Raw genomic sequence first — 72,089 nt, forward strand, 5'->3', positions numbered from 1 at the left:
TGATTCTTCACTTATCTCACAATATTTACCCCGGGTATGAAATGAGTACGAGCATGGGAGTATAACATTTTTAGCTCAATATAAGCACATATATATATATATATATATATTAAAACATTAAAATGATATACTTATAAAAAATTGAAAAACCGAACCGATTGAAATTAAGCGTAAATTTTGTCCTGGCTTGATCTAAGTGTTCCTAGCATGCACATTTTTTAAAATTGAAAATTTGGAGATTTGTGACCTTCGCCGTACGTTTTCCGTAGTGGGAAAACTGGGGCAGTAGCCGCTTTCAGCCGACCACACTTGGTTTTAGTCGGTTTTAGGAGGTTAAAGAACGATATACTTTGACACACTTTGCCCATATCCCCCACTATAGTGAGGCGTGCAACTTTTGCTCTAGCTTTAACCGACTGTAGGCCCTCTAAGCCATTTTGTCCTGCGTGATTCTCTTATTTTCACCATCTTTTTTCAGCACCTTGCACACCGGCCTCTGCTAATTGGGTTGGGTGCCACCATTGTGATTCTGCTCGTGTGCTTTTTGGGTTCATTTAAAGTAAAGATACGTGAATTAATTGTCAAATACATTTTGTATGACCTAGACTAAGCTAGAGGAAACATGTGAACTATTCCACCATTTTCCTTTAGCTAACACCGAACAGAACAAAAGGGCCAAAGTTAATTGTCTGCACAGTCATAAGATGGAATGCAAGCACATGTGACTACATTATACATTCTTTGGTTAAGAGTTCACACATATATTGGGGTGGGTCTCGAAACATGAATTGCAATTTTGAAGACTAATTAACCCCGGCAGGAGGCTCAACACAGCTAAGCTCTGCTAATTCAAAGAAGCATAAATCAATGAAAGAAAAGCGATTAGTTAAACAAAAATGAAAGAGCATATATATAATCAGGCATTGATTGAGTCATAGTGACAAAATTGAATACAGCTTTTCTTTTTGAATGAAAAACAGTTAGTTGTTGATCAGGTAAAGGAGAAAATTTTCAAAGTCATTTGACAAAAGCCGAAAGCACTACTTCACAACTTCACGGACTGATCGGCGTAATTGACTCTATAGAGCTAGCTAAGATTAAAACTTTTTCTAAGTTAATGAGTAGTGGGCAGCAAGGGGGGAACATAATCTTGATTTAAAGCTTGTAAAGAATCTAAACAGGTAGGAAACCCTCTAAATCAGAAAAGGATGTAGGAAGCCCGAGGCCATATTTCATGGTGTAATGGCTGAAATTTAGTTTCAAAAGAGAGGACAATTTCATAATCATAGACCCTAAAGCTTCGGTTTGTTTTATGGAATTAGAAAGGATATGCTTTCATGATGTTATTAAAAAAAGCTGTCCCATTGGGCCTCTCTGTAAGAACTGCCTGCCCCACTCTTATCATTGTCTAGAAAAAGAACCAGGCGAATTTGACTCCGTGAATGAGGGGAAAAGCCCCTTGGCCGTTGGGTAACTTTAACATTTTTTGGCTTAATAATACTTGTACAACATTACGAATGATGGAAAGTCCACTCAAACATTAATGAAAGACCGATGCGATTGAAGTTTTGTGATATGTTCACATGGGAGCCTATATCCATAGTCCATTCAAACTATATATATAGGCATGCTAAGAACCACCTTGATTGGCCCAGGTAGTATTTGCTAAGAATATGCAAATTAACTGCCAATAATCATAACATGAATAAATGTTAAGCTTAACTGCCATGTCAACCATGCATTGGTCATCGACAGATTGTCTTCTCGACACATGCAAGAAAGGTAGCTGTAAACCCTACCAATTGAAATTGCATGCATCACCATGTGTGTAAAGGTGCAGTGTGGAAAAACGATACACTGATATAATGGTAATCTGTCGTGGAAAAACGTGTCTAGTGCCACAATTAACTAGAATCATCAGAGATCCTCTATACTATTTTCTTCTTGGTGATCATGAGGAATTTCGACGTCCAACAACAAAAGATGTCATGTTATTGTTTATTTATGATTAATTAACTGAAAGTTTCAAATGTTGATGTAAAATTTAAAAATTAATAAATTTGATTTCAAAATGAATCTTTCAATAGATATTATTTTTAATATTTATTTCACTCTCTCCACTGAATATGTAAAAGAAGAATTATGTGAATAGTTTCAAAAATACAATGAAGCTAATGTTTAACTTTATCTTTACATTTTACGAGAATAGATCGCTAGATGCATTTTAAGGTTTGTAAAGTTATTTGATCTTAAAACTTGCTTTCTGTAACAAGTATATTATAAAGAATTTAGACTCCTTTGATAATTTATGGGAACTTAGGTATTTAAGTTATGTTTCATAACATAACACTTCTCTTATTCTTGATTTCTTTTACTCTTATCTTATTTGTTTTTGATGTGTTAAAATAGTTAGTAGTAAATTCTTTATATGAGCTTGCAAGTGTTTTTTTTCAAGAATATAACCTTTTCATCAAAACACCTTTTTATCTAAAAGATACTTTTACATTTTACAAAATACAATTCTTAGATAAAAGTATTGTTTCAATAATCACTTTATAAAATGATAACCCTTCATTCCATAAGACATAATCTTTGAATTATAATAACTTTTCATTTAAAGAGACAACATGTTATTTTGAAAATATACCAACACTAAATGACCAATAAAGACATCCTGATAGTCCTATAAATGCCATGACAATTGTCACATGTCTATCATCTTCACTTAAATACTTTTCTAACTTTTTGTATGACCAATTTATCCGACACATTCTTATGGATTGCATTTTTTTTCAATCATTTTAAAGTCGATAAATCAAGAAAAAAAATGTCATAATCAAACTAAATCAATTTAATCGACCTCCATAATCGAATTAATCATTTTAACTGAATTAACAAAATATTATTGATTAATTCGATTAAATTGATTTTAATCAATTTTTGCAGAAGGCTAAATACTGTCTTAAAAAAGCCAATGCAAACGTACGACCCAATTGTTGTCATTGGATGTGGTCGGCTTGTAAAAGGCTGAATTCGGTTTTCTCGCTCATCTCACCTAAACCAGTGGCTGGCTGGATATCTAAATTTATTAGCTCAAAGAAACGGTTAGCCCATAAGAAAGATACTTTGATGGGGTTGAGTGAAGGAACATTTGAGCAGAGCAGCTGCATAGATCCAATTCAACTTTTGGGCCTAAGGGAGGGGTCAAGAGATTGAGTGCTCTGTTTGTTCGAACTAGAATTTTCCCGAATGAGGATTGATGATTGATCTATGCTAAGGTTTGGGTAACTGCAGCAAGAAATGGCAGGGGATGACATTGCCATTGTTATGTTGTAATACATACAAGCGGTGGATTTGAATTTATCTCTTCATTTCGGTTTAATAGATCATGTGTTTTTGAGAATATGGAGGTGGACTGGCAGGGTAGCCTTCAGTTTGTACAATGCCCCATTTTTTTTGGGTTCATATATAAATTGTCCAAATGATTAATAATCGTAGCAAATTATTTAATTAATTCAAAGATGAATTCCAATGTTTTACACTTAACAACCTTTCTTAAGTTTTTTTTTATTTTTCTAATGAAATTAATGTACAAATAAAATTATACTAATATAATATAGAGAAAATTGTGAGAAATGACCTTCGTAGTAAGGTAAATTAAAAAATGACCGTCTTTATAATTTTAATTGTTTTTAGCCAATTTTTGGTACTACTTGACAAGAATACCCTTTAATCCAATTAATTCAAATAAAGGCGCGTCTCAGTTTCTTTCTTTCTGCTCTCCCGCCATTCAGTTTAAAATTTTAAAATTAAATCTCGATTTAGATTTAGCTATCCCTCCGTCCAGCTCTCCAACGCCATCGAGGTCTATATCGGCAGCCAACTTTCTGATGATCCCAAAGTGCAGAGATGACATCAAGGTATTTGCTATGGGTTTTTACGTTTATTTAGGGTTATTCATAGAATGAAAAAGTTGATGGGTAAATTATATGAGTTTGGAAACTTAAATCTGGTTGGGGGTAGCGAAATCAATCAATTTATAGGCGATGCGTGAATATTTGTTAGGCATTGAGTCATTGGATATTAGGGTGTGACTGGATATTAGAAATCGTTACCTGTTTATTTGGCATTAGGTGCCTGAATATATGAGTTTGGAAACTTAAATCTGGCTGGGGGTAGTGAAATCAATCAATTTATAAGCGATGCGTGAATATTTGTTAGGCATTGAGTCACTGGATATTAGGGTGTGTGATTGGATATTAGGAATCGTTACTTGTTTATTTGGCATTAGGTGCCTAAATATTACATGACTGAATATTTGTTGAGCATTGCGTGAGTTCTTTATAGGCATTACGTGAATGAATATTTGTTGAGCATTGCGTGACAGGCATTACGTGACTGAATATTACCTAACTGAATATTTGTTGAGCATTGCGTGAGTTCTTTATAGGCATTACGTGACTGAATATTTGTTGAGTGTTGCATGACAGGCATTACTGACTGAATATTTGTTGAGCATTGCGTGACCTGTTTGTAGGCATTGCATGACTTTAGCTACTTAATGCTGAAGGTGATTATCTACTGATTCAGCCCGATTTAATAACAAATTGTGTAAAATTAGAAGAGAAATAGGCAAAAGCTGTTTGGTAAACTGTTTAACAAAATAAATTATATAAGTTGTAATTTCGGTTAAAATTACCATAAAAGGATATTGAGTGTCATCTTCAATAACCTAATCAGCTCTAATGTAATTCTTGAAGTTTATATATAATTTCAGACTTGTATAGTAGCAATAGTATTAGATTTTGGTTGGTCTACCATGATGCTTAAATTAAAAAAAAAAAGAGAAAAGAAGAAACAATAACGAATTTCTTGGAAAAGAGAAAAGAGGTAACATTAAAATCCTTTTTGATTAGTGAAAAAGAGAGGAAACCTTTAAGCTGCTTTTTATTAAGAATTTCTTGAAAAATGATATTTGGCCTGACTTTTTCTCTTAAGAGGTAGATAAGATGAAAGGGTAGGCCGAACAGGTACTTAATAACCAATTCAGCCCCCCTTCATTGCACTGATATGGGTGTAGAAAACGAAGAGTCAACATTTATGCCTATAATAAAGGGAACCATTAATCATTTGAATCAAATTCAATTATCTTAATCAATTTCAGATAATTGAAAAATGATCTCTAGAGATCCAAGAGTCGAGAAGGGGAAAGAGGCAACCTCCAAAGAGGAAGAGGTGCCTTTGAGGGACCAGTTTCATATATTCTAGCAGAAGATGCATGTCTTCATCGACAACCTGATGCAAAGGACTTTTGACCTGGAGGCACTAGACTTTTCACAGTTGGTTGGGAAACAAAAGATGTCATTCCTACGAAAACCTTGGACAATTCATCCAAATCTACTGGCTGGGAACAACAAAAGTCACCAGAATGTTATGAAGGTTAGGCCTTTCTTGATGAGTCAAATCAACCAGCAAGTTCAAATGGTTGGGATACACCAAATGGTTTGAGTAGCACTCAAAGTGAAAAACCTTATACTAGTGATGCACTGCCACGGTCTGGTTGGGGAGCAGAAGATGTCATTCTTACGAAAACCTTGGATGATTCTTCTAAATATACTGACTGGGAACAACAAAAGTCACCAGAATGTTATGAAGGTTGGGACTCTTTTGATGAGTCAAATCAACCAACAAGTTCAATTGGCTGGGATACACCAAATGGTTTAGGTAGCACTTAAAGTGAAAAACAGCATTAGTCATAAGACAATGTAGGGGCTCACGTTGTTGGGCTTCATATGCTGGTAAAAAGAATCGTCCTCTAAAGTCAACTGGACTCATGAATGATGATTCTAGTATGGCTGCAATGTACACTGCTACAACACAAAGATTAGACATGTTTACTTCTGAGCAAGAAGATATTCTCTCACATTATAAGGCGTTTTGAAGTCACCTTACTAAGAATGATGGGAAGAAGAAGAAGAAGCTGCTGGCAGTGAGGAGAAAGTGCTGAAAAAAATTAGATATTTATCTTATAGTTGACTACAGTTTCCCTTATTTACGAAAATGCCATTGCATAGTTGGATCATCAAATTCCAATTACAGTACTTAGCCAATTTGTTGGATCATCAAATTCATTGTACTCCTTAATAATTTGTATTTTTTTGTAAACAATTAAATAAAGCACAAAATATTTAATTTAATAATATTTGCGTGAGTAATTTTGGCATCCTGCTTCATATTTTTGCCTAGAAAATGATGTATAATAATAGTAATAGTTGTTCTTAATGTCGACTGTTGTAATCAAAAAACATAAAGGGCATAAGATAGCGTCCAACCATTTCATTCATATTCCAGTCTTCCTAATATCTATCGATAGCTGCCGTTTCATCTTGTAATCGTTCCAAACTTAATTTAAGGTTGAAGAGAAGTTGAACCATTAAAGCTGAACCATCCTGCACTGTCTTAAGCAATGGCCGCATCTTTGAGCAAACCCAATGTTCGTGACAATGGCGACCAAAGTATGGGTGATGATGAATACTCTAGCCTACGATTAAGGAAGAAATGGAAACTAGATATTCAACTGCCTGCCGCATCAATTGGTTTTTCAATTGAACCAGGTAATGATCTGTGCTCTCCCTTGCAGTTTAGGGACATATCACATGGTGGTAGGTATTGGCTAATAGAGAATTTTTGTATAACTAGATTATGGATACAGTAGTTTGTATTTCTCATAATTGACTTGTGGTATTTTGTTTTCTTTAAATTCTCTCAACATATGCTTTAACTTTCATCTGGTTGAGGGTTTAGGGTGATATTTTGTTATGATGGTGCTTGAGGTTGAGTTATGGTTTGATATTGTCGATGATAATTGGCTTACCCTTATTCGAAGAACAAGACACAGAATAGGTGAGTCACGCGATGCAAGCGCAACTAGTCACGCGATCCCATATCATCTAGTCACGCGATTCAATAAGAATTTGTAACGTCACTCCATATATACTACTCACGTGACTCTATATCAAATAGTAATGCAATTTCGTAATAGCCAGTCATGCGACTCCATTTTTCTATTCACGCGATTTTAGAATAAATACTCACGTCATTCCATAATAACTAGTAACGCCACTCCACATATATTACTCACTCGAGTCAATATAAACTAGTGACATGATTCCATAAAAAAGTCATGTCACGCGCTTCCATATTAACTAATAACGCCACTCTATATTTACTACTAACGGGAGTCAATATCAAATACTCATGCGATTCTAAATCTTAACGGTTCACGCGATCTATATTTACTACTCACACGCTTCCAAGTGGATTAGTGACACGATTCCATAGTAACTACTAACGTGATTCAAAATTTAGTACTTGCGTGACTCCATAACAAATACTCTCGCGAATCAATATCAACTGGTGACGCGATTTCATCCACACCATTCACGCAATTCAATAGCAACTGCTTACAACCCTATGTCACGCAATGCAATTCAATATGTCATATAGGCTATAAAGTAAAGAAGTAAAGGGGGGTGGGCATATGCAAACGAATGAACGCTGTCATGTAAATTGTGTAAAATACTAACAGACTTTACGATATGAATAAGAAAAAAATAATGTTGTTCTTATTGGACCCGTATGCTTATCACATGAATGAATACAAAGAATAATATGTAAATGATACAACAAAGAATAATATGGAAATGATACAGAATAATGTTAATGTTATTTACAGATTGAAAAAGAATAAACAAATTAAAAAAATTTAACAACTTGAGCTATTGGCAAAATCTCAAAGGCAAACTTTGTTCGAATGCCCTCTATGGCGTTTGCCTTCAGCGTCTGACCCTCCGAGCCTATCAACCACTGCACCGAGGCCATAACCCAATCCTCGCAACTATGCGAATCTTGCTGTATCGAGGTCTTCTCATATAACCTATATTTCATCCCCGTCAAACCTCGTTTTTTACGACGCGAGCTAACAAAGTACCCCGCTTGGTGGCATATAATGGGAAACAATGATGTTAGTGGACTCATTTGCTGATCACACAAGCCGAAATTCAATGCTTCTTTTCGACTGTATAATGAGTCCACTAACATCATAGTCCATTTCAGCAAGTTAATGTGCACTACCACCTAGTGGCCATCCAAAAAGTACGGTATGAGAATTGAGTCAACCTCATGCCATGGCAAACCCCACGGAGTTCTCCCACCCCTTGCATACTCAAGCACATCGTTTGGTAGAACTGCTGCACTCGGCTTGAATGTCTTCTCGGTGGGGGAAGGCTGCATTTCTTGGCTCAGTTGGAGCAAAATAAGCTGTCAATTATGTTATGTACAATAGTTAGATTCAATTAAGTAACCCTAAACCCCATACATTGGAATAATTACAACTCAGCAAAATATAATATACTTACATAGAATGTGGTGTCAATGATCAATATTCTCTGCTTATAGTGTTGTGGATGGTGCCCGCGCACCCACTTATTCAACACACTGATGCATGCATCAATCTGATGGTTGTCCATCAACTCTGTCGACATCTCCAATTGTCGAAAAAAATCAGGGCCCTCCTACCCTTCGATGCCCAGAATGTTAGCCCTGCAAATTTAAAATAGAGTTAAATTAAAATTATAGTATTGCTGACTATTTAATAAATATCCTAGAATCATTAACCCTAATATGGTCTACTATTTTCATTTTACCTGGCTTGGTTATTTTTCAGGAAAGAGTCATATATGTCCTTCAAATCGTCCTTCGCTTTGCGCTGGACTAATAGCAGGTTAACGTATGGGTTCCGAAGGTTTTTGCTGGCCAAGATCACATGTGCATCTTCAGGCTCAAGTTGAGGTAGAGCCTCAGCAGAAGGTGTGATCTCACCATGCAGGGGGGCCTCTGCTGGAGTTGGGACAAGAGCAAGATGCTCGGAAGTTGTAGTTCCACTACTCGTAGGATGAGGTACCTCTTTGACTTCAGACGCAAGAGGTGGATCCTCGGGAGAATGTGTGGGCTGAAAATGCTGGGCAGCCTCTATCGTAGATGGGATAGGCGCATGATGATGTTCAATAGGGCTACCGGGAGGTGAGCTTCGACATTAAACGATCAAAAAAATCAAACACATTAGAACAATGTATACATCGTACATGTTATAACTCACGCGATGAATAAAATAAAACCTCATACCTCAAAACGGTCGATCAACCGACCTATAATTCGATCCTTCAACCCTTACAGTAAGTGCTAGATATGCTCATGCAATGACTGCGTCTGCATCTGCATCGCCTGCTAGATCTTCAACTGCATTGACTACTGGATCTCCAACTGCATTGACTGCATCTACATCTGCATCGCCCGCTGGATCTCCAACTGCATTGACTGCTAGATCTCCAACTACATTAACTGCTGGATCTCTAATTGCATTGACTGCATTTGCATCTGCATATTTGTCTGCAATGACTGAAGATCTTTCTTCCATTATATTCGCATTTTTTGAAGCTCTCGCTTAATGCTTGTAGTCATTTACGGACACAACGTCTGATTGCGGGACTCAACATGAGAGGCAACATCTGAAGTAGGAGGAGGGGCAACAGTAGAAACAAGATAAAGAGCAGCAGGAGAAGCAACATGAACAGTTGCAGGAGGAGAATGAAGTGCCTCAACAGCACCGAAATCGAAATGGACCTCCTCGTCCGCAGTGCATCTCCGCTTAACGACTCCTTTTACTGGACTTTTCCCTTTGCGGTCCATTCTTTTCCTCCTTTGCTAGGGACCAAATTCTAGGCGACCCTCAAACTTCCATAATGGAATGTATTGCTGCATTTCGGAGATATTGACCTCAATGTTCGCCCAGTATAAGGTTAACATCTCTTCTGCCGTTGGTTCAAACGTCTTCACTGCCCACAACTACATCAAAACATACATTGCCATTAGGTATAACCCTAGCTACCCTATGACAATAAAAATAAAATTTAATAAAATAAAAAAATATGGTTTCTTTACTCACTTTGCCCTCTCTCTCCAAACTTGCAATATTGACGTGGAAGCTTGTAAGCCTCTCATCACATTGCCATTTAAGCATTCTTGGCCAAACCTGTCTAGACTGTCGCTGCCTTCCGAACAAGCTTCTGATTTCAAGTATTGCTTCCAATGCTCAAAATTGCATATCAATTGTGTAACATTTTTACTCACCTCATAAATTCTTATGCGAAAACAATAATGATAATGATAAACATTAGGCTATGGTAGACTACTTGAAACGCCTATATGAATCCGTAGAGGTGGTAGCGCTTCTTATCTACTTCGCCCGCAACAGGAGCTTCGAAACCCCTCAGCAAGTAATCCATGGTCAGACTCCACACATATGTGCCCCATGGGAATGCATTCCACTCGTCCACGTTCTCAACCAGCAATAACAACCATGGAACCACAGATCGTCTGTAGTCTTGACCGAATAAAACATTGGTTGTGATCAAGATGAGAGCCATCTTGCTCGAGTCTCCCTCTTACTGAAACTGCCCTCCCTTGAACGTATCTAAAACTTATTGGATCTTCACCTCCTTCCCAAGTTCCCAATATCGTAGGTGAATTCCTCCAAGGAGGGCCTTGTAGGGATTGACAATAAAGGTTGGTAAGGGACCAAACTTCAGTCTTGTCACCAAACAGAACTCCCTCTTAGAAAAGCAGGCCTTCGTTTTTCCTATTGCTAACCATAACTCTGCCTCTGTGGCGTCAAGTTCGTTGATTCTGCGCAGCATTAGATTGTGCGGGAGATTGGCGCAGAATAAACTCTTGTCTGCTTTGACATCCATCATGTGCCCGAAGCATGTTCTCTTAAAGTTTTCCAGCTCGTTCACTTGACATAGCATCTTACGTATCACGTGCAGATTCGACCACTTACAGTTGATGTTAATGCTCGTATTGAACCCCCACAGGTGCCTCGGCACATAAAGCAAGCACTCCATATTTTCCTGCTTTGTTCCTGTAATGGCCATCTGCAATATAAAACAAATAACATTCCCATTTTAGTCATGTCAATACCATCATTGTAGATTAACAAAAAAACGATAGGAATTTCTTAGAAATAGCCTTCCTCATAAGCTCACTCAAAAAATAACCCCAACAATATTTTTAACTGTTTTTAGACAACCCTGAAACAGAATAATTAATCCAAGTATGAAGCATGGATTATTAAGTAAATCAACATATACACATTAAAACATTACAGTTGACCCAAAAAAATACAAAATGAACCCATGTAGATAAATTTCATCCAGTTATGACACTCGTGCAATTTCCTACAACAATAGTTACGTAATGCCTAATCAATTAGTCACACAATTACTAACATTAAATCACGCAATGATTTATAAATAAGTCACGTAATTCTAAGAACAACTAATCAAATCACGCACACACTAACTGACGCCATGCCTGAACAATATTCACTCAATTACCTAGAAACCAGTCACGCTAAGTTAAACCCTTTTGCAATCACGCAACCCCAACGTGACCCCATGCCAAAATCCACTCACGCAAAAGGTGCCAACCACCTAAGCACGCCTTCACTCACGTAATATCTAAACCCTTAACCGAATTCTTAACACATACATATCAACCAGTCACGCATGGCCAGTCACCTTTTCACCCCAACAACACCAACAATACCACCTTCATGTTTATATTCAAAAATTTCAAACAACAAAAATATCAATATGAACGTGCAATATGTGTAGGTTTATGCTCAAAAACCTTAACCCTAAACATGAACAATAACCATTCTATCAAAAACCTCCACATGGTTCAAAATAAAATAAAAAGTTCATAAAAAAATATTATACCTTTCTCAGCGTAATGTCAACTTTCTCACACTGCTCAATATGTGAACTACCTTTATGCGAATAATAACCACTCCAAAAGGCTCTTACCATTGCCAAAATGCTCGAAAGTTGAACTGTCGAGGAATGCTTTTGCAGACTTGCTTTTGAAGATATGTACGGTCTCTCGATGAAAACCGAAGAGTTGTGGTCCACATAAAGGACATACTTGACTCGTTAACAGGTTTCGGGTTGAGGTGCGGAGCCTAGCGAATGGGTCGGTTTCATTAAGGACAATTTTGTCTAATTTTTTTTTCTCTTGACTAAAAACAGTTAAAATTATAGAGAGGAGCATTCTAAAAAACGCTTTATGCATGAGGTCCATTCATGAAAAGTACTCTATAATATAACTACGATCACATAATTTTCAATATATATAGCATAACATAATTACATATTCCATAATCAGAATAAACTAAGAATAATTGAATCAAACTCACAAATATTGATACTAAAACTCAAGTATATTAAGGTAGCAACACTTCATTAGATTCCTAAGTTTTCTTTTAAATCACTCTTTGCAACAATCAAATTTTACGGTACTTGAGTCTTGATACATGAATAAGTGTTGTAGTGGAATAACTCACAGTGTTTAAACTTATTTTTATTTTTCCTTTGAAATAATTAAATGAAGGTGTTTGTTAAATAAGGTCCTAGCCTTGGTAAGCTCTTTGTGAATAAATTTGATGAAGAAAAACTACTTCCAAACATGTACTATAGAAAACTAGTTAAAAAATTGATATGAACTTGTTTTATTTTAATTATTTTTTAAGTTGGCCAACTTTATTACACGAATTGAATCTAATGATTGCTTTGAAAAATAGTTTAGAAAAGGCCATCAACATCTAGGCCGTTACAAGTAAACGTAAAGCTGTCCACAGGCGGCCTCGAGCTAGGAGGCTTTTAACCAGGCTTGCTATATTTAAAGCTAAACTCGACCTCTGCCTGGCCCGCCCATAGACGTGGAATTTTATTATTACAACGAGAAAAAGAAATTTAAATTAATATTTTCATATATATATATTATATTCTATGAATTTTAATATATATATATATGTTTATTTATTAAAAAAATAATAACTTTAATTTGGATTAGATTGGGTTGGCATCGGCTCTCACGCCTACCCTTTACACAGCTCAAAGACGTTATGATGATGGGTTCATTTCTACCGTAATTGTAACTTTTCATGTAATATTAGAATCATTTAATCCCAATCATGAATTTCGATATGAGGTACAGGGTTTACTTAAACTTTATATAGACTTCATGTGGGTCGTGCGTCCATAAATGGTAGAGATCGCATAATTGCGTATCCAAATTGATGATAAGTGAATCGAAAGTTATATATTTTAATTATTTTAGTTATTTTTATTTTTTATAATTTAAATGGGTTTTTAATTTTATGAAATAAATTAAGAGTCTGTTTGACTTATCTTTTGATTAACTTAAAAGTTATTAAAATAAATTATATAAATTTTAATTTTGATTAAAATTATCATAAAGGGTATTCATGTCATATTCAATTATCTAATAAACTAAAGTTGAATAAGTCTGTTCCGAGTTTATATATGATTTTAGATGTTAAAATAAAAAAAATTCATAAAGAAAACAAGTTTCTAACTTGTATAGTAGTAATAGTATTAAATTTTTTGTTGAAAAAAGAAAATCTTTAAATAATACATGAATGCAGTTTTGAATTTTATGTTTTTTTTATAATTTTTGTAAGAACAAAATAATCTTAGATTTTGCTATTCTGTTGCTAAGTGTTTTAATTTTTTTTTTTAATAATCTTTGTAGAGAGAGAGAGAGGTAAAGGAGAAAGAGATCGTGATTTTACATTGAAGAAAAGTGATTTGTAAAAAGAGAGAAGAGAGGGAGATTGATTGAGAGAGATGAGTATTTCTTGAAAAGTTAATATATTTTAAAAAAAATAAAAGAAAGCTTCTTTTTGAGTTTTTTAAAAATCTTCTTTGATCAAACTTCTATTTTTAAAATATAAATAAATTAAAAAAAAGCCAGATCAAACAGATACTAAGTTAAAAATTTAGTTCGATTCAACTTATTATTTGCACCGATTATTATATTAAATCATAAATAACGTTAAACAAAACAACTTAGTCATTATTATTATTATTATTATTATTATTTAATGCAAAATTTATCTCAAAGTGTTAAAGCATATGAAAGATATTTTTACCCAAATGATTGGAAAGGTGAAAAGTACAGTGAAAATTAAAGCATATGAGTATTACCTTATTTTTCTTTTAATCCAAGTGTTTATGTTTCAATCATGACAACTCAATCTACTTCAAATCAGGCGTCTATTTTCATTATATATAAATATATATTGCAAAATTTTATTACTTCACTTAATATTTCAACAAAAAATTAGGCTGGCCCAGCTCGCTTGACTACAATCACAAAAAAGCCGCCGATTGAACTCTCAAAGGAGTGCAATCATTTTGTAACTCAGCTGCGATTCTAGCAAAGAGGTTAGCCTTCCTATGTACAAAAAAGCATCACCACTCAGTTGAGAGTGAAGATTGAGGCAAATCTTTGAGCAGAAGTTGCAGGTGAGGAAGAAGTGACTGCTCCTTGGTTTAGAGAACCAAGAGAACTCAGTTGGTTAAGGTAGAAAATAACTCAATTTTAGTTAAATCATCCATCAAATGGTATCTTCCTAATCAAGCTTAGTGTTTGTTTTTGGTAGGTAAGCATCACAACATCTACCCTTTAGTATATGTAGCTACAGTTAATTGACGCATCTGACACGTTTGGGTTTAACCAAAAGCTTTCAAAATAGCCATGTTGAAAAACCAAGACTAGATTTCCACTTCTTCGTTATGGACAAGGCCTCAATCTTTCTCAACGTTTGTCAACTTTCCCGAGTATACAACATGACTCACAGTCACTGGTCTAAGTACTATACCAGCCGAATTTATTGAACACAACGTGTTCCACACGGACTAGAAATGGAGGTTCCCGTGAGGCCCAAGCACTGATTGCCCAGACCAACCCCCATATCTTCCTCCCCTTCTTATCTTCATCAAAGGAAAAGGAAAACTTTGAAGATGGAAAACCTTATCGAGAAAGATAGGTCCCCCACTCCATTTTGGATTGGATAACTTGAACCTGAGTCAATGACATTGCGCTTGTGGAAGTGGAAAGATGGGCACATGGCCTCACTGATTAGCAAACTCTTGCCTTGTTGTTGTTGTCTTTTTTTTTTTTTTTGAGTTTAGGTGCCTTCATTATTGGCTTTTCTAAAGTATTTGCCATTATTGGCTCTTTGACAGCCTTTATCACAGCAATTAGTCAACTTTGATACCCAAAATTAATCTTGCTCAAATTTCACAGTGAAAAGATTTGCTTCTGAATTAGCGCGGGTGAAGTAAAGATTGCAACATGATTTCATCAAAGATTGAAGCTCTTTAATCAGACAAAAGCTTGACGTAATTTCAGCATACGGCCTCCTTGGTTTCCCATTTCCATGGCTTTGGTATTTGACTGAATCAGGGACTTGATCGTAATTATGAAACAAATAGCTTAATCACAGTATGGATATGGCATAGAGTTCTATTCTTTTCTATTTTGTTTTTTAGTTTCCACTTCCTTTTACTTTGCCTGGACTGTAGATGGACATGAACATTTTTCCATCACGGACAATATGTGCTTTTCAGCTTCCTAACTTATCCACAACCATTTGTTTCCGTTTAATGCTTGGCTTATGCACATCACTTATTACATTTACTTTAACAAGGGAGAAAACATTTGTATGTTAAAAAGAAAACCAAAAAAGAAGAAGAAAGAAATCATAAGCATTCAGTAAAATTTTGGTGTTATCCGCAGCACAGGCTTAACGCCTAGGTAATTTCAGGACACCACTTTAGTGTTATAACTGCACAAAATCTTACTGCACCACCTCCACCTCACTTGTTTCTCTCTTTAAAACACAATCCAATCCAACCCCCCTCCAAAAACCAACGACAACATTTATTTGTTTTTTCCCAGCTTTCCCAACTGCCAAGGCAGCAGCCAACAGAAACTCACATGCCCCATTTGTCAACAAAACGTCTCTCCAAATTTGTCAATACATCAGACGCCGCACAATGCCTCTGTCCCTTTTCCTCTTCCATCTTTCCGTTGATAGGCCCCGCATAGCATTCGTTTCTCCACGTGTCAATCATGAAGAGGGCGGTGGCCACATGTGCCCCCATTATTCCTCACTTTTTGACTTCTCCCACTTCGACACCGCTACTCATAAAAACGGATGGGCCAAACTCGGACACAACCCGAACCCAGAATTATCAACAGCCGCTACTATTAACCCGGTCAAGCACGTCCTGCATTGGAACACCAACTTCCCCCAGTCATGTCTCTCCACGTGGCATGTCCCCATTGGTATAATCTCTGGAATCCGATGATGCTTTTAGTATAAAGAACCACGTTGGTCTGTGCTCTTTTCTTGGCAGTATAGTAAGTAGCACCCCAAGCCCAAACCTCCCGAAAAAGGATGGCGCGAAAATCCATCTCATATCCGGGGATTTTCCCGGTACTTGTCGCATTTTCTTTTGCTTTACTCGTCTTTTCTCGTCCAATTCTTGGCGGCCACGACTACCACGACGCTCTCCGCAAGAGCATTCTCTTTTTCGAAGGCCAACGATCAGGCAAACTGCCCCCAGATCAACGCGTAAAATGGCGCTGCGACTCCGCATTGCATGACGGCTCAACTGCTGGAGTACCTACTCCCTCCCAACTCCCTACATTTCCCCTTTACTTCAGTAAAAGGTCAAAAAACAAAAAAAACCTCTTCAGTTATAGTTAAATCATTAACGGCGTCTAATGTTTCGGTTTCAGGTGGATTTAACGGGAGGATACTACGACGCTGGAGACAACGTGAAGTTTGGGTTCCCAATGGCATTTACGACGACGTTATTGGCTTGGAGTATCATAGATTTCGGGAGGAACATGGGGCCGGAGTTAAAGAACGCCGTTAAAGCCGTGAAGTGGTCGACGGATTACCTGTTGAAAGCAACTGCAAAGCCTGGAGTGGTGTACGTACAAGTGGGAGATGCGTACTCTGATCATAGCTGCTGGGAAAGGCCGGAGGATATGGACACGCTTCGTACGGTGTACAAAATCGATAATTCGCATCCTGGCTCTGACGTGGCAGGTGAAACCGCCGCTGCATTGGCCGCTGCTTCCATTGTGTTTAGGTCACGTGACCCCGCTTACTCGAGGTTGCTCCTCAATCGAGCCGTTAGGGTGCGTCACTGTCACCACCTCAATCAGTATTAAACTTAATATTGTTTTTGCTCAGTGATTTTTAACTTACAGAGGATTCAGTAGTTAAAGTAAGTTTTCCTACCTTTTTACCGTCCGAAATGAGATCGACTTTACCTTTGCGTCTGTTAAGTTGGATCTCGAAATATACAGCTGCGTCTTTAGAGTGCTTTTTGTTTTTCAGAAACTATTCTTTGATTAAAGAAAAAGGAGATGTAACCATTTCATGTCACGGGTTAAGAATGTTTTTAACGTTTTTATTTCTTTACATAACGATGCAATTTTACTATTTCGTTTTTTCAGTATCAAACCGTGCCTTAATAATTAGTGAATAGTAAAATGTTCGCTAAATTTGTTACTGTAGTAATATTGTAAGTACGATTTTAGGTGGCCTTTCATTTTGATGACAAATGAAGATCATGTTGGTTTTTCCATTAAATAGTAGTATATAGTATAGGATTTTATCGTGTTTATGGTGAAAATATCGCGAGAAAATGACCGTTGGGGAAAATGGTTTTTGCACTGTAGGTGTTCAACTTTGCTGACAAGCACCGGGGTGCCTACAGTGGCAGCCTGCACGCTGCAGTGTGCCCTTTTTACTGCGACGTGAATGGGTACCAGGTCAGATATGTAGATTTTTTTACCACTGCTGTTTTACAATAAATATGAACCGTTGGATTAAGTCATGAAAGTCTACAACTTTGACTGAAGGATCATATCATTGGGATTGGAATATAAAACATTTGCAGGACGAGTTGCTTTGGGGAGCCGCTTGGCTACACAAGGCCTCAAGGAAGCGCGTATACAGAGAGTATATAGTGAAAAACGAGGTCATCTTGAGAGCTGGAGATACCATCAATGAGTTTGGTTGGGATAACAAGCATGCTGGGATTAATGTCCTCATTTCCAAGGTGAACAAAAAAACAAAGAAAAACCCTCCCTTAATTAATCCCTGGATTATGTTTAATCATTTATAATCATACGAATGTTTTTTAATTGGGCGGGGTTTTTTTTTCTTTGTATATATATGTGTGTGCTTATCAAATTGTTTTTATTTGTTTATTTGTCTAGTGCAGTGTTTTTGTTCTTCTTGTCTTGTGATCTTTGTTGGGGTATGTAATGTAGGGGTTTGTTTTTATTTAGGTTTTTTTTCTCCTCTCTGGTTAGAAATAGAAAGAAAAGGTGTCTGAGTGTCACGTGTCTGTGGAATCAACTTAGATCATGGTTTTGGTGGACCTCACATTCTGTGGGGTCTCACATTTTTGAACCCCATTTCTGATGTCTTTTTAGACTTTTGATCAACTGAAAACAGTTGCAAGGTGTCAAGTGTTGGTCTTATTTTCAAGGCCACGAGGAAAAAGTTAGATTTTTTTCGTCAGATTTTAAACCAAAGCGAAGGTACTTGGTAGATAGATAGCCATACTTTCTATTGTTAACTTTCTCATCTCTTCTTTTATATATCCTTTTTCTTGCTATAGTTTCTAACATGAAAAAAAAAAAAAAACACATCAAAATGAAAATGCACAAAAAAAGATTTCCTTTGGGGTGGGGGAGAGGGTCCCTTACTGTGGGTCTATAATCTTGACCGTACTACTAATTAGATAAGATGTAATTGATCAATTAAAAGTTCTAAATAAAACAATAATGTGACAGGGAAGAGGGTACGTGATTATTGCACGTGATGATGTGTGTAGCATAGAATTTGGGTTTCATGTGAGTATAATTTTTGGTTGACAACCCAATCTGGACATTCTCCTGAAACATTAAAATATATTTGGGGCCAAAGAGGTTAATAAAGAAATGAGAACTAGAGCCCGTGACGGTAACATTGTCTTTTGAGAGAATTAAGTGGACTTAGGGTTGCTTTGGTGGTGTCTTGTCTCCTCAATCATTAACCAAAGTTTTGTGCTGAACTGGAGGTGGCATCAAAGTCTAAGCTTAGTCTGGCTGGGAGATCTGGCTTCTCGTGGGTCCCCAATCAGTGAGTTTCTGCTACATGCATGTGCCTAAAGGCTGGGGCGATGGTTCCTTCCCATGCTCACGCATTATATTTCCACGTTAACTTTTCTTGAAAGATGATAACGACTCGTTGTTAAGGACCTTTTCACTCTTAACATATTCTGATACTATATATATATATATATAGATATACACACACATAGCTTACATGATTTCGTCCTATTCATGCATTTAATATGCTTTTTATTATTCTATATCATCCTCTATGTGCATGAACATTGAATTTATGGGTTTTTGCACTAACTAAAATTTATCAGGCCGTGCAGTATTATGCATTGAAGCTGATATATATGACAAACAAAACAAGTAGTTCAATATTATTATTAATGAAAATAAAATTATGTCACAGGAAGTGCTGATGGGAAAAGCTGACTATTTCGAGTCCTTCAAGCAAAATGCTGACGGCTTTATTTGTTCTTTATTGCCTGGAATTTCTCATCCTCAAGTTCAATACTCTCCTGGTAAATGGTTGTCTTCTTTTTGTCTACTTGAGCACATTGAACATTGATAGTAAAGATGATAGCCTAAAATATATATAACATTAAAATCACAGATCTCTGGTCGGGGGAAAAAAGTACCTTATAAATTATAAATGGAAAAGCATATGATTAAGTTTGTCACATGTGTTATAAGGCTGGACCAGCTGTGTTGCAAATAATCGTTTTGTAATTAAGTGCTGTTTGCGGCTAAGCGATTGCTTGATCCAGGTGCTGTTCTGCTGATTAATTAATTAACTCACTCCTTTTCTCTCTTCTCCCCTGTCCTTTACATGGAAACAAAAAAGGTGGCTTGATCTTCAAGGCTGGAGGGAGTAACATGCAGCATGTAACGTCACTGTCTTTCCTACTTCTAGCTTATTCTAATTATCTAAGCCACGCTAACAAGGTGGTGCCATGTGGTGAAAGATCAGCCTCCGCTGCCCTTCTCAAACAGTTGGCTAAACGCCAGGTAATTAATTTAATTTATTCTTTTTCACATTGTTTTTTCTATAAAAAAATGGAGGAAAAAAAGATAGTACCTTCCACCCTTTTATATTCACATCACAGTTAAATCGGGGGACCATATCCAAAATCAACGGCTAGATTTTGTCTTTATGATGCATAAGTAACTATATATGTTTGATATAAGAATGTTTGTTATGTATGTATGATCATCAAAAGCCCTCACGTGATCATGGGCTTTTCTTCTATCTCTTTGCCCTTGAATATACGTAAATAAGAAAAGGACCACAAATTAAATTAACGTGTGTTGATTTTTGCGGAAATTTTAGGTGGACTACATCTTGGGAGATAACCCACTAGGAATGTCGTACATGGTTGGCTATGGTGCACGCTTTCCTCAGAGGATTCATCACAGGGCCAGCTCACTGCCGTCGGTGGGGGCCCACCCGGCCCGCATCGGGTGCAAAGCGGGGTCTAGCTATTACCTAAGCCCAAACCCCAACCCCAATTTATTGGTGGGAGCAGTGGTCGGTGGGCCCAATGTGTCGGATGCTTTTCCAGATTCGAGGCCTTATTTTCAAGAGTCGGAGCCCACAACTTACATCAACGCTCCTCTTGTGGGCCTTCTTGCATACCTTTCAGCCCACCCTTGATTTCCGTAAAATGTAAAGTGCGAAAGGATGAGATGATAATTTGAGTGGTGTGCGAAATGGTCACCCTGCCTCTATTATTGCCATATGAAAAGATTCCAATTGTTTCCCAATTAACGAAGCAAGTTGCGTTGGTACACTAAAATCAGAGCATCCTTTTTTCCGTTGGGCAAACTTCTAAGATCATTGTCAAGTATGGTTATCATATCCAACCTTGTCTCTATAACGTGATGCCACCTTTAGCATAATACGAAAAAAGTGTAAATATTTAATCAGTAACTAGGCTAACCCCGCATGAAAGGTTATTCGGAGGCTCATTAACTTCTTCCTCTTGTCACCAAGGCGAAGCCTCGGCCCAACGAGCATCCTTGCTCTTACTGAGCCTGCATTTTAGGTGGCTATAGCCCATGAGAGCCACATTCATTACGTTCATCACTGACATAGTTTCTTCACTGCCATCCAAATCAACAAGACAATATTTCCAGCATTCTCCAGCACAACTACTTCGAATAGATTGAAGATATTTAACACAGCCAGCATCTAGATACCACCTACCACGACCCATGATCGATACGTTCACAATGCACAATGTAAATACATCCTGACTCTACAGATTTAAAAACTAAATCTTGACAAAATTTATTGCATTTATCACAATTAAGATAACAATAAATTTTTTTCGTAAAAGTGAGAGAACGTGGATGATATATTTATTTGTAGATGCTCCTAAGTCTGATAATGCTATCAACTTCTAAGTCACTTTGCTTGATTATGTTAGAATATTTTCAAAGCCAACACATAATTAATTTAATATATAAAAACCAAGTCATTGCACTACTAAGATTTAACTTTAAGAACTTCAAATCCTTAGGTCAGAATAAAAATTGGTGAAGCCGGCCGTGTTTTTCTTTGCTAAATCATCTCATTTTATTATTCTCGTACGAAAGATACATTAACAACAAGAAGGCCAAAACTTTTATTTATGAGCCAAGCATCACTCCACAACATATTGCAATATAATATAACCCTTTTTTCACACCCAGTTCAACTCAGTTTTGCACTCTGCGGCATCCCAATTCAGTGACAAAGATCCAGAAGCCATTCCCCATAACGATCAGTATATAATTGTTTTTCCCAATCTGTTTTCCACCACTTTTCACAAGAGACAGTATTGTACACTGCTCAAGCCATTCGCCTCACTTGTTCAAGTAACAATTGGAAAGAAAAAACATCTTGCTATTCAACAGAGAGCCATCGTACGTATAGGCCGCCCATAGAACATAAAACACACCAAAAAAAATCCATATATGAACCACATCCCCAATATTTCCAGTAGAAAAATCATAAAAAACAAGCATACCTGCACGTACGTTAGTTTTTGTTGTTCACTGTCACAACCAGACCACAAACAGCTTTTCCTTGTCAATGCCTGCTTTTGCTAAAAAAAAAAGGCACATCCATTAGCTTCTTGGAAAATAGCCAAAAGAATACACAGTCGACAGTCTCTCGTAGGGAATCAATATGTGGAAACAATTTCCAACTCTTCCATTGTCTTTTACCTGTGTTAAGGACCCAGTGCACCGTTGTGCTCGAATCTGATTCAATGATTAAAAATTTTCTGCAGAACCGTTATGAATTGCTAAAAATTTCCAAGGCCCTTTTGATGGCATACAGTTCTGCGAAGTTCGAATGATTGACACCAATAGGACCCGAGAACAATGGAAGGATGTTATCTTCTGCATTTCTCAATATTCCATCCACCCCTGCGGGTCCCATTTTCCTCTTGTAGACTCATCCGTTTTGAGTTTTAGAAAATTAATTCGGGGTTGTTTCCATTTTGTGCATCTCCTTTTGGCCATATTCATATTTTCTTATGACCTTAAGCATCAACCTTGGATTAGTCCCCGTACCAAGTGGATTCCATCACAATATATTTCCACTCCCTCAATTGACTTCACTCAAAGGATAGACAGAAGTTTCACAAATGACACCACATTCTCCCAATCCCATTTTTTGCCTCTGAAAACTGTTTCGTTCCTAGCCCTCCACAATGTCCATAAACCTGCTCCACATATCAACCACTATCTCCTTGCACCCTCTCCTTTTCCCCCCTAGGTGAGCATTGTTTAAGAAACTGCGAAATAGTTTGGGAGTTCTTCACCTTTTGAATATTGAGAACATCTCTACGCATCTTTGACATCCTCCCAAGATTAATATGAAGAAGGAATCCAATATTCTTGTGTTGACACCCCATATTTATCATCAATAACTTTCCTCCAAAGTGAGTTTCGCTCGCATCCATACTGCCATTACCATATACACAATGAAGCTGGATTTTGTCGAGTAAGTTCATGATTCCTAGATCTCCCTTAACCTTCAGTTTTTACGTAAACAACATCCCACTTCACCTTTGCCATGATGACTTGAGTTTTCGGCTCCTATTCTATAGCCTCCCATTTTGCTAATCAAGATAAAGTTGTATAAGGGTGTGCAAATGATAATGATATTAAGTATACTTGTCCATGGATCGAGTTGCCCACTAGGTTCGTTTCGAGCTAGGCACATGATTTTTAGGCCTTAGGTTCGATCAATTTGAGATATTATTATATTAATAAAAAAATTGTTAATTTAATTTTAATTCAACTATATGTTGAAAATTATTAACATAAAAATATTTTTTAATATTTAAAATAAATTTAATTTAATTAGGTAGGCTTGGGCCAACCAAGCCCAGGCCTGAGTGAGCTTTTTAAAGTGATTAATTAGTCCGGCCCAATTCATATACAGGTTTTGCATCTTGATACGCAGCAAAAACAGAGATGGAAAGACTGAATGCAATCCTAAGAGTAATTAGTCCAACTTTCCTTGGGTCAAGTTTTGAAGTGAATTTATCACTACTAAAGATTTTGTTAATGGTTGAAAATTAAGAAGAGGTAAGTTGCCCTTGAATTATTAACTGAATTCATCTATGGTATGACTTTTGGCATCTTAATGGCCCTCTTTAGTTCAAATCTTAGGAAAAAATTATTTACTATGCTGGGCATCCCTGAATTTGTGAAAGTTATTGTTGTTATCAAATATAGTTCTTGGAATTGGCTTCTCCCTGCCATGTCTGATCAATTAGTGGAAAGATTCAAGCAACTCTTTTTTGTGGCATTTTGGAGCTTAAGTGTACTATTTGTCATTGTAAAAATGGTTCTTGTGATAGGGAAAGGAAGTATTATAAACAAGTAAAAGGCTGCGCCGGAGATAGCAGAGAGGAAGATTGGAGCAATTTTTGAAGTACTAAGTGTTGTGGTAGGTGAAAGACAATAAGAAGAGAATTAGAGAGTAGAAGAGAATTAGAAAGAGAATTTGGAGAGAGAAGCTTTAGAGGATAATGTGTTAGCCCTTGAGGAGGGGGGGGGGGGAGAGCCTCTATAAATGAATTGTGAGGCTTTAATGCGCCTGATGAATGACATTATTATGAAGAGCTTTAATGTGAGTAACCGTTACTATAATTGAGAGTAATAAGACTTGTTCTTGAGTAAAAGGTAATAGAGAAGAGGTATGTGTGAAAAGGTATAAGAGAAAAAGTTGTATGTGAACAGGTATAAGAGAAGAAACTGTGCGTGAATAGGTACAAGAGAAGAAGGTGTATGTGAACAAGTAAATGAAAACAAGGTAAGAAAGTGAAACACTTGTACTTCAAGAAAAGGTTAAGAAGAAGACCTTTTAACTACCTTCATATATGAGCTACCAAGCCAAACTCTCTAGAACATCTTAAGTTGAAAGTAACCCTGGAACCCTGCTACTTATTCCGGGTTGTTTTCACTGTTATCCATGTGAAGTGGTTATTTTATGCGAAGTAGTTGTTCTACTTATATTAGTTGTTTCATATGGAGTAGTGCTCTGTTTATTCTAGTTGTTTTACGTGAAGTAACGCTTTATTTGTTTTTGTTGTTCTACGTGAAGTAGCACTTTACTTATTTTAATTGTTCTGCGTAAAGTAGTGCTTCACTCGTTTTGATTGTTCTTTGTACAATATTATGTTGTAAAATAATTCTTTAGAGAATAAGTATTAACCAAAATCAAGTATCTACATTTGGTGCTCTGTATAAGAATTCTTACTTAAGAATAATTCTTATGCATTACTTTACGAAAAAGTTTTACTTTGTACTATAATGTATTGTACTATAACACCTTAGGCAGTAACGCCTCAGGTAGTACTGTCTTGGATAGTAACATCTTAAGCAGTAATGTTTTAGGTAGTAACATATTACTGTTTAGTGTAATATTTGATTGATTATATAACAATATATTTTCATAGAAAAAGATTTTCAAGGTACAAATCGTAAAAGGAAAGTTAATATTTTTCATAAAAACCTTGATTCTATATGCTCTATAAATATGAAGCTACTATGAACAATTTTCTTTACTCAGATTTTAAGTAGAATAAAATTCAGAGTAAGATCTGTTCTTTTGCGAATCTTTTTGAACACGTAAGTTTTTCTTCTTTTTATAATTTCTTGTTTTCTCTCTCTTTTTTTTTATTTGTATTTTTCTTGCTTTTAAAAAAAAATTGAATTTCTTTTGCTTGCATGTTGCCCCCTGCATGAAATTTTTTTTTTCATATTTTTAAGTTAAAATATGAAATAAGAAATTTTTCATGCATGAGATGAAACTTTTTTATTGAAAGAAATTTTTTTTATATGGGAAAGGTTTGGTACTTGCGCTCCGGAGCCTAATGCATATGCTTTTGCATTTTTTTTTTGTGAGTAGTCCTTTATCTAGGAAAGTTATAGCTTGGGTGTGGCATAATTGACTCTCGAGAGGTAATGTTCTTGAAGTGATGGATGTGGCAAAAAAATTCAATCCCAGATCTTATGTGCAGCCCATAAATGGATTTGGTGATCTTGGAATTTATTATGATTGCCACCTTCTACAGTTTGGAAGAATGAGTTCACATGGTATTAACTTTTGTATATGGGTTCACAGTTCCCAATTGCCATCTATGATTGAGAGTTCCAGTTCAGGTGGAGAAAGAAATTTTCTTTCTATCGAGGTATATTCTCCTTACAAAGTGGCACGCCAATTTGGGTTTGACCAACCAGCTCTGCCAAACTCTTCTTCATTTATCAGTTTTTTTTTCTTGCGTTTCTTCATTTCTCATGGCAGAACTTCAACTTTGTTTAGATAAACTTAAGGTCTTTTTCATAAATACCTTGATTCTATGTGGCCTATAAATATCAAGTTACTATGAACAATTTTCTTCATTCAGATTCAAAGCAAAACAAAATTTAGAACAAGGTCTGTTCTTTTGCGAATCTTTTTGAGTAAGTTTTTTTATATATAATTTCTTGTTTGATCTTTTTTTTTACTTGTATTTTTCTTATTTTTCAAAAAATTAGAATTCTTTTGCTTGTTGCCCTTGCATGAAATTTTTCTTTTAAATTGAAATATAAGAAAATAAAATTTTCATACATGAGATGAAGTTTTTTGATTGAAAGAGAAATGATCAAAATACCCACCAAGTCCTTGTACCCGTACGTTTTATTTAATTTAGTCCCTGTAGTCAAAATCGAAGCAATTTAATTTCTTGATTTTGAGAATTACTTCAATTTAGTCCCTTCCACTAACGAATCCAATTTTGCCATTAAAAAGATGACATTAGCACTGATGTGGCATATTTTGATGACATGGCACCCACACGATGATGTGGCATGCAACGTGGCACCAACTTGATGATGTGGTAGTGCCATGTGGCCCTAATATGATGACGTGGCACTAACATGTTAGCATGTCAGTGCCACATGGCAGATAAAAAAATTTTCAAAATTTTTTTTGTGCCACGTCATTGGGACTAAATTGAACAAAAATATATAGTACAGAGATTAAAGTGAACAAAATTGAGATGTTGAGGGACTAAATCAAAAAAAATATTTGAAAAATACAAATCTTTAAGCAAATGGTGGATATACTTATTAATAAACTAAATATTTAAATGTAAAATATTGAAGGTGTTAAAAAATATAGATAAATATTTTCATACTTGATTATTTGATTGTAGAATATGTATATTAATTTATTTTCTTTGCAAAAATTAAGTTTGAATTCTCCTTCTATAAGAAAAATTTGAAAAAAATTTCATACCTAAAATCAAATTTAGATGAACAACTTGCATTGTGTTCGATGAAAAAGGGAGATATGAAGTTAGCTATGATTATAAAAATAATTCTTCATTTTGACTTGCTTAATTTGAGCGTGACAAACCTCTTATTACATCCATAGAATCTGAGTTACTCCACTTCTTTAATTTTTTATTTATTTTTTATGTTTTTATTTGTTTAATATTTCAAGTTATATTCTTTAGGTTGAAATTTCTTGGATTGAAGACTATATTTATGGTTGATAGAGTTAAATATAATTGTAAATATTTATACAATTTTATTTTGTATTTACTATTTTTTTGTAGATCCAAATTAGTAATGTAAATTTAAAGTTAGTAGAATTTGATTGCGGTATTTGAACTTAAATAAAATTATTTTATAAGAAACATTGAGTAAATTTAAATAAAAGGTAAATTGGGTAAAGTTAAATAATTCCAAAAGAATGAATATTTGTAAATTGTGAAAGTTGTAACTAAATCAACCTATTTTGCTTATTTGCGTTCAGCTCAAGTTAAAAATTAAGTCAAATAAATTTCAAATTTTTATACTATTATAAATAGGAAAAAAATTATTTAGTCTTTTTATATTATTTTATTTCGATATAATGTAAGTTATTCATCTAAATTTGACTTTAGGTATGAAATTTTTTTCAAATTTTTATTATTGAAAGAGAATTCAAACTTAATTTTTACGGAGAAGATAAATTAATGTATATATTTTAGAGTCAAATAATCAAGTATGAAAATATTTATATATATTTTTTAACACCATAAATCTTTTGCACTTAAATATTTGGCTTATTAATCAGTATATATATCATCAACTTAAAGATTTATATTTTTTAAATATTTTTTTCAATTTAATCCCTCAACATCTCAATTTTGTTCAATTTAGTCCTTATACTATATATTTTTGTTCAATTTAGTTCCTATGGCGTGGCACAAAAAAATTTTTTTGAAAATTTTTTTATTTGCCACGTTAGCATTGCCACGACATCATATTAGGGCCACGTGGCACTACCATGTCATCGTGTGGGTGACACATCATGAAAATATGTCACGTCAGCACTGATGTCAACGTTGACATCATCCTTTTAATGGCAAAATTGGATGTCGTTAGTGGAAGGGATTAAATTGAAGCAATTCTCAAAATCAAGAGATTAAATTGCTTCGATTTTGAGTATAGGGACTAAATTGAATAAAACGCATGAGTACAGGGACTTAGTGGATATTTTGAAGCTGCATGATTTTAATTGGCTATTAGTTTTGAAGTAGCATGACTTTTGTCTTTCAATTGGCTATTAGTTTTGAAGTAGCATGATTTCAAAGCTTGTAGGGCTAAGCCATGAGCTATTTATTTCGAAGCTCGCGGTAGAGATGTCGCGAGCTATTTGCTTTAGAGCAAGTGGCTATTTGTTTTAAAGCTCGCGGTTTGTAGCCGTGAGATATCTGTTTCAAAGCCTTTTACAGTAATTTTTTTAATTAGTTTTATTTATTATTATTATTATTATTATATATAATAAAAGAGTTGTAAGAATGTAGTAAAAAATATATATTATTTTATTATTTATTTATTTTATATAATAATAATAATAATAATGAAATCTATAACTTTGATACGTTTTGTTGTTTTATTTTATTGTTGTATTTTCATGCTTTAATAAATAAAAAATTATTGCGTATGTATACTTATCTCTTTTTTCATGATCATGTTTGTAGGTTTCTTTTTTCATCTTTCTCTATGCCTCGGATGAGTGTCCCTTCAAAGATCCATTATGCTGAGCCTAGGCTGCAATAAGGAAAAAAACCACTACACATAAGAGGAAGAATAATGATTCCGAAGTAATTCCTTCCAAGAAGATTTGAGTAGAAAAGAGTGGTGAAGTTTCTCTCGACCCTGAAAACTGGGAAGATGAAATTATTAGAGAAAGATGAGAAGATCATTTTTGGGAAGAAGTCTATCTGAACCTATGTTGCAATCAATTTGTGAGTAATACGCTATGGCCAAGAAATGAGAGATAAAACTTACGGCCAATAGTATAACATCATTATAACCAAATTATAAAGGATAAAGCTAGCAGCTGAAGTAAGAGTGATAAACTATGGTCAAAGAATGAGCAATAAAGCTTGCGACCAATAGTATAATATAATTACAATCAAAATATAAGCGATAAAGCTAGCAATTGAATATGATTTTTTTTTTCAAATGTCAAATTGCAATTCATAAAGCAATGAAGAGTCAAAGTCATAGAAATATTATACATGAGTGGGAAACGGGTTGTTCTGGACCCTATTGTTCTCAATTAGTAATTCTCCTGCTTGTGTCTTTTATGCAAGCCTTTGCATCTAATAAATGCTAGTGGAACTGTCCATATCTTCCGATAAGATAATTTTTCTATTAAGCTTTTACCTAATGCAATCACTCCTCCTTGGTGGACTTGTCAAAATGTGATAAGGAGAAAAAGTATTGCAAATAAGTAAAAAGATGGGCTGGAGGCGACGGAGAGAAAGATTGGAGTAGTTCTTGAAGTATTGAGTATCGTGGCAGGTGGAAGATAATAAAAAGAGAATTAAGGAGTAAAAGAGAATTAGAGAGAGAATTTAGAGAGAGAAGCTCTAGTGGAGAATGTGTTAACCCCTAAGGGGGAGAAGAGCCCCTCTAAATGAATTGTGAGGCTTTATATATAGTGTTAAAAGTGGCTATTACTCAAGAATAGGCTTTAATGCGTCTCATGAATGACATTATTATGAAGAGCTTTAATGTGAGTCACTGTTACTATAATTGGGAGTAATAAGACTTGTTCTCAAGTAAAAGGTAATAGAGAAGAGGGATACGTGAAAAGGTGCAAGAGAAGAAGTTGTATGTGAATTGGTACAAGAAAAGAAGTTGTACGTGAATAGGTACAGGAAAAGAAGCTGTATGTGAACATGTATACGAGAACAAGGTAGAAAGGTGAAACACTTGTACTTTAGGAAAAGGTTAGGAGGACGACTTTTTAACTACTTCCATATTTAAGCTGCCAATCCAAACTCTCCGGAACATCTTAAGATGAAAGTAACCCATGAAACCTACCACTCATTCCGGGTTGTTTTCACTGTCATCTATGTGAAGTGTTCCATATGGAGTAGTGTTCCACTTATTATGGTTGTTTTGCGTGAAGTAATGCTTCATTTACTCTAGTTGTTCTACATGAAGTAACACTTCACTTATTTTAGTTGTTTTGAGTGAAGTAGTACTTCACTTGTTTTGGTTATTCTTTGGACAATATTATGTTGTAAAATAATTCTTTAGAGAATAGTTATTAATCGAAATCAAGTATCTATACTTATATAAAACACTAATATCTTTTGTACCTAAATAACGTGGGGTATACAAATTTTATGAGATATTATATGTCCAACAATATATATGTATGCATGTCTCTGCATATGTACTTACAGGATGAACTTTGATATATAATCTCTGAGTTCTGGCCAAAAGAAATACATAGGCAAATGCAAGTCTTTCGCAGCCAGTGAAAATTAGAAAAATAGGGAGGATTTAAAACTTAATTAAATATTCCCATGATTCTTGAATATGCCTTCGAAGAAGAATATACTATTTGTTTAATTTGGGAGAGAAAGGATAGAAACGAGTAATTACAAAGGAAATAATCAAAGAAGCAGTCGAAAAGACGTGGACCAGGGGATTACTTGGCCAAGCTTAGAGTTGATTGAGTTCACTAGAAGGCTGGCCATTGTTGAATCTTTGCAGTGAGAAAATCTTCGAAGGTCGGTAATTGTTTTTGCCAGAGATGCTGATATGATATTTATAGAGACGAATAGAAGAAGAATAAAGTTAACAAAGGTCAAGCAATCACACTGCCTGGCTTAGGGAGGTGTCTATTTACTTGTGACTTTCTGAAGAATCTTTGGTTGTAGTTATTTAGTATAAAAAGCATTATGAATATCAAAGTAGAGCACACTTGTGTTGAAGTCAAGTATTAAATAAAAGTAAGGTGAAAATTTTTGGATAAAGTGTAAATATGTATACTATTTTTTCACTTCTCTTTTTATTTTTAAGATATATAAATTTAGTAATGTTAATAAAAATTTTTGATATTCAAAATTAAAATCTTAATGAACAAATTAATCGATTGAATCAGTTCTTCGTTAGTTAAGTGGTTCTTCTATTTTTCACTTACATTGTTAAGATTGCAACAGTAGAATTCACATTAAAACTTTTGTTTTGAAAGATGATTTTATTAGTTTTAGTGACACACATATCATTTCAAGTCTCTTGTTTATTGCAATAGATTTTTCATGACACATTGACATGATCCGAGCGATGAAAACTTGTACACTTACAAAAGAGGTCTCATATAAAGCCATTGGCGATGAAATCATGAATCTTAAACTCCTAACTTGAATTGCAAGAAGAGTTTTAGAATTGCTTGCCAGTAAGTAAAAAGATAAGCATAGCAGTGTTACAAAAAGAATACCTCGATAAAAAAATAAGGCACATCCTTAATCGAGATGAGAACACAGATCCTGCTGATGAAACAACCTAATAACAAAAAATCGTAGTCAAACACATAGAAAAAGAAAACGGTCAATCATCTCCTAAAAAATATGCGACAAGCTCTGAGACTCTTAAGGACGCTCCTAGTCATCAAGATAAAAAAGGAACAGTCACACCAAACCAAGACAACAGTACTAGAGAGATTGAAACATTCCACATGTGCCTCAAAATCAAACAAAGAACACCAAGCCTCTTTTTTTGGTCTTTGTCATTTTCTCCTGTTTGTGATGAACTCCTTCTTAATTTCTCTTGCTCTTTTGGATCGTCTAAATTAGGGACGTGTATTGGTTCAGCAAGATTTGTTTCGAAATTCAACCCAAATTGCCCATGAATCGGTTGATGGCCTATTAGGAGTGGTACATTGTAATAAGCAGGTGGTGTCACTTGAGGGTAGACCTTTTGAAAAGTTTGGGCATGGGGTGGAGTAAACCCCAGAGGGAAAGGCGGATCGTTCCTAACGTCCTGTGTTTGTGGGCTTTCAGATGGAGCTGACTCTTCAACCACTCTTTTTCCTTTACTTAAGCTCATCATCAATTTCATCATCTTTGCTAATTGTTCTCTCATTTCTTCTTGAGCTATTTCCATTCTATCTATTCATTCCCTTTGTTCTTCTTCCATGATCCTTACTCGTCGACGAGTATTATAAACACGCTGGTCACCAATCTTATGTTGTTGAGCTATCTTGGAATCCTTATTTTTTAAACCATAAACATGAATTAGATGCATTCTTATTTTATGAATGTGATGAAAAAAAATATTTATTTTTTATTTTATTTTACTTGTTTTCAAAGAATTAAGAATTGATCATGACAAGAGTTAAATTGTTGTGCTTTTTATGGAACAAATTATGCACATGTGATGCAAATGAAAAATATTGGCCATCCAACAATAATTGCCGTGGGGAATCTTGATTTATAAAAGTTAAGCATCCGATTACATCACTACTTAGATCATTTACATCATTGGCTTCAAAAGAAATGGCCAGCTCGATCATACTAGTCCCGTACTAGCTTGAGGTGGCTTATTAGGCGCTCACTAAGCTCATCTTTCGGAAGAATCTCTCTCCTGAGCTCTTCGATCTTGTTTGCCATTTCCCTTGCTTTGTAGGTTACCTCCTTCATTTGGATCAATATCCATTCCATCTCAGACTGTTTCCTTCGGAGGTCTTGCTCGTACGAGTTTTCCACTTCTCACATTCAAAAGTATTTTTGCCTGCTAGCTTCATATTACTCTCTATAGCTTTCCATGGCCTTTCCATTAAGTTGTAATCACTCCTAAGTTTTTGTATGCTCCATTCTTGCGGTTGTATCTTATTCTGCAAAGTATTAGTAGTGGTTTGCATTCCTTGAATCCTGGCGACCAAAGCTGAACATGTTGCATTTAAACTTTTAAACTTGTTTTTCCACTCATCTCGTTCATCAAAAGCCTTTTGAACTTTCCTTGAGGCTTCTTTTTTTAATTCCTCTAGTTCAGCTTTGTATCGGCGTTTCATATTAATCATTTTTGTCTCAAGTTTCTTTCTAGCCAGCTCACTCTCTAGGAGCATATCTTGAGGTTCTAGACCAACAAAAAATTTGGATGCACTTTTTGAAGGACAAAAAGCGTCTTTTACTCGTTGAGCATGCCAAGGTAAGTATCCGGTGGTGACCTCGTCAGTGAACCTTTCTTGATCCAATCGACTTGTTTTCTTCCACGCCTGAATAATATCTTGAATCTTCTTAAGGGTTCTTGGCTCTCCGTATGTGAACTCTAGTTGGTTGTGTCAAACCCTGATTTGTAAAATAATTATAATGTCATTCACATGTTCGATAGAATGTTTGTATATTTAGGAAGTTCGAGAAATTGTTAAAAGATGATATTGCCCCTAATGGTACCATTGAGTCGATTAAGCCTCAAACTAGTTCAATAGGAATTTTAAGGTGAAATTAAGAGTTTCACAGTTCATGGATGACTCAAAATGGTAATTCAGAGTTCGAGGATCAATTCGAAGTCAAACTAGAATTTTCACTATCTTGGGGCAAAATCGTAATTTTTCCACTCGCGATAAAATTTGAGATTTTGAGAGAATTTAGATCACATTTGACAAATTGGAGAATGGTATGAGTATAAGGGATGAAAAATATGTCTATGGGCAATTTTTTCAGTTTTTGGGGTAAAAATGTAATTTTTCATTTTACGGGGGTAAAAGTGTAATTTTTAAAAATTTACTCCACCAAAACTTTGGAAAAGTCTAGAAATTTCATGGAAGACATGGATAAGTGAAGAGGATTGAGTAGTAGAAAAAAAAAGTAAAAAAGATGGCTAGAAAAAAATAAAATAATAAAATATTCAAAAGGTAAATAAAATAATAATATTTTATTAAGCCTATTAAAAGGCTTGAAAATTTCAGAACTCTTCATTGGGAGGGTCAGCCAAAACCAGCAGGAGAGAGAGAGAAATAAGAACAAACCCTAGAGTGAGAAAATTCAAAGAAAAAGTGTGATTTTTCAAGGAATCAAGTGTTTAAAGGTATGATTTTTCAAGCTTAGCTTAAGATTTTTCATTTCCATGCATTTCTCCTTATTTTTCATGGTAAATTATGTGCTTTGATGATGGATTCAAATCTGATCATATGGGTTTAGAGAGAGAAAGTTTTTAGATTAATTTGATTTTGAACTATGTTAGTGTTTAGTGTTAGTTTAACATGTTTATGAGTAAAACAACAAGAAAAATATTCATTTTCTCCATGAATTTCTCTAGGCCGAATCTAGCCAATGGTGTTTGAGGATGAGGTTGACTTTATTTTAAGAGAATTAGATGGAAAAATGATGAATTATGAGGTTGGAAATTAAATGAGAATTTTTGGTGCAAAAAATTGAAATTTTTACCCACTAGGGGTAAAAACGTAATTTGTGGTCCGAACTGATAAATTGGACCACATTCACAGTCATTGAGGTATTGTGGATATAATTGGATAATTGAAATTGTAATGGATAGAATTGGAGTTGAATTGGAGATTTTAGAAATTTACACCGTGTATAGGCGAGTTAGGTTGGACACTGTGATTAAGCGATTGTCCAAACATTTCACACCCTATCTAGTGCATACGCATGGATAAGAGCCTGAAACAATATATATTGATTTGACACAAATTATTGAATTTTTTGTGTCATGTATTATGGATAGGTGGTGAGCTATCTAATACGGGTAAAAAACTACACCCGAGGACCAAGAATAGGAGTATATCTACTCCTAGTACAGTAAGTAAACTTACTATCATCTTAATTATCTAGAGTAGATTTATTTAATTGTGTGATTTTATGAAAAAAATGGTTTAATTGGAAAATTATTGTGTTTTATGAAAAAATGAGATTTTATAAAATAATTTTATAAATTTTTTAAAAATTTAATAATGATTTCAAAAATAGAGTAATTGGAGACCTATACTATGATTGTGTTGTTTATCCATGATTTTACATTAAATGGCTTATGATAAATGTGGGTATGACTGGTTATTTTTATGATTTAAAAAATATGTGAACTGCTTTGATTTGCCTTGAATGTGTTAAGTGAGTCATGTCATACTATTGTGATTTTATTGGTTGGTGGATTATAAAGTGGGCACTGCAGTGACGGGGGTTCCGTGGGCCAGCCTAATTAGAGGGGCACGGTTCCCAATTATTGAGCTTACCTCGATTAGAGAGGCGCGTAGGATAACTCTCGAGGTAAGATTTGAGTACACTTCACGCTAGCCACCATGTGAAATTGGGACTCAGCCAACGCCGAGGAACGACTGTGTTGTCAGAGGTGAAATGTGTTTGTGTGTGTGACAATAAACAGCCTTGGTGGTCTCGGTAAGATGCCTTCGCGGGGTATCCCCGAGAATGGATTTTTGGTAAGGGCCAAGTTTTTGAAAAGTACATAAGCCATGTTGAGTAATTGGATGAAATCCAATTATTTATATGGGTTGGGATGAATTATTTTAATTGTCTCCTATTACTCGGCTTTAGATTATTTTGATAATGTCTGTCTACTCACTGGGATTTTATAATCTCACCCATTCTTCCTATATATTTTTCAGGCTCAGAATAGGCAGTAGACTGTCAATTGCATCGAGAAGTAAATTTCGGAGTTGCATCCTAGAAAGCAAGGTTATAGACTTAAACCTTCTAAGTTATTTGGGGGCCCATGTGTCATTGTAATTTAAATTGCATACTCCAGTTTTCTATATTACAGTATGTATAAATTTATTTTGTTTTTATGTGCAGAAAATTAATTTTTGATGTTTCAAATATATATATATATATATTGTTTTACATTAAAATAGATTATTTTAATTAATATTTTTATTTTATTTTATTATTCAAAAAAAAAGAAAAAAAAGAGAGAGGAATGGAAAAACTAGTACAAAAGCCTTGCGAGGTCTCGAAAGGCATTCGGGAGAAGAATGTCTGTCGAGACTTCGTGGCGGTTGTCACGGGCTCGATGGGAGTTCCGGGTTGTGACAGGTTGAGCCTATGTGTCATTAGTACAAACTGTTCAAACCCGAATTGCCTCCGTACCATTATTGAGGCATAACTAATTACTCCCCACGGTCCCACCAGTGGTACCCACGGTTCGTCCCCACATTTGTACATCACTTGCATCCTAGGCATCCAAGGGGCCCTCCAAGTTACCTCAACACTTATAAGCCTCCGAAGTCTAGCAATCCATTCTTCTTTTCTCTTACAAAATGGCCATTCGTTTTCGCAGAATTCGCGTGTAGGACAACTTGATGAGAGGAACGGCTTTCGAAATCTATCAACCTTATACTCAAAGTGGCTCTTTATCCATATCGTGAGAAGTTGGCCACATTTGATGAAACGCCCTTCACCCTTCCAACGATAATAATTTAGTGACCTTAATGTCTCGGCTATGATGGTTGGAGCTGGATTGATGTTCCTTGTTACTTGGTTAAAGAAATCGATGATTGAAACTTCAACGTGCCCTAGGATTTTTGAAAAAATTACCAACCTATATATTGCCAAGGCAAAGGCAAGATGGCTTTGTTCATCTTCCTTGTGTTTCTTAATATAATTATTCAGGAAAATCCATGGAAGGCATTTAGTGTCTCCTTTTTTCTTCAAGTTCTGATCCACCTCTTCGGTAGTGACATTTAATAACTTGGCCAATTTCCTTCGATGCCCGGTCTTTTGGCCCTCTAGTATACCTTGACGAGTTGCATTTGATCTATATGGAGCAATGATAAATACTCCTCTATTGTCGGTGTCATATCTACCTCATTGAACATGAAACACCGGTAAGAGGGATCCTAAAATTGAGTGATTGCCCTAAGTAGCTGATCATCTACATGCACATAGAGAAGGCATGCGATGTGCCCATACTTGGTGCAAAAATTGTCTCGACTGTTACGCCTCCATTGCTCCCAAATATCTATCATCTCTGAAAGGTCATTTTGTCTGAGATCAAGATGAACCTTATTTGGGAGAGTTAGGATATGCCCCTTAGCCAAACAGTCCCCCTCTATTTGTTAGGCTTGTCTCATTTATAGTTCAACCTCATAGTCATTCTTGTATTTATTGGGTGAGCTAGCCGACGACAATGCCATAGATGAAATCAAGATTCCTTCAGTCAATCAGTTATTGTATAGCCAATATTTACCTATATGCGATGATGTGAATGAATGCATGACAGATGAAAGAAAGAGAAAAAGAATAGTCAGTACAGTGGGTTACATTAATTTGCATTAAAAATAATAAAAAAATAGTAACTGTTGTAATGGGTATTTATCACGTCATTGGACATAACCCACTCCATGACTTTGATTACTTTTAGCGAGAAATTTAAAGCAAAGGATGTAAAAAGAGTTCCTTCATGTGTGCCTAATTCAAGGTCATACTTTTTAACGCGTGGGTGAAGCTCTAACTAGGGAAAGGGCACTTACAGCACTCTATATGCTGGGTTTGGTTTTGAATTTGGCTAAAGGTTTCCAAATTGCTTTTCACTATCATCCACTCGGACTAGTAAGGCACCCTAGTCCTCACCCATCATAGGTTTCAAACGGACTAGGTTCAATTTGAGTGAGAGTGTTCACTAGCTCATGCGGAGGTTATCACCTCACGAGAGCATAGCTACTAAACTCCCTTCTTATAAAAGACAAAGCCCAAGTAGAAGGCTTATGCATGAATGCAACATGTGGCTTGTGTGTGAAGGAACATACCAACCTTTGATGAACAATCTCACACCCCTCTATCCTAAATCCCCCACAATTAAAAAAAAATCAATAAAATAATGATTATAAAATAATTAATGCACAAAATCGAAAACATATGCTCAAATTTAAAAGAAACACTAAATTATTTAGGGCTCAAGATAACCTATGATTAATTATGGCTTGACTCTCTTGATTCCTCAGTGGAGTCGTCAAGCTATCGTAACGTGTCGGGTTTGGGAACTCTACCGCTAGTCGTGGGCGAAAATAATATAACTAAGAGTTGCCACCAATCGTCTTTTTTAGGTGCGATTGGCCACCCTATTTTGTTATATTCGACGAAATCTTAAATTAATTTTAGGTTCGTCGAAAGAACAATAAACTGGTCGCGTATCTTTTAGATTTAGGTTCAGAAGTACGGTTACGCACGAAAAAGGGTTAGCACCCCCGTGACACCCGTTCCATGAACGGTACCATTTAATCATATATTATCCTAACCCATTAATTTTATTCTTATGTTTCCTTAATTATTATTTATTTATTTAATCTTTTATTATAATATTTTATTTCATTTTTTACGGGTTTAACATGCATATAATGCAATTGTGAAATGCATGGCATAAAATCAAGCTAATACCAAACGAAAATCTTTTATTGAGTGTACTTTCCGAATGTGCCCATCATACTGGTGAGATCCGAAAGTATTCTCTCACCTAGGGAAATACCTTAGTAACTCGCCTTCGCAAGTTTACTAGGTAGATCCCATCATTGGGATAGTTGTTTGTGAGTAAAAAAATAATGTTTTCATGAATGTAAATCTTAATACGGGTAAAAGTCTTTTATTAAAAATATTTCTCCGAACACTCCCATCATACTGGTGGGATCTAGAGATATCTTCTCACCTAGGGAGTTTACTGAAGAAAATTCACCCTCCTAAGCATCCTTAGAAAGTCCCATCATCGGAGCTTATACTCATATACAGAATATATCTATATGCCATGATATTCTACAACGCAACTATGACACATGTTATGCTTAAAATTATCTTATATTTGAGTCCTCATGTATCCTTTTTTATTTCCTTAAGACTTCCCTTTTCTATCATATTTCTTTATAAATATGTGTATCATGGATTATAAATATGTTCATGTGTTATCTAAGTGTATACTTAGTAAGACATCTTATTTCATAATTATAAACAATTTTGATTCAATGTCACCCCTTTTATTATATATTTTGTTCACCTAGTGTTTACCATAAATGCACTCATTATTATGAATTTCCATTATTAAATATCTTAATATTTAATTAGTATTATCTTGTAGTTTTTATATTTATCTTTTGACAAGCATATGCTATTTGTTCTTTTATATTTATTATATTCATTTCTATATTTTGACTAACTTATTGTATAATAATTTTTTTTACCTAAAAATTAGAAACATCGAGATTTTAGAATTAAGACCCTCCCATCGTACTGATGGAGTAATAATTTAATTCCCGAACCTAAGGAGAATGCCTTCCGGAATTGCGACTCCTCGCATTTCGAAAGACAATCCCATCATCGGTATTGATCACCAAAACAACTGTTATATTTTATATGTTTATAATTTTTACTATATTATATTCTTTTATCTTCTACATGTACCTATATGTATATGAATTTGCATAATTAAGAATCTTATTGCTATCACATACTTTTTTTTTCGAATTTTCATAACTAACTACGATTTTACTTAGTTTTATTTTTTACTGCCAAATATTTATTTTATTTTTTTCTCATATTTTTGTTTTTAACTTAGATATGCTATTATTATTTTATACGTTAAACATTCATTATATATATATTTATACTAAATCTATTATTCTAAAATTAAATGTTTATCCATCTCTTTATTTACGATTTTATCTACTTTAAGACATCATATAATTTTTATAATATATTTTAATTTAAATCAAACAAAATTTTAAATATTAAGTTTTTTAGATTACAAGTAGGTAAGCCCCAACAAACATAATCAAACCCAACAACAAGGATAGGGCTTTACCTGATTTGGGCCCGGACTAGCCTAAGAACGCCCTGGCTGTGAAGGGCCACAACAGCCCACCAAAGCCCTCAACTCACTTCTTTCAAAACGCACAACTTGGTGCTTCAAGAACCCCTCTAAACGACGCCGTTTTGAGACTTCCTCTTTCAAAATTTTTATCTATGAAATGGCACCGTTTTGACGCCCCAAAACCTAGGTATCTAAACTCCTTTTCTCTCCTTCCCTCTTCACTTTCACTTTTCACTTTCTCTCTCTAAAGCCACTCTCTCTGCCTTCTTTCTAAAAATCCCAAACACCCTTCCTTCTCTCTCCATTGCCGTCACTTCCACCGCTTCCCTTACCGTCGACTGGCGAAACTTCAGCCCCCTTCTCTCTCTTAAAGCCTTTTCTCCTTCCGATTGGTAGATCTAGCCCAGATCTCCCCCTTTTGTGCCGTCGGCCACCCAAAATCAGACTTTTCCTCTCTCTCCTTTCCCAAGCCGGTCACCCAACCCTTAAAACCCACTAAAAATGAACTCACAAATCTCCCTTACCCAAGCACCTCCAAACTCGAAATCCTAAGCCACTGACGCCCCTCCCATTTTCCTTTTTTTTATATATTTTTTTGTATTTTTTTTTTTATTGTTGTTGATTGTGGTTAGGGTAGACTGCTGGTAGTTTTAGGATTTTTAATGGCTGATTTGTGGTTTTTTTATCATTTGAATCTATTGTTTTTTTTTTGACAGATTGGCTCCTTTTTTTTTTGAATCGTTTTTTTCTCACTCGTTTTTTGGTTCTAGAAAAAATTGTTTTCTAGGTTGTTTTCTCCGTTTTTTTATTATTTTTTTGGATTTTTTTTGAGTCTGGCCTTTTGTTTTCAAAATCTCCTCCCCCCTTCAAATCTGTTCGAAGCCTCCCTTTTAAGAATTGGATTGTCCAAAAATTTGGACAATCTAGAGGTCAAATCATGCTCTTCTGAGCATGATTTCACATGTCTCTGGCACAAAAGGAAGTTGGTAGTCGGAGGTGACCATTCCTCCCCAAATTCGACTGTCTTTCAGGGGCATTAATGCCCTATAATGATGGACTAGAGAAGGGGCTGAGCACACGCTTAGTCCTTTCCTGTTCTTTTTTTTTTTAATTTATTTCTTATTTTTTATTTTTTGTTTTTTTATTATATTTCATTATTATTTATTATTTATTTTTTTGAAATAAGTGTCTACAGTAGCATCCTTCAAATTGCTACCAATTTCTTCCACTTCAATTTAGACTTGTCTTTGACTAGCTAAAGTTAAGTTTTATCCTTAAATTATCTTAATTTATTCAAAAATAAATTAAATGATGAAATTTGATTTTTATCTTCAAATTATCATAATTTTTTAGAGATAAATTGGATGACCAATAATTAAAGATTGATTGGTTAAAAATATAAATATTATCTCTATATTATTTTGATTTATTTAGAGATAAATTGAATATTCAATAATTAAATTTTAATTGGTTAAATTTAAATATTATCTTTAAATTATCTCAAAAGATAAATTTATGATATATAGGTAAATTTTAATTGGTTCAATTATGTGTCTTTAAAATAAACTAATCAATGAATTAATTATTTTATAATTAATGATATGGTCATGATGTCATCAAGTTCACCTGGGTAATTGGATGATAATTTTTTTCTTTCTACAAATGTCCCCTTAAGACTTGTTCACATATGATTTTGAATATGACAAGTGGATAACTATTGAAATTTAAAAAAATTTCTAAGATTCTTTGAATCCTAACATGTCTTGGTATACTTGTAATTCAAGTTAAATTCAAATAATACTTACTCGTAGATAAGAGAATTATGATCTTGGAAGATGTGTATTGTAATTAAACTATTTGAGGAAGTATATTGCAATAAAACTATAATCTTCAAAGAAGTTTAGTACAATAAAACTACAATTGGTATTGCATTCCTTAATCAATTAAGATTCTTTCTTTTTACTCTGTAAAAGGAGAGCGCCTTGCCAATTTTCTGCACATCAAAATACTAGAATCCCTACAATCGGTAATATTTTTTGGTTGCCATTGCTTCTGTTTATGCATCGTCTTATAACTGCAAATTCAAGATCTCAACGTCAAGTGAAGATATTCCCTGCTTCTTGGTGGTAAAAGCATCTTTATTTCTTTCTTGTTCATATGGTAAACCGATTTGCAATCTTTGGCTTTCTATTCTTGCTATGCTACCATTATCTTGCCATGTCTTTGGTCCATGCATAAAGACCTAAGATGCCATATCCATGCATATCATAAAGTCCCAAGAATCAAGATGCGCCATGCTTAGTCAATCCTTTGTCACGTTACAAGTGCTTAGGCAAAGATTAAAGAAGCCAAGAATTGGCTAATATCTTTTTATGAAATCAAATTCCTGCCACGTTAAAAGGCACACCGACTTTTTATTCTTACCATATTAAATCAACTTCTTGCCACGTTGAGAGCTTTAATCGAAGGAAAAAAAAAATCCATCTTTGACAGCATAGGCATCACGTTTCAAGAAGTTGGGTGCCACGTTTTGGATTTAAATATTTAGTTTCTTTGTTGCTTCGATTTTTTTTTAACTTTCCACTGCTACAACTTTTTTGATTTTTTTTTTTGTAAATTGTTTTCTTAGACTAATGATTTGATAACCTTTTTACAGTTACTCTCAAATCTATTAGCTTATAATCAAAACAATTCTAAATTGAAGTGAAAGAAATTGATAACATTTTGAATGGTGCTCTTTATAATAGTACTTATTGAAGGGTGCTCTTTATAATTGTACTTGTCGATATTTGGAGGGTGCTTTTTATAATATTACTTGTCGATCTTTGGGGGTGCTTTTTACAATAGCACACAATTGGTTGTTCCTTAGATGATGCTCTTTACAATAGCACTTGTCAACCCTTGAGGGTGCTCTCTATAATAGCACATAATTTGTTGATCATTAGAGGGTGCTCTTTACAATAGTACTTATTGATCTTTGGTGGTGCTCTTTATAATAGCATATAATTTAGAATCACCATGGTATACTTCAAGGACTACAAAAATCAACTTGTCATTCTTTCCAAAAAGGATGAAGATATGTATAAAAAAAGATTGTTTCTTCCCACAACAAAACCTATATCTAGTCGATTTTTGCTATCTCAACCATTTACTACTCTTACAACTTTGGAGGAATGGACTTATAAACTGATCAAAATTTCACAATCTTTTTCAATAACGCGATGTCTTCAATCCTATCTTCATGATAAGACTTTTAGTCAAGAGGAATTTGTCACCTTGGGAAGTCGGATAACTTCTGGTAAGGCTTATTGGCGAAGTTCTTTCAAGATTAATGGAAAATTTAATTATATCCCCAAATATTGGAGTATTTAACTAGAGAATTTAGTGTCAACCATCTTCATATCATGTAAAAGCTTCTCATATTGAAATAACACATCTTTAGTCCATTCCCAATATTTGGGAATATAATTAAATTCTCCATTAATCTTAAAAGAACTTCTCTAGTAGGCCTCACTAGAAATTATGCAGCTTCCCAAGGTGACAAATTCCTCTTGACTAAAAGTTTAATCATGAAGATATGATTGAAGACATCACTTTGTTGAAGAAGATTGTGAAATTTTGATTGGTTTAAAAGTCCATTCCTCCAAAGTTGTAGGAGCAATAAATGGTTGAGATGGCAAAAATCGACTAGATATAAGTCTCGCTATGGGAAGAAACAATCTTTTTTTATATCTTCATCTGTTTTGGAAAGAATGACAAGTTGATTTTTGTAGTCCTTGAAGAATACCACAATGATTCTAAATTGTGTGCTATTATAAAAAGCACTCCCAAGGATCGACAAATACTATTGAAAAGAGCACTTTCCAAGGATCAACAAATTATGTGCTATTATAAAGAGCACCCCTAAAGATTCACAAGTACTATTATAAAGAGTACCTTCTAAGGAACAACAAATTGCCTATTATTGTAAAGAGCACTCCCAAAGATCGACAAGTGCTATTGTAAAGAGCACCCTCTAAGGAACAAGTGCTATTATATAGAGCACCTTTTGACAAATGTTATTATAATGAGCACTTTTCAAATTGCTATCAATTTCCTTCATTTTAATTTGGAATTGTCTTGATTATAGGTTAATAGATTTGAGATTTAACTATTGAAAGGATATAAAATCATTAGTCCAAAAAAGCAATTTAGGAAAAAATAAAAAAAGTTGTAACAGTAAAAAGCTAAAAAGAAAATCGAAGCAACGCAACAAAGAAGCTGAATATTTAAATCCAAAAAGTGGCACCCAACTTCTTCAAATGTGATGCCTATGCTGTGATAGATGCATATGTTGAAATGTTGAAATGTACATTAATGTAATAATATGTTACAACATCAATGAATGTAAAAATGTAAAACTTCTTTGAGTAGCTGAACAAAAAGCAAAATGTATAATTTACCTGCCTTAGGCCTAGAAAGAAGTACAAAAAGATGCAAAGAAGATTATAAGAAAAGATGCTGCACCAAGCTTCCACGCATGGTTCCTATTGTTTTTTTAATTTTTTTAAGTTAAAATATCTAAAAACCTTTAAATTTTGATTAAAATTATAGGAAAATCTATTAATTTAAAAAATAAGCACTTTTCCTCAAAAGCTTTAACACCATTGACAAAAAAAATCAAAAGACTAAAATACCCTCTCCTCTTTCTCTCAACTTTTCTCTTTCTTTAGACAATTTGACCGACAGATGGCACTCTCTTACGCCGGTCAGTCTCCCTATGGCCAGATCAGTTCCAGATCGTGCCCCTCAGCGAGAGCGTAACAGCTCCCTCAAAAAGGAGCTTTGGCGTTGCAAGAGCACCTTCAGCGGGTTGCTCTAGCGCTCCCCTGAAGGAGTGCAACAACTCCCTCAGAGGGGAGCTCTGGTGCTCCCCTTAGGGAGCACGACATCGACGCTCTCTTCTGAGAGAATATGTAAATATTTTATTAATTATTTTATATTTTTAATATAATTAATTATATTATTATAAAATTATGGAATTTATGAAAAATTAAAGCCTCAAATTAAGAACTTTGGTGATGTAGTGGACGAAAAGAGTATGGTGTAAGAAACACACATAACAAGAGAAAGTGCAAGCCCCAAATTTATTTAATTCCATCTTAGCAAATGGAAACCACAAATTAACCAAGCAGCGACAAACCACACAAATTAACACTATCTCTGTGCGTCTTGCTCACTGCTAAAAGCTTAAAACTAGATTCTCAGACACACAACAGTTACAGGACAAGAAAATTTTCTAGTTACCGATTCATCCCTCCTTCCACCCGCGGAGACATCGATATGCGGTGGTTTTGCCTTTCGATATTCGCATGCCACCTTACATTTGTTCAACATTAATAGTAACAGTTAGAGATATCATCCATCATTGAAATATACATTCTTTTATTATATATAAAATATCATCTTTCCAATTTAAACCATTCAAAAGTGCATTAAAATTGGTATTTTAATCCAACTTTACTTTTTTAAATGAATAAGAAAATGAGAAAAAAACTGCAAAAGCAACATTTTAATGAGAGTATTGAGTTTTTTTTTTTTTTTTTTTTAGTTTGAATACCAATTTTCATGTCATATCCATGTTTTCTGAGCTCGCGATTCTCTTGACACAAGGGACGGGTGGCAAAAACAGTGAACGCAGAAATCGTTGCAAGGGTTTGGCTCCATCCCACACTGGTGCCTAAGCTTTCGACGGTAGTACAATCCAAACAATGCCAAAGGGAGAATTCCAGGCAAGGAACGTACTAATTCATGGGGAATGGCACTGGCACCACAAGCTGCAGTAAACATAATCAAATCAGATTTGCATTCTCTGTCAATGATCAAAAGTTCATTGCCATTTCCAGGCCAAATAGGGAAAGAAAATAGAGGAAAAAAATATAATGTATATTTACAGGATGCTCCTCTGTCAATGATCTCTGCATTCTGGACAAAGGAAAGCGAGTCTGGAAAGACTGTAAAGGGTAGGAGAAAAGGGGAGGATTACTTTTGATTCGAATAAGAATAATGTTCAGTTGGAAGTGAATTATAAAGAATCATTACATAGTGCAGCATCCGAACTATGGTAGCAATCGCAACGTCTGGTGGACCAAGCTCTGACGCCTGGCTTGGATTTTGCCTTCCTTTTATCTTTGCAGCAAAGACAGTCCATGTCATCCCGTAGACTTCTAGAATTCAATACTGCATATGTTAGACTCTATGTACATTGTTTTCCATTAAAAGAAAAAATTGCACTAATTCTACTGTTTGAAGATAGAATTTTGGTTTGATCCGATCAGTTTAGACTTGTAGCTATGATAATTGATTAATTGTATTGATATTTAACCTATAATTGATTGACAATAGTATGCATTTTTAGTATAATAAAAATCCCAAACTAAACCAAACCAATCATATAAATAATGAGTAGTCTTTCTAAACCTAGGGTTTATGGGAGGAGCGTCTACCAAGTGCTTGGGTTTGCGCCAAGGCTATTGTGATAGTCGTTGGCGCTCCTTGGTTTGTTATTTTTACTTAGTTTTGTTTTTTTGTTCTTCCCTAGTTATTGTAAAGGAAAGATATGAATGATATTTGTGAGAGATGGAAGCAGTTTAATTTAACAGAGGAAAAAGCGCATCATATCAAGTTTGGAAACAAGGAAAATCATGGGCAACCGAAGACAAGAAAGGGTTTTACCCTTTTGGACCCTTTTGGGATCAATATGGGATAGAAGAAAGGTGAATAGGAATGTGATGATTAACACCTTTGGGACGTTATGGAAATTGATGGGGAAATTAAGGGTTTTTATTTTATAATTGGAGGAGGAGGGATTCGAATTCTGCTTTTTAGACAGAGGGATAATGCATCAATTAATGAGTCAAATGCTTAGGTAAATTAAGAGTTAAAGAAGTAAAAGAAAATAAAATGCTCTTTACTTTTGACGAGAAAGAGGATTGCGAGCGGGTTAGGAAATGAAAGCCATGGAGTTTTGACAGGTGCCTAGTGGTTCTCAAAGATTTCGATGAAGCATTTATGGAGCCAGAGGATTTGGATTTTGGTAGGGAGGACTTTTGGGTGCATGTAATAGCGTTACTTATGAGGCTTATGACGAAGGTGACGGTGAAATTGATAGGTGATGCCATTGGAAGTTTTGTAACAGTTGATGGTGCAGAGGAGGGTCTTCGAGATACTTTTATGTGCATTAAGGTTTCGATTAACTTAACGAAACCGATTTGCAGCAGAATAGTGCTCTCACTTGAGGATGGTAAGTTAAATGGATTGGCTTCCAATATGAAATGCTACAGTGGTTTTGTTATAGATGTGGCTTGATAGGGCATATTGTGAATGCATGAGACAAGGTATGTGTGGATGAAAATGGTGAGCAAGTTAAGGATCAATATGGAAATTTTCTAGTTGCTCCTCCATAGTGAAACTCTCCTGAGATTATTATTGAACGTAACCAATCAAGAGGATGTCGGGCCATAAAGGATGCTTCGTTTAGTGGAACAAGTATTGTAAACAAGGAAACGAGGGTGGGTGAATGTAGATTTACTTCACGTACCCTAAATGAGATCTTGTTCCAAGAAAACATGGAGGAGAATCAAGTTAGTAGGGTAAGAGTAGAAAAGGTTGATGATATGGATGATTCAAAAAGTAAGCAGGATTATGATAAGGTAAGTAGCTACTTGGTAATCCGACAAGAAGAATGTGCGTAGTTAGGAGTCTCGGTTTCAGTAGGTAATGTGGAACTTACACCAAGTAAGATAACTAGCTGTGATATCGTACATGATTATCAGGTGAAAATGAAAAGTAAATGGTCAAAATACTTGGGAAGTCCCTGTATCCATGCATTTTATTCAATTTAATCCATGTACTCAAAATCGTAATATTTAGTTCCTTAATTTTGAAAATTGTTTCAATTTAATCATTTTCTTTAATCGCATCCAATTTTGTCATTAAAAGAATAATGTCCGCACTGATATCAACGCTGATATGGCACAATTTTGATGACGTGGCATGCCACATGCCACCGATGTGATGACGTGCAATGCCACATGGCACTACTATGATGACATGGCAATGCTGACGTGACATGTCAGTACTAGGTGGTAGATCAAAATTTTTCAAAAATTTTTTTTTGTGCTACGTCAAAAGGATTAAATTGAACAAAAATATATAATATATGGACTAAATTGAACAAAATTGAGATGTTGAGAGACTAAATTAAAAAAAATATTTGAAAAATGTTAATCTTTAAGTAAATGATAGATATACTTATTAATAAGCCAAATATTTAAGTGTAAAAGATTTATGGTGTTAAAAAATATATATAAATATTTTCTTACTTGATTATTTAATTCTAAAATATGTACATTAATTTATCTTTTTTTGTAAAAATTAAGTTTAAATTCTCCTTTTATAAAAAAAAATTTGAAAAAAATTTCATACCTAAAGTCAAATTTAGATGAATAACTTACATTATGTTGGAAAAAATAATATAAAACAACTAAATAAATTTTTTTTCTTCTATTTATAATAGTATAAAAGTTTGAAATTTATTTGACTTAATTTTTAACTTGAACTGAATTCAAATTAATAAAATAAGTTGATTTAGTTACAACTTTCACAATTTACAAATAACTATTCTTTTGAATCATTCAACCCTTACTCAATTTATATTTTATTTAAATTTACTCAAAATTTCTTATAAAGCGATTTTATTTAACTTCAAATACCACAATCAAATTCTGATAAATTTAAATTTAAATTATTAATTTGGATCTACAAAAAAATTGTAAATACAAAAGAAAATTATACAAATATTTATAATTATATTTAACTCTATCGACTATAAATGTAGTTTTTAATCTAGGAAATTTCATCCTAAAAAATATAACTTGAAATATTAAACAAAATAAAAACATAAAAAATAAATAAAATATTGAAGGGGTGGAGTAACTTAGATTCTATGTTGTAATAAGAGGTTTGTAATGCCCAAATTAAATAAGTCAGAACGAAGAATTATTTTAATAATCATCGCTAACTCCATATCTCCCTTCTTCATTATTTTAAAAGAAAAACTAAATCAATCTATTTTGCTAATTTGAGTTCAGCTTAAGTTAAAATTAAGTCAAATAAATTTTAAATTTTTGTACTATTATAAATAAAAGAAGAAAAATTTATTTAGTCTTTTTATATTATTTTATTCCAATACAATATAAGTTATTCATCTACATTTGACTTTAGGTATGAATTTTTTTTGAAATTGTTTTATAAAAGGAGAATTCAAACTTAATTTTTGTAAAAAAAAAAATTAGTGTATATATTCTAGAATCAAATAATCAAGTAAGAAAATATTTATATATATTTTTTAACACCATAAATTTTTTACACTTAAATATTTAGCTTATTAATCATCTACTTAATGATTTGCATTTTTCAAATATTTTTTTCAATTTAGTCCCTCAATATCTCAATTTTGTTCAATTTAGTTCTTGTACTATATATTTTTGTTTAATTTAGTCCCTATGACGCCGCAAAAAAAATTTTTTTTGAAATTTTTTTGATTTGCCACGTGGACCTAACATGTCGGCATGTCAATGCCACGTTAGAATTGCCATGTCATCATAGTTGTGCCACGTGGCACTGCAACGTAATCACATAGGTGCCACGTGGCATGCCACATCATCATGTAGGTGCCATGTCAGCTTTGATGTCAGTGCTGGCGTCATCATTTTAATGGTAAAATTGGATGCCGTTAGAGAAAAGGATTAAATTGAAATAATTTTCAAAATTAAGGGACTAAAATATTATGATTTTGAGTACATGGACTAAATTGAACAAAATGTATGAGTACAAGGATTTCTAGGTATTTTGACCAAAATAAATTGAAGAGAAGGCTAGAGGATACTGAGAAGGTAGGGAGTGGTGTAATGAAAAGAAGTAAGAAGAATGAGGATATTGTCAATGAACTAGTGGTGCAGAGTGGTTACAATGACCAGCATTGCTTGGATAAATGAGACTTCTCAGTTGGAACTGTTAAGGGCTTGAGATTCCTCGAACGGTTCAAATGCTTCTTCTGTTTGTAAAAAGTATAAATCCCAATATCGTTTTTCCTTAGGTAAACGGAGAAGATTGCGATTGAGGTGGAAAGGTTAAGAATTTTGTTGGGGTATGATAGTTGTTTGACAGTGGATGTAGAAGGGAGAGTTGGCAGTTTGGCTTTGTTATGGATAATGGATGAGTTCGTTTCAGTCAAATCATACTCGAAGAATCATATAGACGTTGAAATAATGTTTAGAGGTAATTGGTGGAGAATGAGTGGGTTTTATGGGGTCTCGACAATGACAGGAAAACAGTGGGTCTGGGATCTTCTTGCTCTTTTATGCTTGCAGTCTCAATTACCATGGTTATGCGTGAGGACTTTACTGAGGTTTTCTTGTCAAGCGAAAAAGAGGGTGGTGACGATAGAAGTGAGGCTCGCATGAGTAGTTTCAAAGATACCTGCTTTGCTTGTGGTTTGAGAGACTTCGGATTTCGAGGTCCTACGTTCACTTGGTGGAATAATAAAGATGAAGGGCAATTCTTTAGATGTCGCCTAGATAGAGCTTTAGCAAATGGTGGGTGGTGCATAAGATTTCCAAGAGCAGCGGTCTTCAATAAAGCACTAGGGTCCTCGGATCATCTAGGCATATATATGGATTTCTTTTATCAGAAAATAGTGAGATAGCATAGGAGATTTCATTTTGAAGAATCGTGGTTGGAGGATGAAGGGTGTAAAAATATTATTAATGGAGTTCTTGCAGAGTCGGACTATCAACCACAAGACTTTTTTGAGATTCTCGATTCAGTTAGAAGGCAGCTTAGGACTTTGAAACCCGACCCTTTGATAGAGGTTCAGAAACAAATTAAATTGAAGAAGGATGAGTTGTAGAAGGTTCATGAGACTATGAACTGTAGTGGAGACCTGAAACAGACTCAATGGGAGTTGAATGCACTCTAAAATTGGTGGAATTAATGTGGAAACAAAGACCTAGAATCATGTGATTGTGTGAAAGAGATAAGAACTCTTAAGTATTTTCATGGAAGAGCAATTGAAAGAAGAAGGAAAAATACAATATGGGCCTTGAAGCAAGATACGGATGAATGGACAGATTCGTAAGGTAAGCTGATTGCAGAAATTGATAATTATTGTAATAATTTATTTTCTTTTTCAATACTGTCGTAGGTATAGGAAGCTTTGAGGAGGGGTCCAACAGAAAGTAACAGATCAGATGAATGAAATTCTCAATGTAAATATTACTATAAAGGAGAAAAAAAAACTTTGTTCCAAATGCATCCCACTAAAACACCAGGACTTGATGGGCTATGAGCAATCTTTTACCATAAATTTTGGAATAAATTGGGAAGTAGTCTATACAGGTTTGTCATTGATTTTTTGGATGGTCGATTTACTTCTGAAGAAGTTAATATGACGAATATAGTACTTATACCTACAGTCGACCAACCAGAAAAGGTTAGTCAATTTTGTTCGATTTGCTTATGTAACGTATGTTATAAGGTTGCCTCTAAAGCTCTTACAAATATATTGAAGGGGATTATTTACAGTACTGTTTCTGTTAATCAAAGTGCTTTCATAACGAGGAGACTCATCTCAGACAATGTTACTGTTGCCCAAGAGATTATCCATTTTTTGCACAATAAAAGGCAAGGTAAGGTTGGAAATTTTGCACTAAAATTGGACATGAGTAAAGCATATGACAAGGTGGAATGGAGCTTCATTAGAGAAATTATGGAAAAATTGGGCTTCAAAGGAAAATTTATTGATTGGTGATGAGATGTGTTACTTTTATTAGGATGAATCTTGCAGCCAATTGAGATTGGTCAAAGTTTGGTTCCAATCATCAACGATATCATTCATAGTGAATTATTAGAGGTTTTTCTTCATTCAGTAAGACATTAATTATAATGAATTATAAGTCTAATTAGATGAAGTTCATGAGATTAATATGCCTTGCAAGGGAACTGTAATGGGTTGCAGTTATGAGATTCCTATGTATCAAAATTTAATCTCAAAATGTTCCTGATCAATGTATCGTTGAGACTGAACATCAATGATGTTTAAAGACTAATACACTCTATGTTCCTTACCTTGAAAGTAAGCAATTGACCTTGTAAATTGAAGTATAGAGATACTCAAAACTAGAATGTAAGTGCTTGCCTATGAGAGCAATTCACTTAACTTGACCCGCCATGAGAAGTGCATTTGGTAATCCACTTTAGTGTTTATGCAACACTTCTCATGTGTCAGTCATGTAAATAATACCTAGACTTGAGACATCAAGTTGTCTTATATGTGGAGTGATGCTTTAATTTCATCCCTACGGGTGCCTAATCAGTGATGCTTAAACAGAATGCTTTAGGGTACAGTATGACGCATGTAAAGGCAAATAAGTGGTCAAGATAGGAATCATCACCTTGAATGTTTTAGAGGACATATCCTATTAATTATTGATTAACATTAGCTTATTGAAGTCCTAGGCCAAGGCTACTTAGAGATTATGAAAAAGTTTCATAAGTCTCTATAAAGCTAATGTTATAATTGTAAGAACGAATATGGAGGTCGATAAGAATAGATACTGTACCAAGTCCTTATCATCTCCGAGATATATGTTGAGAGAATGAATTACATTGATGGCTTGTACACTAAAAGGTTGTCAAAGAACCATTTGACTCTTTTAACAATTGAGTGGCCATGATGCATTAGTAGATGCCAACGATCTTTTTAGCCTACTTTTGCAAATTCTCCATTTATTGACCATTTATCAACTGAATTACTTTCTATGAAGCATACACCCATTTCAAATCAATCTAAAACATCAAATTCAAATGAAAGTCCAAGTGATTCACTAATATCCTATAGTCCTCCTATTGCTAACTATACTGATGAAATAAAAACCAGTCATAACTCTTATCAAATTCACCCAAAATACTTAAATGATTACCAAGTTGACTTTCCAACACATACAAACTCAGTTACATCACATGCAATATATAAGTGTCTATCATACCATAATCTATCATCTAGACATAAGGCCTTCATCACATCTTTGTCAAGCATAAATGAACCAAATTCATATCATCAAGCTGTTAACCATTCTTATTGGAAAGATGCCATGAACCTTGAGCTTAAGGCTATGGAGGACAATGATACATAGAGGATAGTCTTTTTGCCTTTAAATTCTCATACAATTAGATGTAAGTGGGTATACAAAGCGAAACTAAATTCAAATGGAGATACAGAAAGGTACAAAGCAAGGTTGGTAGCAAAGGGATACAACCAAGTTGAAGGGTTTGACTACCAAGAAACCTTCAATCTAGTAACTAAGTAGTCAACAGTGGGAATCTTCTTGGCCTTAGCAATTGCAAATAATTGGTCATTGTCACAACTAGATGTGTAATGCCTTTCTACATGGGATTTAAATGAATAAGTATGCATAAATCTCCCATAGGGTTATCTAACTAAAAAGGAGGATCAAGGTGATTCAAAGCTGGTATGCAAGCCGTACAAATCCTTATATGGACTGAAACAGGCATCTAGACAGTGGAATGTGAAGCTAACCTCATCTATTTTGCAATATGACTTCAAATAGTCATTATCAGATTACTCTCTATTTAATATGGAAACAACTTATGGTAACTTTATTGCCTTACTAGTTTATGTAGATGATATTTTGATTGGAAGTACATCTAAACAGGTAGCAAATAATGTGAAGGAATATCTAAGTTCAAAGTTTAAACTAAAGGACTTAGGAACAGTAAAATATTTCTTTAGGCTTGAAGTTGCACAATCACCAAAGGGTATCTCAGTATGTCAAAGGAAATATACCTTAGATTTTCTAGAAAAGTATGGGATACTTGGTGCTAAACTAGTAAGCACCCTTATAGACTACAATCACAAACTATCTAAGGCAAGCAAAGATGAAGAATTAAAGAATCCTACAAGGTTCAGACAATTAGTTGGAAAACTTTTGTGTTTAACCTTCACCAGGCCAAACATATCTTATGCAATGCAAGTACTTTCTTAGTGTATGGATAGACCATTAGAGGATCATCTTACTACAGCTCACAAAGTTCTGAAATATCTTAAGGGAAATTCAGGTCAAGGCATTCTAACGAAATCAAACTCTGATTTGAGAATTACAACATAATGTGAGAATGACGGGGCAGGATGCCCTGACACTAGAAGGTCCACATCAGGTTATTATGTTTTCATTGGAGAATCTCTTTAATAATACTATTACATAGAGTTATTTTTCCACATTTTGGGTACTAAAATAAGTAAGCTCTTGAGTTTTAAGTTTCGATTTCGGTAGTTTTAGTTGCCTTTCTTAATTTAGTTCAAATCATGTTGAGTTAATTTAATTCACATTGTTTTAGTTTAATTTATGTTAAAATGTCTCAAGTTTATCTATATTGATTTAGTTTCTTGTTTTGAACATTTTTAAATGAAAAGGCCTTAATTGTTGATGAATTGTACAAGTATGGCTAAGTGTGTCTCTCATACATGATGCAGTATTTCAAGCATAACTTGCATTTCAGAAGTTCAATTGACGTAATTCTTAAGCCATTTGGAAAGTTAAGAGATAGGGATACAACTTTCATGTTCATCACTTTGCACAGTTCAAATCAGAATGAGGTGATAATCACATCACAAGAGGATGGACTGCGGTAGAATCAGCACAAAGCATCATCTATAGCCAAGAGCACAAGGCCATGGCACCAATGAAGAAAAAGCATCATACTGTAGCCGAAAGCGCGAGGCCGTGACACTCGCCCGATATCTCGACATTTAGTTCTTTTATTTTTTATAAAATTAAGGTTTTAAGGGCTATTTAAAAAAGGCTTTTGAGAGACATTTAAGAGGTCATTTTGAGAGGTTTTTTTTAGAGAAATGGGAGCCTTCAAGAAAGCAACAAAGCAAGGAAAAATAAGGAAGATAGAAGATTCGAGATCTAACAAATTTAGGTTTTCTCTCTATGTTTGTTTTTTTTTTTTCATTTTCTTTGACTTAGATTGATGGTTAATTTTCTTTAGATGATGTTTTCAGTAGATATTATGAACTAATGTACTTTTTCTAGGATTATGATTAAACTCAACATATAATTTGAATACTTTATCTCTCTTTTACTTATTTTCAATGGAATATGAGTAGTTTATTCCAATTCGATGTTTAATGCTTCTAATTGCTTGATCACCAATTAGATTGATTTGGATATCTAAATACAACTTGACGAAGGGAGTTTAGATTAGGTCATGAATGGAATTGCATGTGTTCAAATTCACTTAGTTGATTAAGTGATTTGATTTGCATATAGGATAGACATATACTTATATGTCACATGTAGCCAAGATTAGAGCCTAAACTTGATGAATCTTTCTTCAATTGAATTTACATTAGACATATAGTAAATTAATTGGGAGATATATTTTTATAAGAACCTCGATAGAGACTTATAAATAAATTGAGACTCTAGGTTAACAAGTCAATTTATTTAAGTAAGTTTAGAGAGAAAAACAAGATTCAGATGAAGTGTCAAGGGATATTGTAATCCTACGCTTTTTATTAATTGAATTTCGTTAGTAAAGTTTTACCCATTAGCTTTTAGATTTAATAAGTTATTATTTAGTTTTAGTTTTGTTTTTATTTAATCACTTTAATTCGGTTGTTTAAATAAAATTAGGTTGTGTTAATTTTAATATTTAGCAAAAGTTAAGACAATTTTCTGTGGGATTCGACATTCTACTTACCATTGTATTATTTGTTATGATACATACACTTACGTAATAAAATCAACAACACTCTTATAAGTTGGAAATCGAAAAAGAAACAAGTTGTAGCACAAAGCTCAACTAAGCTAGAGTATAGGTAAATGTCATCCACATGTTGTGAAGTCATATGGATAAAATGTCTGTTAGCAAATTAATTTTGGGATTAAACATGAAGAACCTATAAAGCTTCATTGTGACAATCAATTAGCAATCTCTATTAGCAACAATCCTGTGTTCCATGAAAGGATAAAACACATAGAGATTGATTGCCATTTCATTCGAGAGAAGATACTGCTTGAAGAGATCAAACCAAAACATGTCTCAACACAGCTACAACATGCAAACTTATTCACAAAGGCCCTTACAACCAAGGCAGTTTCACAAGTTGTTATGCAAGATGAATGTCTTGACATTCACCCTTCCTCTTGAGGGGGAATGTTAGCAAATGTGATGAAGAATAAGTCCAGAGATCAGATAAAAAAGCAAAAGAAGCAGGAATGCAAACTGATGAAGAAAGTAAAGTGCAGAAAGCTGGACATAAAGGGAAGAATAAAAGGTATCATTTCAATTGAGAAGAAACGCACCGTTTCATTTGAAGTCAGCATCAAAGTACAGTCCTTTCAAGTATACTGTTAGAGTGTTTAAATGTTAATTAAGTTAGTTGAAATTGTAATTAATTAGTTTAGTTTTTTTTCTCTTTCCTCTTGATTAGTTGAAAGCAGCTGTATATACTTTGTACCCTTGATTCATTAATGAGAATGTACTGACACTCCCTCGTATTCTCTTCGCCGTTTTCATTATCTTCTGACAACGAAGGCTCAAAATGGTATAATTTGAAAGGTAGAGCTCACAATAATTGCATTTCATTGGGACGCATGTCACCAAGCATGGTTGTGACATAGTTTTCAATCACGCTCCTAGGTAGGACGAGCGAGCTAGGATGCAAAGTAAAGTTAAGAGACACAACTTAGTGGAGATTATCATAGCATAAGAAAAATCTGCACAAGAATTAAAGTTTCCGTGAGCTTCACATCACCAAAATGATAGACGGACAGTGTGCGTGCCCCTGCATAAGTTGCAATCGCTGTCGGCCCTCCTTGACTCCTCCAAAGCGCAATCAGACAGAATTTGTTGAAAGAAAATATGCAAATTCAATCATATTTTTCAATTGTCTCGTTCCCTCGTACCAAATACGGTGTTAAAGATGAAAAGAGAGATGGAGCGCTTCACACTTGCATTTCCTTTTTGGCTCTATATATACCACCATAATAGCAACTAATTCTCGCCAGACAACCACTTCATTTCCGTTTCTAATCACAGTATATTGGCAGTCTCTCAAGCAGAATAGCAGGATAAGGTTATTTCCATTTTAGTTTTTATTTCTTTATTTTTAAACTAACACACTCACTCAAATGCACATTCATGATCTAATTATATGATCAATTAACATAATTTTATGTAAAATAATAGAAAAATAATCTAATCAAAATAAAAATTGACTGCTACCGGACCACAGAAACAGCTGTTGCTGCTGCTAGGGTACGTCCGACAATGGCAGACTCCAAATCTAGAGGAGAAGCCCCTTGGTCCACGGGTCTTTTCGACTGCTTCTCTGATTGTCCACTCTGTATGTAATTTTTTTCTCTTCCAATCAAACACACTTCTTCTTTCATGGGATTTAAATCCTCCTTTATAACAGGCTGCCAGACAACCTTCTGCCCATGTATTACTTTTGGCAGGAACGCAGAGATTATAAAGAAAGGATCATGCTGTAAGTATAAATATATATTTGCCTCTCATTGGTTTTAATTTTGTTTGTGTATATCTAATGACTAATTTTGGTATTGCTATTGTTATTATTCTGCAGCTTGTTGTGAAAATTGTCTTCTCTATGTAGCAATACATTATTTAACTGGTGCTCTTCTCTCCATATTGTATGGGTGCTACTATCGTAGAAAACTCAGGGAGCAATACGGGTTGAAAGCAAGCCCTTGTCATGATTATTGTGTTCACTGTTTCTGCCACTACTGTGCCCTGTGTCAAGAGTATCGCGAGCTCCGAAACCAGGGATTCGACATGAAAATTGGTAATAAAATGAATAAACAACCTCCCTTGATTTCTCTTCATGATGACTTCATATATCTAATCCAAAAATATCCTTTAATTATTGGGTGTCTGTGTGTGTTATTCATTTAAAAAAATGTCTCTAGGATGGGCTGCTAATGTTGACAGAGGCGTGACAAAGGCCCCGGTGGCGGAAGGAGGGATGAAACGCTAGTGAGGAACAATTTCTAGCTTGTATTTTGGGTGTTGTCAGTGCTGTTTTCTTGCGTGTGAAGGTTTAGGTTTGCAACTAAGAGAGATTTTCATCAATCTCCCTACATATATCTTTGTCATTCTGAATCTGTCTATTTGTTTGTGGCTTTTTTTTCCCCTGAAGGATGAATAAATTCGTGCCTCGCTCAAGAGGAAAAGTACATTAGTTTGTGGCTTTGGAAGTTGTTAACTTTTGTGATTTGGAAGAACAAAAATAAACTGAGAATGAAGAACTAAGAGAATTTGTTGTATATTCTCGTTAAAAGACTATTACAAAAGAACGCAGATAGATATACCTGCTACAAAGGTGAAGCATCTAATTTGTTTATTTACAAAACTAACCTTACTATTACTAAGTTATTTACACAAATGCTTAACTACCTTGTTGAGTATATACACAAGTATCCTTAAGTTAATTGTGCATTACAATCACGTGCATAATAATAATCTTCTTCACTCCCTCTCAAGATGAGCATGAATGTTGAGAATATTGCTCATCGTGCTGAGGAGTCCATAAAATTAGGATGGTTGTAAAGCTTTAGTGAAGATATCTGCAATTTGATCCTTGGTAAAGACATACTATGGAACACTTGCTTGCACCTTCTCTCTAATAAAGTCGCAGTCCACCTCAATGTGCTTGGTTCATTCATGGAATGTTGGATTTCTGGAGATGTGTAGGGCACCCTAATTATCACAATACATGGTTGCAGCAACTAAACAATTACAATCAAAGTCTTTCAACAGACACAATAGCCAGACAACCTCACAACAAGCAGTAGCCATAGCTCTATATTTTGCCTCAGTAGAGCTTTTAACAACTCCCTAATTCTTTTATTTCCAACTAATCAAATAATGAACAAGGAATACTGCAAAACCTGTCATAGACCTTCTAGTATTTCTACAACTTGTCCAATCACTATTTATGTACACTGTGAGATATATGTTAGAAGCAGAAGAAAGCAATATACCTGTCTTGATGCTTTCTTTAGGTATTTCAATACCCTAATAGTAGCTTGAAAATGTCCAACAGTTGGTTTGTCCATGAACTGAGACAAAACTTGTATTGAATATGCAATATCAGGTTTGGTGAATGTAAGATATAACAGCTTTCCAACTAACTGTCTATACATAGTAGAATCTGTCAAGATTATGCCATCATCGTCTTTAGAAAACTTGTTATACTCAATGGGGGTTGTCAAAGGTTTAGCTCCAAGAAAACCATACTCATTAATTAGATCTAGAGTATATTTCCTTTGACATACAAAATTCCTTTCTTGGACCTAGCAATCTCTAAGCCTAGAAAATACTTAAGTTCACCCAAATCTTTAGGCTTAAACTGTGTCTTCAAATAGGTTTTCACCTTACTAGTTGCTCAATACAAGAACTATCAATTATTATATCATCTACATAAACCAAGAGTGCCACAAATTCTCCATTCTTTTTAACTTTTGTAAACAAAGCATAATCTACTCTAAACTATCGAAATCCAAACTTCAATAAAGTAGTTGTAAACTTACAATTCCATTATGTTGAAGCTTGCTTCAGGCCATATAATGATTTATTAAGTTTGCATACCATCCGAGAAGTCATAGAACACTCCCCTTGAAATGCATATCCTTAAGGAAGATCCATCTACACTAGTCTCCATTAAGGAATGCATTGTTTTTGTCTAATTGAGACAAATGCCACTTTTTAATAGCTGCCATGGCTAAAAACACTCTTATAGTTGTGTGTTTTGAAACCAAACTAAAAGTTTCATGGTAGTCAAATCTTCTAGTTAACTATATACTTTAGTTACAAGACAAGCCGTGTACCTTTGAATGCTGCCATCAACCTTAAGCTTGATTTTATAAACCCATTAACATCCAATAATATGTGCAGCATTAGGAAAAGGAACTACTGTCCATGTTTTGTTGTCCTCCAAAGTATCAAGTTCATTTTTCATAGCATCTTTCCACTTATCATATGTGATAACTTGATGAAAGTATTTTAGTTCAGGAATATGATCAAGAAAAGCTATATTAGCTATATAGGTTTCAGACAATTGGTTGGTTGACAAAGAACAAGAAATAGGGTGTGCTGTAATTGGATTAGAATGAGTAGGTAAGTTGTGCTGATAAAGGTCGAGGTATTCAGGCAGCTATTTCGATCGAACACTTTTTCTGGTGTTTATTGGGTGAGAGATATCAATTATTGGAAAAAAAAGTGATAATGGGTGTCAAGAGCATGTTGGTCAGAAAAATTAGGTGGAGAAATATGAACATTCTGATCAACAGAAATAGTTGTAGATGTGTGTTGGTAGTTGCCAAACCATGATCAATATCATTAAAATGCAGAATATAATGAGAATTACCATGTGAACCAAAAAGATTAGGACTATAAAAATCAAAATCTGAAGTAGTACAAGAATTAGAGAATAAAGGATGTGGTAAATGATAAAGAGAATCACTAAAAATGTTTTTAGGAGCAAAGAATTGAATATAATTTTATGTGGTGGAATCAAAATCTGTATGAAATGGAAACAAATGTTTAAAGAATAGTACATCTCTAGAAACAAGCACTTTGTGTGCATTCAGATCATATAGTTTATAGCCTTTAATTTCTATGGGATAACCAAGAAAAACACACCTTCTAGACCTAGAATCAAATTTCTATGATTAGACAATGTAGAAGCAAAACATAAAGAAGCAAAAACCCTTAAATGTGTATAGGTAGGACTCTTTTGAAAAGAATTTCATAAGAAGTTTTATTCTTGAGAATTGGAGAACAAAGCCTATTTATAATATGTGCAGCCATAATAATGGACTCACCTTAAAATTTGATAGGTAATAAAAACTGAAACATAGGAGACCTAGCTACTGTCAATAAGTGTTGATGCTTTCTTTCAACTATACCATTTTGTTGAGGTATGTCAACACAAAGTTTTGATGAATAATTCCTTTTGAGGAATAGAATTCATCCAAATTAAAATCTTGTGCATTATTTGTTTGAATTTGCTTAATACTTTGACCAAACTGATTGTATATAAGATTGTAAAAAGAAGGTATAATGCCAATAACATATGACTTGGTTTTGAACAAGAAACTCCAAGTAAATCTTGTAAAATCATCAAAATAATCAAAAAAATAATGTTGACTAGTAATAGTGTCGTAACATGCGAGTTCGGGAACCTGACCTCTAGAAGTGAAAAACTTAGGAGTCGTCACTAATCTTTTTTATCTAGGTGTGATTGGCCACCTATTAAATTTGTTCTATTCGATAGAGTTCTAAATTGATTTTAAGTCCGTCTAAAGAACAATAAACTAGTCTAAGAATTTTTAAAGTTAGGTCGGGAGTACAGTTACGCACCAAGAAAGATTAGCACGCCCGTGACGCCCCGTTCCACGAATGATACCATTGAATCATATGTTATCCTATTATAGCCTAAACTATTGATTGTATTCTTATGTTTCCCTAATTATTGTTTATTTATGTTATTCTTTATTTTATTAGCAAATTAAAACATTTTATTCAGTTTTACGGGTGTGACATGCACATGATGCAATTATGAAATGCATGGCATAAAATCCAGATAATGCCAAATGAAAACCTTTTATTAAGGATATTTTTCGAATCCACTCATAATACTAGTGGAATTCGGGGATATTCTTTCACTTACGAAATTACTTGAGAAACTCGCCTTCGTAAGTTTAACGAATAAATCCCATCATCGAGATAGTCGTTTACAGGTAAAGACTATTTTCATGAACGCAGATCCTAATACAAGCAGAAGCCTTTTGTTAAGGATGTTTTTCAAGCCCTCCCATCATATTGATGGGACTCGAAGGTATCTATAACACCCCATACCCCCGTATAATAGTCAACATAACCATATCGATAAGACGCAGGGGCAATTGACGTAAATTTAAGTGTCAAAGAGTGGTGATGAGTGAAAGGAATAGTTTAGAATAAAATATTCCGTACGCGAGAAAATAGTAATTAAATAATAATATGTTTATCGAGAATAAATTAGCGAGTTAAAAGGGTGATTCGAAAGTGAACCGGGACAAGGTGAGACATTTTGGGTCCCAAGGAGACAAGAGGAGAATTTTGAAATAAAATAATATTTTATTAATAAAATAATATTAAAATATAAATATTTTAACTGTTATTGAAATTAGTCATGAAGGAGGATTATATGACTAATCTAAGTAGAGGAGAAAAAATAAGAAAGAATTTCGAAGAAAAACGGCATTAGCGAGACTCGCGTGCCTTTATTAAATAGAGCAAGAATAGGTAAGTATATATTTAAATATTATGGTGATACCTTAGTGAAGTGCAAGTTTTATATTTTGTTTGTACATGTGTAAAGGAAGGAAGATAGAAGGAAATTAGAGTTAAGAAATGTTGGAAAGACCAAATTGTAAAGGATGAGAGTTTGGAGGGTTGCACGGTAAATAAAGAAAAGTTTGAGGACTTATGTGTAAATTTTAATATTTGGAGTTAAATGGGGAATTACTAACCAAGGAAGGTTAGATTATGTGGAATATGAGATATACATGTGAAATTTATTATTACATGCAAACTATGGTATGCAAAAAGGAAAAGTTAGTGGGGGACATATGGGACCCCCACCATGTAAAGTAAAAGAAAGAATGAGACAAAAATTTATTTATATGTAATGTGATTGGTGCATTGGAGGTCAAATGAAGAAAGAAGGAAGTAGGTTGCATGTGACTTGAATGGGTCAAAGAGAAGAATTAATTAGCATGACATGTTAAAAAAAAAAGAAAAAAATAATGGAAAAAGAATGGTCAATAAAGGTGACAAGTGGAAAGGTCCAAAAGTCTTTTTGACTTGAATTGTAACCACACGAAAGAAAAAGGAAAATGACAAAGTGAACAAGCTTTGGGCAATCCGCCCATGAGAGAAGAAAATTTAGAAAATATGAGTGGTGGGGAACTTGGGAGAATCTGCCCACACCAAAGAATGGCAAAATATTTTTTCCTTGAAAAAACCAGCACCTTTGGAAAGAAAAAGAAAGAGAATCGGCTTGAAAGCAAAGAGAGAAAGGAAGAAAGAAAGAAAGGAGAAAAAAGAAAAAGACAACGAAGGTTCGGCCCAGTGGTTTCAAGTTAAGGAAGGTAAGTAGAACTTTGATTTTAGTTGTGATTTCTTGAGGAAATGAGTTAGTAATTGTGTGAGAATGTTTGTGGTAGCAAAGGTCCTCCAAGAATTGAAAGAAATAGAAGCATGCTTGTGGGCCAATCTTGGAATCCATGGTGATTTTGAGCAAGATAAGCTATGAGTAAGTATCTAGTCTTGAAATCACAAGTAGAAAGGAGAAATGAGATGTGTGCTGATGGTTTATGTTTGTGGCAGCGATGGTGACCATGGATGTGAAGAAATTATTAATTAGGTGCATGGAACTCAAGCTAAAATCGAAAGGTGAGCATGCTATGTGAGTATAATATATTGTGTTAACTATAGTTGGTTGAAAATGTGTGGCTTGTGTGTTAAATGATTGTGGATAATATTGATAAAAACTATAAAATTTGATTAAGGAATTGTTGATTTATGTGTTGCCCGTGTATGAGCATAATTAAGTGTTTTGGGTTTGAATGGTTGCTAGAAGGGGTATAAGTAGAGAAAGTGTGAAGTGGTGGCGTACCGGACAAAGTAACGGTTGACCGATAAGTAGAATTAACTAGATACGCATTCGAGTTAATAGCGACGTAGTATCTCGCTATTGTACGGTGAGTAGGAGGTGCTTATTTCAAAATCTTCGCACTATATATGGATTTACGTTAATAAACATTGTCAATTTTCTTAAACGTAATTGTGGATAACTTGAGCTGTTAACCTTGATAGGTAATCTTAAAACGGATTTCCAATGATTAATATATTGCTATTGTGGAAAGCATGAGCTAGTAGAAACCATAGGTATTTTGCGGGTGCTTAAATGTTTGAAAGCTGTTTTAGATATATCTATAGATAAGCTATATGTGTAAATTGTTTTAGAAACCAGGAAACAAGCCTTTTTATGATGTTTTCATCAAAATTTGTGCCTTTTATTTTTATGTGATATGCATAATTAAATGTGATTGTTAAATGATTTTAAAATGCAAGTTTTGAGCACCGGTTATAGTCTGATCTTTGTATAAGAGAATACACCATGCATTTTTACTTGAAAAGCAATTTGAAAGGTTACCGAACTTGTTTTCAAATAGTTTTACATGAAAGACTTGGAAACCTAAATTTGATTTTGTAAATGGTTTTGACAAACCAAGATCGTCGAGAGTAAGCTGAATGTCACATCGGTATAGTGTGACCCCTATGCACAAGTGAGCTCTAGCTAGAGGACATTTGGATCACCGACAGGCTGTTAAGCGTGGCAAGGACCATGGCCTGTGATATATATATAAGTGGTTAGGCTACTAGTGATATACGTAGTTGCGACCGCTTAATTTCTCCGATGTCGACCAACATCGTCGAGATTGCCATGGCTGTGGGAATCTGGTGGAGCGAGGCTCCTGGATTGTTATAACGTGGAAGTTGGTCCACGTGTTATTACTATGCTTACCTACTCGAGAGCCTTGTGAGTTTTTCGACACGTACTCTTTTGCATGGTGGAGAGTTAAGGCTTTTCTATAACTTCCTTTGTTTAAATAAAAGCTTTCAGTGCTTACTTAACAATCATGAGTTAGTTTATGTGGTTGTACACGTTGATTTCTTTATTTGCCACACATTTTGGGAGCATGCATACCTTTGTACTGTTATTCATATTTTGATGGCAAGTGATGTTTTTTATGATTGAACTCTGTTTTGCTACACTTGCTTTCAGCACCATTTTGCGAAGTGAAATATTGTACTATAATTTTTCGGCATTATTTTTACAATGCACAAACACTCTACTCGTGATTTGATTTTTCTAAGATTATTATTCTTATTCCAGTTTTATCATTCAAATTTACCTGTTTTATACTTGTTTCCTATCTACGCCCTACTCATGGAGCCGATGATCACTAAGTCTATGAGATTCACCCCCTTATTTTCCCTTTGCAGATAGTGATCAACCTAGCATGCAATCATAGGCACTTATGGTCCTCATCGAATAGGTAAAGGCATCTCATAGCATTTCATTCTAAGTCACTCCGCTGTTAGAGGTCAAGTCTTTCGTTGCATAATTTGATTGTAAATAGTATTAACGTAAATGTATGGTTTTATATTAAAGACCTTGATGAATTTCTACAATTATGTTGAATAAAAATTGAGTTGATTTATCATAGCTATTGTTTAAGTTATGTTACATAAAGGATGTATGGTTCAAGTAATTAAATAAATCAGTGGAATGGGTTTATTGTTATACAAAGGTTTCGAACAAGGCTTGTTCGGGACTTAGCGGGTTCTCCCGTAAGACTCAAACACCAGTAGCGATCGAGGAGCGGTCGTTACAGTATCCATTCACCTAGAGATATTTTTGAAGGAACTTGCCTTCACAAGCTCCCTCAAAAAGTCCCATCATCAAGGCTTCAACTGGTGCATATAATACGTCTACCTGCCATGACATTTAATGGTGCAATGATGATGTGTGATGTCACTATAAATTTTAATATTTGTTTCTTAACTTTCCAGCAATTCTTTTGTTATTTCTTTGAAAATTCTTTATCTTTGTGTGTGTATTTCATGAAATAATGTTTTATATTTATTATTTTCATCTAACTATATTTTTATTTTATTATATATTTTTTACATTTAAGTATTTATCAGTTTTGCAATATATATTTTCCTTTCACCCAAATGCTATTTTTTTAACCAAATATTTTATGTCATAATTATTGTTATTTATATATATTTTTTATAACTCAATTTCTTTTCTACTCTTTTAAATTACCTAACCTATGTTCTATTTGAATAGCTATTATGTTTATTTTTTATCTTTTCTGATAAATCTATTTTCCATAACTAAATATTTGCCTCTTATACTTTAATTATATCCATTATTATTATGAGTTTACTATTTTTGAAAATTTTTACTTTGACTACTTATTTATCATTATGAACATCATTATTCTTTCATAGTTCTATATATTTTTAAGACTATATTTTCATTTATTCCCTCTTGTATTTATTATTATTATCATTATTATATTATTATATTTATTATTTCATTATTTTGTTGTTTTTTTTTTGTTTTTATGTTTTGGTTAGTAATTAGATTAGTAGGTTTTTCATTTACTTAGAATTGCAAATACCGGGATTCAAAATTAAGACCCTCCCATCATACTAGTGGGGTCTTGAACGAAATCCCTAGCTTAGAAAAGTTCATCCGGAATTGCTACTTATCGCGTTCGAAATGAGTATTCCATCATTGGTGCAATAATGTATTATTTCTATAATTATTAATATTGAAGTATTTTTAGACAAGACTTATATACTTTCCTAACTATTAATGTTGATCCTAAATATACATTTTATTATTATTATTATTATTATTACTTGGCTATAAATGTCTACTTTTTATCTACATCTATTTTTTATAATAAAAAATTTCACCATATTATTTTATACATGTATATTTTACTTAATCTACCTTTCTGTGAATAAATACCTTTTCTACTTTTTTAGTATATTTTATCTTTTATGACCAAATAAATTTTATTTTTTCTTGTTTACTTAACCTATTTTCTGGTGATTAAATATATTTTTAAATCTATTTTTTCTACTTAGCCTATCCTTTCTCAAAACTAAATATTTTATTTTTTGTTATATTTTTCATCTATCTAAACTCATTTCTCTACAACTAAGCATTTTCCTATTCTTCCTTATTTAAATTATTTTCTTTTAGTACTAAATTGTTATTTATTTTTTTATAACTTTCTACCTAAACCTATTACCATATATTTTTTTATATATATTTTACCTATCTAAACCTAAACATTTATTTATTGTCTATTTGTAATTTTCTATTTTTTTTCATTCGAAATTCCTAACATAATAGCATATAATTTTTCTATATATTCTCTTTATTTTAATTAATCTTATACCTAAAGTAACATGCTTCTCAACAAAATACCATACCAAGCCAACATATCCATACAACAATAAAAGAAGAGGATTTCACCTTGCTTGGGCTAGAGTGATGGCCCAAGATGATTGGTCCGCTTCGTAGCTCCCCAAACCTATATCCTTAGCTCACCATGCCTCCCCAAAATGCACCATTTTGGTGCTTATGCAACAGCCCCTTTACCTCTCCAAAACGCACCATTTTGACTGATGCCCCCTCTCTCATCACTCCCCAAAACGACGCCATTTAGTAACTAGCAACCTTAAGTATGAAGACTTCTTTTTCACTTCCCCTCTTCATTTTCTTCCTTCCTTTTTTCTCTCTCTAGCCGCAACCACCCTCTTACTTCTCTCTAACAACAAAACTCTCCCTTTCCACTTGAAGTCCCAAAACCAAAAACCTAAACTTTAATTCTTTAACCCTTCACATTTCTTCTCTCTACTACTACTTAACCATTGAACAGTGGATCCTTCACATCAACAGCCCCTTTCACACGTTTCAAACCTCAAAAATTTCAAAACCTTCCTCCCTAAGCTCAATGTTCAAAACCTAAAACCCTTTTTCTTTTCCTCTCGTTTCTATGCTTTTGTTTTCATTTTCTCTTTTTGATTTAATATGGGTATTTTACCGACTGATAGAGAAAGTGAAACTAAGGTTTTTAGAAAGGTTTCTTAGGTTTTTGTTGTGGTACTTCGTTGGTTGGTAAAAATAGAAAAGTTCTTGTTTTTAGTTGATGCTAGGGTTTTTTAGATTTAGAAATTTCTAGGGTTTTTTTGAGATTTTTGAGGCTTTTTTAACTATTGGTTTTTTTTTGAAATCAACTGCTAGGTTTCTTTGAAATTTTCTCCAGGTTTTTTTTAGACTGGCTGCCTAGGGTTTCACTTTCAAAATCTGCCCTTCTTTCTTGAAAATATTTTCTTTATATAGAGGCTGAAAATATCATCCTAGGCAACCGGTCAGCCATTGATCTTAGGATGATTTTGCCTCTACCAGGTGAGAATTCATGCACTTGGCAAAGCTCTTGCATTGTACGATTTTGGTTTCTGCTAGCTGACCTTTTTTCATTATGTTATTTATATTCTTTGAAAATTTCTTTAACTAATCTTGCCTTTAATCATCATTTTGTCTGTTTTATTCCTGTTTAATATGATTTTCTTCTAATTGCCTCTCTTGGACTTGTTTCTAGGCCACAGGCCCAAGGATTAAGACCCATTTTAAAACTGGTTGGACTTGGACTTAGACTATGAAATAAATAATTAAAGTAAAATAAGATAAAGATAAATAATAAAAACAAATGCAAAATAAAAGTTCATATAAATTAAAATTGTGTCTACAAATACTTGCCGCTACATAGGGCCCCCAAACAGCCATATGTATCAACTCAAAAGGTTTCATTGAACTTTGGACATGAACATGAAATTGGAGTCTTTTCTGCTTTGCTAAGGGGTAAATTTGATAAATATGATTTTTCAAAATGAAACATGCAGAAAAAATTTTTGAATCTGATTTGTTACGTGTGAAGAATGATGGCCTAGCCTAGAGTGACAAACATCAAAATCCTTTATTATAGAGTTACAAACATTTATAGGAAATTGAAAACCAACAGAATTTGTTTGTGCAAAAGTAAAGTTGACAACATTTTTGAACGTTCCGTCAGAAGCAATTTGAGAAAGAACACTACCTTTTAGCCTTTTTTGCAAGAAATATAGCCCAACATTCACCTTAGCATGACCAATCACAATCCATGATATTGTTTTCTGAATGACGCAATATGAATCATCAAAAATAACAAAAGCTGTCTATTTTCAATAAGTTTACTGATAGAAATCAAATTGAATTTAAAAGTTGGGACACGATACATTTTTAAGAGTTAAAGAGCTTGTAACTCTAGCTTGACCAACATGTGTGACTAAAGCTCTAGAGTTATTTGGCATTTGAACATATATGTTGCTAACTGGTTTAGCACAAACAAGAAATTTTAGAAAACAACATATCTGATTTGATGCACCTATGTCAATGATTTAAAAGAATTGATTAATGCCTAAACTCACTAAATGACATGAATTGAAATGATTAGAATTAGAAGGCACACCATCATAATTTGAAATCATACCAACAACAGTTGAATTAACAAGGGAAGGCTTTTGTTGACCAAATTGATTTTCTAGAATGGGTGGATCATCATCAAAACTTGACTCATGATTAGCAACTAGAGAAAACTATGACATAGTACAGGCAGTTTCCTCAACTCGTGCTTCCTGTGCACTTGTTGTAACACTGTTAATAGATGGGCTAGGTTTCTTAGGATTAATATTTCCTTTGGTAAACTTAAAATAAGCAAGAAACCCTATCAACCGATAGCCTTTTTGTTTGGTATGGCCTATTTTACCACAATGATTGCCAATTAAATCTCTTTTACTTTTAGTCTTTTTCTTTCCATCAACATAATTGGCCATAATCACAAACTCTATAAAAGGTTGATCTTGCATATGCAAATTTCTCTATGTCTCTTTGCTTAAAACAAGATTATAAGCCTCATCCAAAGTAAGAAATGGCTTAAGCATCACAATATGAGACCTAACTCTAGCATAGCTATCATTGAATCTATTGAAGAATCTAAAAACATGATCCTTATTACATTGATCTGTATATTTCTAAAATAACCTTTGTCATAGTGAATACATTGTGATAAAGGTAGATAAATTCTAAGTTCTTCCAGGAGTGAATTAAACTCTGTGAAGTAAAGATAAACAGACTTTGTACCTTGAACAAGATTTGATAGATTAAATTGGAGATTATAGATCCAAACGTCATCAAGCTAAGAAAACCTTCTCTTCAAGATATCCTAAATCTTAGCAACGGAGTCCAAAGAAAAGATAATAGAAGCAATTGGCAGAGATATAGACTCCAACAACCAAGCAATCATAATATTGTTACACCTTTCCTACACATCATACAATTCATCATCAACCTTCAGTTTTGGCAAAGATCCATCCATAAAACCCTTCTTTTCTCAAATAGAGCGCGCTAAGAAAAATGACCTGCTCCAGGATGCATAATTTGTACAGGTAAGTTTAGGATTAATCACAATAGATCCGTTGTGATCATTGTGATGAAAATAATAAAGAGAAAGAGGAGTTTCAATGGGAGAGATATTAGTGGACTTTCATTTTGAAGCCATTATCAAAGAAACAAGAACGAATCAAAAGCAAATTTCTAGAAAGCTGAATTAAGAATTGAATAAAAAAAAGAATCGATAATCGTTTGGAAGAAATACTGATAACCAAGATGGAATTCTTGAACAAAGGAAAAACAACAAAAAAAGGAACCCTATAAATCACTAATTGCTCTAATACCAAGTTAACTTTTGTGATTTGGAAGAACAAAAATAAGCTGAGAACGAAGAATTAAGAGAATTTGTTGTATATTCTCGTTAAAAGAATATTACAAAAGAATGCATATTTATATATCTGCTACAAAAGTAAAGTAATTAACTTGTTGTTTATTTACAAAACTAACCTCACTATTACTAAGCTATTTACAGAAATGCCTAACTACCTTGTTGAGTGTATACACAAGTATCCTTAAGTTAATTATGCATTACAGTCACATGCATAATAATGATCTTCTTCTGAAGTCAATTATAATTAAAAACTTCAAAGGTCGAGTCAAGCTCGATTGAGCTTTGAAATTTGAAGTTAAGTTTATTTTTAAAATATTTTTTCACTTTAAATATAATATAAAATTTAATTAAAATATAATTTTTTATTAACCAAGTTTAAATATCATGTTTAAAGCTGGACTTTGCGTCAAGTTAAGTTATAGACTTGACAAGTAACTCATAGGTGAACACCTTTAATCAAAATGTCCTTATGAGAAAAACTTGCTAACTATTTTATTTGTCTAATTTGATATAGTGATTACAATGATAATGTCACAACCCAAATTTCAGGCCATGACTGGCGCATGGGCCCAATGGACGTAGTCTACTAAGCCCAAGCAAGCCTACTATTTATCCTGCTCATTACTCCATCAAATATTGCTAAGTCACATTTTATAACTTAGGATCAAAAATGGTGATGGACATTGCCAACTCGTACTGGCGCTACTCATTTAAAATATACATACATTATCTACATCATGTATTCTAATAATTTACATTAAGTTTGTATATACATATCAAAAGGAGACTCGATGTCCAGCAGAAAAACTCGACGAACATACAGCTACTGAATGTCGAGACACCTACCAATAGTCGAGTCTACAAAGGCACCTCGACCTAGTTACCAACTGCCTCGTAATCTGAAAACATGAAGTTGAAAACGGTGAGTATAAACTCAGTGAGTGAACAAGGAAGGGAACAAGCAATTAATAAAGAAGAATTTGGAAATCGTGATGCACTTGTTTTGAAAACAATGCAATTTGGTATAATTTCTTTCCTAAACCCCCTTGTTTTGGACATTGATCAATGGACTCTTAGTATTGCAAAGACCTATGCTCAATCATGAAGATAAGGGAGTGGAGGAAATTATATCAGAACCTGAGCAAGGTAGCAACGTGACAGCACATTTCTCACTGTAGAAAAAGGCATTCTCGGTTTGTATATGGTTCGATTTTTCAAGCATATCTTCCACTACATGTGTTCAATTGACATGCTTGTTGGGTCATTAGAAAGCTAATCGAAAGGTGGTCAAAATTACTGTCAAAATGATAGTACTGTACCACCACTAAAAATTTCTGACGGCAGCGAAAATCCATTTCTCTGCAGCCAATTCCTTGTTGCAATGAACACCAACTTGACAATACTTAGCAATTTTCAATGTTCAACATGCAAGATTCACATATGCAAAACCATATACCATACTCATGAACTTTGATTTCATAAACATAGATGTATATATATAAATGCATAGATAAACATCAATATCAGTATAATCACACCCGGCTCATGTACATCCCCCCACATCGTGCACATAGCCGGCGCCATCATGTGCATCCCCCCACATTGTGCACAATCAGTGCCATCGTGTACATCCCCCCACATCGTGCACACACACGATTATAGTCATCATACACAATGTCAATTATCATGCACAACATATATATATATATATATATATATCATCATAATGAAATAGTGCATGAATCCATAACA

General features: G+C 34.2%; 2 protein-coding genes, 1 long non-coding RNA gene and 2 other non-coding genes across 5 annotated transcripts; 4 read left to right on the plus strand and 1 right to left on the minus strand.

Annotated features, from left to right (window-relative positions):
- Nucleotides 1–16,344: 16,344 nt before the first annotated feature.
- LOC18609839 (endoglucanase 8) lies at nt 16,345–20,948 on the plus strand. Its single transcript, XM_007045158.3, has 7 exons — nt 16,345–16,612; nt 16,732–17,139; nt 17,686–17,778; nt 17,907–18,068; nt 19,526–19,637; nt 19,961–20,124; nt 20,447–20,948. Exons 1-7 carry the CDS (start codon nt 16,388–16,390, stop codon nt 20,768–20,770), a joined length of 1,488 nt encoding a protein of 495 aa, XP_007045220.2. The 5' UTR covers nt 16,345–16,387; the 3' UTR covers nt 20,771–20,948.
- A 6,008-nt stretch (nt 20,949–26,956) lies between these two features.
- Nucleotides 26,957–27,049, plus strand: LOC148764328 (small nucleolar RNA snoR8a). Its single transcript, XR_016024955.1, has one exon. It is a non-coding gene; the product is annotated as a small nucleolar RNA snoR8a (small nucleolar RNA).
- A 21,646-nt stretch (nt 27,050–48,695) lies between these two features.
- On the minus strand, nt 48,696–48,787 carry LOC148764329 (small nucleolar RNA snoR8a). The gene has a single exon (XR_016024958.1). It is a non-coding gene; the product is annotated as a small nucleolar RNA snoR8a (small nucleolar RNA).
- Nucleotides 48,788–56,771: 7,984 nt separating this feature from the next.
- LOC18609843 (cell number regulator 2-like) lies at nt 56,772–58,139 on the plus strand. The gene is made up of 5 exons (XM_007045163.3): nt 56,772–56,929; nt 57,089–57,199; nt 57,272–57,343; nt 57,440–57,658; nt 57,783–58,139. The coding sequence occupies exons 2-5, from the start codon at nt 57,124–57,126 to the stop codon at nt 57,848–57,850; spliced, it is 435 nt and encodes a 144-aa protein (XP_007045225.1). The 5' UTR covers nt 56,772–56,929; nt 57,089–57,123; the 3' UTR covers nt 57,851–58,139.
- A 4,763-nt stretch (nt 58,140–62,902) lies between these two features.
- LOC18609844 (uncharacterized) lies at nt 62,903–65,155 on the plus strand. The gene is made up of 3 exons (XR_016024478.1): nt 62,903–63,175; nt 63,250–63,315; nt 64,933–65,155. It is a non-coding gene; the product is annotated as an uncharacterized LOC18609844 (long non-coding RNA).
- The last annotated feature ends 6,934 nt before the right edge of the window (nt 65,156–72,089 follow it).

Source organism: Theobroma cacao, chromosome 2, assembly GCF_053813885.1.
Source record: "Theobroma cacao isolate CCN51 chromosome 2, ASM5381388v1, whole genome shotgun sequence".
NCBI lineage: Eukaryota > Viridiplantae > Streptophyta > Magnoliopsida > Malvales > Malvaceae > Theobroma > Theobroma cacao.

Excerpts from the sequence above, each read along its gene's own strand:
- LOC18609843 (XM_007045163.3), top strand. The coding sequence starts at position 57,124 with ATGGCAGACTCCAAATCTAGAGGAGAAGCCCCTTGGTCCACGGGTCTT. Across the intron at positions 57,200-57,271 it reads CTTCTCTGATTGTCCACTCT|GCTGCCAGACAACCTTCTGC; the intron begins GTATGTAATTTT and ends CCTTTATAACAG. Across the intron at positions 57,344-57,439 it reads TATAAAGAAAGGATCATGCT|CTTGTTGTGAAAATTGTCTT; the intron begins GTAAGTATAAAT and ends ATTATTCTGCAG.
- LOC18609839 (XM_007045158.3), top strand. The coding sequence starts at position 16,388 with ATGGCGCGAAAATCCATCTCATATCCGGGGATTTTCCCGGTACTTGTC. Across the intron at positions 19,638-19,960 it reads TCAAGTTCAATACTCTCCTG|GTGGCTTGATCTTCAAGGCT; the intron begins GTAAATGGTTGT and ends GAAACAAAAAAG. Across the intron at positions 20,125-20,446 it reads AACAGTTGGCTAAACGCCAG|GTGGACTACATCTTGGGAGA; the intron begins GTAATTAATTTA and ends CGGAAATTTTAG.